Raw genomic sequence first — 61,629 nt, 5'->3', positions numbered from 1 at the left:
AGGGCGTTCGCTTTCGTCGGGACGGCTTGAGATGGACTTTCAAGTATCAGCAATCAACAAACATTAATATGTTCATCGAAATTGTAATTATTTAAACAAAAGTAGTAGAAAGAAAGACGTAGGGAAAGATGTACGTTCTTAACTGTTTTCTTTTTCAACTACGTTTCGTAGAGTCAGTACTATTCCTTGCGATTTCGTACGAGAATTATTTTGTACGAGTACTACGAATCGGACAAAGGTGGAATCGGCAGGTATGGTCCATGTGGTGGCCTTGACAGGACTTATAAAACCTTTTCTGGGAAAAGTTCTGCGTGCAAAGGTGCATAAATACCAGAATTTGATAACAAAAGTCCATGACAACAAGCTGCAAGGTAGCACAACAAAGACCGATTCTGACAATGAGACAGTCTCTGTTTGATTGCGTAAGAGTACTTGTGAGGCAAGACAACTATTTAATAAAAATGTCACGGTCTAACGGCAATCCCGAAACGGAGAAAATTAAGACAGAAATTGCGTATTTTGGGGAACTTTGTTACATGTATGATGAGTTGAAAAATGGGAGGGTTGAGCAGAATATGAGACGTAGTGACTAAGAAGGGGAGCTACCCTCAATAGGAAAAATGTATTGCACAATGATGCATACACAAATATATTATGACGAGATAATCCTATTCTACGAATGGAAACAACAATTACTGCATTATGTCCCAAAGGGGGCAACTTTCGGAGATGAAACTGCCCCTGATCCACGAACTGAAGTACGAAACCCATTCCGATTGTGATCAGTTGTCAGTAGAAAAGGATGTTCCCTATGATGCTAGTGATTCCGAAAGTGATGATAATCTGGTTGAGTGTCCAACTGGCGACCAAAACACGCAAGCAACTGACTGTAGTGTCGCTGAAGTCGATGGTGTTCAACTAACAAGTAGTGATACACAGGAGGAGGAAAGCTACATGTACGATTCTGACAGTAATTGTTAGAGGAGGACGAAGAAATCCAAGAGATATATAGGGGGACCGCTGATTTTTAGCACCTTGTAAAAAGGAAGATAGCAAAAACGGGCTCCGGTCAGAGACTGATGAAGCTGAAAGCAGTAGTTATAATGAATTTATCTTTCCTCCAGGGGTAATCGATGCTGTAGGCAGTATTTACCTGTGTACAGCCAAAGAAAGTAAATTCGCGTTAATTGAAGAAGAAGTTATCGAAACACCACAAAAGTTAGGTTAAACATCTCTCTAAATAGAAAGCGATGAGGATGAGGTACTTAAAAGAGATGTACAAAGAAGGGAGTAAGTAATTCATAGCAGTGACGCAATATTGATAAATCGCAATCGCAATAAGATACAATCCGACCTTTATGAAAGTCGGAAACGTGATGGTACGCATTTCTCCTCCTTACACGAGGCATCACAACAACGTTTCACCAGGCAACGCCTGTCAACTGCTGATTGTGTATGAGAAATCGGTTGGAAACTTTCGTCATGTCAGCACGTTGTAGGTGTCGCCACCGGCGCCAACCTTGTGTGAATGCTCTGAAAAGCTAATCATTTGCATATCACAGCATCTTCTTCATGTCGGTTAAATTACACGTCTGTAGCACGTCATCTTCCTAGTGTAGCAATTTTAATGGGCAGTGGTGTACATTTCATAAAGACAATAGGAATACGCGTGATTTCGTACGAGAATTATTTAATACTACGAATCGGTCACACGTGGAACCAGCGGATTCAGTCACATGACGGCGGCCATATTTGTGTTGGCGGCAGTGCTGACAGTGTGCTTGTTATCTTTACGGACTTTCAGCGAAAACTAAAATATTAAATTCGTTTCCATAGCGCTTACTATTTGCAGTTTTCTCTTGAAAGTGGCAGGAGTACTTCTGTAGAAATATTAAGGCTTGTCAAAGATGTCTCCCGCCTGTATTTCTGTAAGTTTTTTGAAGATTGTATACGCTGGGATACACTAAGGTCCGATACTGCATTCATTTTGACGAATGGAGAAGATACAAAAATGCAGACGTCTATAATAAGATGGTGGCCGAGTTAGAGGGATATAAAATGTAGACTGGCAATGGCAAGACAATTGTCTTCGAAGGAGAGAAATATGTTAATATCGACTATAAATGTTCGGAGTGTAGCCGTGTATGGAAGTGAAACATGGACAATAAACTGTTTAGACAAGCAAGTGACACTAATCATTAAAATGAGGTGCAACAGAATAATGCCGAAGATTAGATTGCTACATCACATAACTGTTAAAAGGCGCTGAATAGAACGTCGGAGAAAAGAAAATAGTGGTCTGAGCCTGAGTGGTAAAGGGATCAGTTAAAACGACTCATTCTGAGACCTAAAGAGGCTTGGAGAGCTCCTTCATACCGTAACGTAAACAACAAAAACTCCCACTAAACAACACTCTTGTTTTGTAGTCGATTGTAATTTCAGTAATGGTTACTGCATACTCTTGTTGGCTAACTTTCTTAATCAATATACAGGGAGACAAATAAATGCCAGCATGCGAATCTTTCACCAGATTCCAATCAAATATTTATCTCTCTAAATAAGATTGAGTGCGTTTAGAAAACACATAACGGGTAAAAACGACTAGATATCAACAATGTCACATCTTGTAGGGCATTGGAATATAAAGAGGACTGTGTCATCCCACATAACCGTGCCGGGTCTAGCAGGTCACTGAGTAGTCCGATGAAACATCAAACCTACACTCCCATGGAGCCGTTGATCAAATCCACGTCAGGTTTCTTTTACATTTTTTGGCTTCCCGTTCCCTAGCTCTCGTAGTTTGTAAGTTGTGCATCATTTCAACACAGGACAATGACCTATAAAATGATAGTGGCCTATGGCATGATAGTGGGATCCATTAACCTGGGTGTATGTGTCTACTGACTCCTGAGTGGACAACCATGGCTATTCCTGTCAAGTTTATGTAGGACAGCTTCCCGATGAAACGCACAAAAGATAAATATCTTAATATGTTTTTGATGCTGAGACTTTCCGATCAAAAGGCTGGTGTTGCACGAGCGTATGCTACATAGTGTCACAGAAGACGCCATGTTGATGAGAATGGCTATAGTCACCTGAAGCACAGCCTTCTGGGAAACGGGTAAACGTCGTATACAAGTAATGCACAGTGGTCGTCCAAGGACAAAACCTACCCCTACAGATAACGCAATTCTTGAAACCATTCTGCTAAATCACCAGAAGCAGTTCCAGATATGTGAAAAACTGGTTTTTGAAGTGATGCACAACGACCTGTTTCTGTATCATAACAAACTAATTCAGCACCAATGGCCAGATGACCGAAATGGAAGAGTGTAGTTATTTGAATGGATGCAGCACCAAGTGAAAGATATTGGCCATTTTAAAAGTAACGTGGGATGGACTGACGAATCTAGCTTCACTTGTGAAGTTATTTTCAACTCACATCAATCATTATTGATTGGAAAACAACCTGCATGTTAACATGACATTTCACAACCGTCCTGTAGCGCTCAGGGGTTGTCGGAACGACACAGAGGTACGGTTTGGTAGAGAGGAGTGACTTACGCATAAGAATGCAGAGAAAAACCTGAAATTGTCTCGTTGACTTCATTGGATCGAAGTTAAACAGCAGGCCTCTCACTGATCCCAGTGATGGAGCCACGTGGCGTCCATGTGTAGATCAGCACCAATACCAACGGTGGAACCTGCTGCATCGGCATCCGGCCACCCAGCGGTTCAGACGTAGCGCTCTTGCTCAAGTCACGGCTAAGGGGTCACCGCATGTTTCGGCTGCATAGGTAGCCTGGGACGTGTCTGGCTGCTCCCTCAAGCACAACTTGTGGACCCCACGTACAGCGCCGGAGGGAAAATAACTGGCCGTCATCATCGTAGTAAGCCTTAGCAGCCAGGGCATTTTCTTGAGAGACCGCAGATTGCTCTTCACCCAGGAGGTCGCTAGTTGGTGCCCCCGACCCGCCCCAGCGAATGGCAGCTTGCAGTCCGCCGGACGATATCACCCAGAGAGCGGAGGGTGGAGGCCATCTCGTTCCTCGCGCCGGTGCAGCTCCTAGGTGCGAAACATCTACTGCGTGTCCGTGCAGCGGAGTATGGTATTAGTTTCAGCGGGTCGGTTGGCCGCCGAAATTCATCGCCAGATTGTCAGCGACGTTGGCGTGCAATTTAAACCATTGTTATTCACTCGGATTTCAAAACATGGACATAGTGGCGGCACAACTACCCCCCACTTGAACCTGCGGGCTTGACCCCTGACGTATTTCCTCTGGAGGTGACAAGTGGAGTGCTCTTTGATTTTTACAACTTTAGGTTCCCTCAGCCCTCTTTGGTCCCTATACACAGTTCATTAGGTGCGCTTCAATCTACAAAGTATCGGTTATTCACCGCAGGTCAGTTCCCTGTGCTGCCCTGATGTCATCACACTTGTATACAGTGCTCGTCGTGCCTTGCATTCCCTCCCAAGTGCTACGTCGTATACATGCGTCCTAGAGGAGCTTGCTAAATATCAACGTCACCCGCGATAGCCATCCGATATGATTTTCGGTTCCTTAACTACTACCTTCCGGCCATTGCTGCATGAAATATAGAAAATTCTCCAAATACCACCCCCGCACATGGCTTGTGTTCGTGATGCAGCAACATAAATCTACAGGCTAAAATGGTCGAAGAAGTGCTGTTGATTCCTTACCTATTACTGGACAATTTTCATGTGCCTTGCGTCGCTATTTCCTTTGCAGTACATTCCACGATGCATTTTAAAGGTTTCTCTTTGTGTTCACTTACACATTAGCTTTCGGATCGAAGATACACTGCCATACTTTGGAATACAAGCACTACCAGGGAAATGAATCGGTCATGGATTTTCGATGTTCTGGACTCCACTGGAGTTTAATTTGGTGTATGAGTGTGTGACTGGAGGGGGGAGGTAAACTTAACAAAAGTTGATGCAGACGCGTTGTGAAGGGTCCAGCAACGTATGATCCAGCTAGATGCGAAGTCTTTGCAAAAACAAGGTAGTTGAATACCTTTCCCAAAAATGAAACTTGTTTGTGTGTCTACGTTCCAGCACTGTGAAGACACGCCTGGGCGATGGATGTCTAGAATGGAATTATAATGTGTAACATAATGTGCAATTTAGTGTCCCCTACGTATTGCTTTTTTTGGACCTCATTGGATACCGACGATGTTATTGTGTGCACTATTAATTTCAAATGTTTTTAATTATCTCATGGACAGAGCAAAGCAGACGTTTTACATGTAAGAAGTTTATGTTATGTCTTAATGTTTAAGTAAAGACAGAAAGAAAAACACAACAACCCCAATTGGAGGTGTCAACTGGATACTGTTTGATGCTTTAACTGATAAAGAATGTTTGGCGCAAACTGAACTTGAACATCATTGAGTCTGAGTCTCCGATTCCCACAGCATTCTCTCATCTCACTGAGCTAATGGGAGACCTCCACCTCAGCGCAGAATTAGTGCCACTTGCTCTTAGCCTCGCTGCATGCAGTAACAGCATTACCAGAGCCTCACTTTCTGAATAGCATTTCTGTTAACCAGTGAGTCACCTAAGGTTAAGTAGATACACTTTTGTATTGAACTGTGTTGAGCAATGAAATGCCGACCGAGACGTGCAGCAATTTTTCTTCATTTTGTTTGCTGTTGGCTACCGCTATCAAGCAAATTATGAGATTTTTGGCCATTTGGGATTTACATTTAATTTTAGTACTGAACAGAATAAATTATAATGTATGGTTTCCTTAACCCAACTGATAACGATTTTCTTACCTGCCTAGATATATCTTTCTGTTTTTTGATATAACACTATTTTGTAGCATTCCATTTGCATCATGCTTTTTTTCTTGGATTTAAAAAGCTTTATAAGTTTTCACATATAAAAATTCGGAGTCATTACTTTGAGCACGCACTTGCGCTTAAGCTTCAATCGAGAAGATCTAGTAATTGAGACGTTACACGGTCACTTCTACTACATCGATAATTTGAACCCGCATCTTGGCGTGATATTTCAAAGTTTTCTTTGCATAATAGCTTGCAATAAGTCCATGTAGGACCGTGAGATATGACGCCATTTCCTCTAGATTACAAATGTTTCACGTATTTACCAGGCCAGGTAAGGCGAAGCCGTGGCGTCAGTCGTAAGTCTTTGCTGTGGCCGCCGGTGTCCTCGTGGCAGTATGTTAAGTTTGGAACTGGATATTGGCATTATAGAAGGTCAGAGCGAATAATGGATGAAATGCATTGATGTTATTAATAATAAGCCTCTGTTTTTCAGTATTTACGTGAACCTGTAGATAGAGAAATATCTTGTGCTTTTTAAATATAACAGTTGACGTTATGAAACTGCACTTATATTGCGTCAGCATACAACTATTACCGAAACAACACAAAGATGAAAAGAATACAAATGTGATGTTTTAACAATAATCTTTACATTAATGAGATATACAGCATGTCGTAAAGTAATCAGAAAGTTCTGACGCTCTTGCAGTTTCTTGGCTCTTCTGTAAACAGCAGATGTCTTCAGTGAGCAGGCCAGCCATTTTTGTCTTCACTCCCTCGCAGACGATTCAAGCTGAGCCAACGGACTCGCAATACTCCTAGTTCCTGGGACAATCTGACAGGTATGGTTTACACTGACTCTTTGGTTTCACCACGTAAACTGCAAGGAATAGAAATATGTTTTAATAGAGGTAGGAAGTATAAAAATAGCATAGCAGTTTAAATTTACTAGTGATAAAACAACTGAAACTCTTCGCCTTTTACAGGCAGCATGAATCTCATTCCCAGCATTGTGACAACATTATGTTATGGTTGTGAATCAGAGATAATGTGGGGTTCCGCCAGTAATTATCTCTGTCCTACATTTTACGAAGACATGCTTAATAGGCGGAGAATGTTATTATAAATGCCGTAATAATGTCACAACCGTTGTAACTGCTGCCAAGTGTGCTGTGTCACTGAGCTCCTTTCGTTATTGGTACTATAGCAGACCGTTGGAAGATTGAAAACGCGAGTAAACCTAACTTATAGCGTATTTCGAAAGTTGAGGATGTCACTAGAACCAAGTTCCTCTAGGGGCGTAATCCTCTTGGAAGATTGAAAACGCGAGTAAACCTAACTTATAGCGTATTTCGAAAGTTGAGGATGTCACTAGAACCAAGTTCCTCTAGGGGCGTAATCCTCTTGGAAGATTGAAAACGCGAGTAAACCTAACTTATAGCGTATTTCGAAAGTTGAGGATGTCACTAGAACCAAGTTCCTCTAGGGGCGTAATCCTCCTGCCGTGTGAAGCATTCAGTAAGCAACACATGTATCCTGTGACGCGCCAGATGACGATAACCTCAGGGACCTCGGTTTCGTTTGCTGGGAACTCATCTGGCGATATCTGAGTTTGTGATTTGGGAATGGTCAGAACTGCCCGTCTCCAGTAACCGTAAAAATAGTCTTCTTAACAGCGATGACAGCTACTGCAACAAAATTTACACTCTTGTCAATTTGATAAACAAGAATGTTATGTAAGTACTAATACTTATCATAAAGAAAGGACTGAATGAATGAATACTATATGATACTAAACAGAAACTTTAAGTAAAGAATTCAAGAAATTATTATTTACGAAGTTTAAATCCAGACTATAAACTGACCAAAGATAAGATTTATCCTAGGAGAAAGCTGTAGCCACATCAAGCTGTAAGTTAGGTGTGACTACAATTTAATTCGGCAATGGAAATGTTAATTTCACTTCTCTCTTGAACTGTTGCAATAGAAGTATGCATGTTTACGGTTGGAAGTCAGACGTCGGACTGAAGTAAATCATGTTTACCGTTTGGACAGATAACGGGATAGTTGATTGCTGATTTGTGATGGGACTTAGCCTTCATGATACTTAATAGTCACGAACATCAAAGGACACAGAATGAGACTGATCGCGACATAAACTCAATTATTCGACTTGAGTAGGCAACAGACAAACGCAATCACGGAAAACTTAGAATTGAGCCGTGTTGTCAGAAGCTATCGTCAAAGTCAGAATTGCCGATGCTAACAGACCCAGTTCTCTGAATGAAAAATCGGTGAGTGTGTTCAGTGTAGGGACAGATGATTATGAAGAACAATATCTTTGAATCCAACATTAATTCTTCGAGTGGCGTACATCATTTAATGGATATTTGAAGTGCATTTTTGGAAATGACTGATACTTCGGATATCATAAAAGTGAGAAGTGATTTAGTGACATTTTAACTGTAAACAGCAATAAGTTTACACGGAAGTACGACGCATTCTTAACATTGCTCAACGGTATGTTATCTCTATAATTACATCGTGTATGGGCGCTGATGACCACGCCGTGTAGCGCCCGAAAACCTCAAACCACACACACATCGTGTAGTTGCTGAATACGTGACGTAGCGTCGCCTTCTCGACGGAATGACAATTAACAACGCAATTTCCTCGCAAAACTGGTACAACCATCACCATCGAGCCGAGACAAAGCGAGACGTCACAGAGTACAGTTCATTCGCTGTGAACTAACGAAAGAGATTTTGAATTCAAGACACTTACTGAGAAAACATTCTCGATGACAAAGTACTATGTATTTGGAAAAAATTATTTGTAGAGAATTTCGTCTTTGTACGAAACCTCTGAAGTGTCAAACCATGCTGCTCAAGATGTATGTGCGAATATTGCCTGTTATGTTTGATAGTATCACGGCCGCTGTAAGACCCAGTCGCCAATCGAATATCACTTATTTCTTACAAACCATTCCTGTAATTTTTTTTAGGGGGGGGAGGGGCATTTCGAGTTCCTTGGTGTATTTAATCACGAATGGTACTTGTTCCATGCCATCAATGCGTTGCAACTGTCTGTCCAGTGTTCTATGTGTTTAGCCGTGGGTGCTTTACGATGGAGGTTACTGAGATCAATAAGTAAATGAACTTGTGTTTTTTGCATCGTACTGAAGATTTATCCCACTTGGAGGTGAAGCATCATCTGCTAGGATCTTGCTTATAAACATAAATTCTCCTATCAGTCGAATGTTCTCATATTGTTGTCCGCATAATATTGATCAAATATTTTTACTCGCATTGCATCTCGCTAAAATGATAGTAGCTTTTCCCTCAGCTACGTAGCTGCAGAACGTTAAGGGGACGCTGGCGCACGACACCCACATTCGTGACATCAATAGACATATCATGAAGGATAGATTCTTCTACTCTAAAGGAATAGTGTCAACCGTAATGGAGAATGGTGACCACCTAGGGGAATGGTAGCTACTTTCAGCTAAGTTAGTCAGTTAGCAGTTAATGATTGACGAAAAACAAGAGACAAGGAATAGTTAAACTTTTTTATAAATCATGTGTCAGGCGACAGTTAATGACGAGATGAGTGTGAACATATACATGTGTGGGGTGAAATGTTATGAGGAAAATTAAATGACGAGACAGTACAGAGAGTAATTTAATGAAAAACTTGTTACAATTTTTGGAAACACTGGTTACTAAACACGTGAGTGCTTAAAGAGTATTATTAATAATTGACAGTTGAAAATACAGAGGTGTTTGTTTCTTAACTTCTCTCTCTCTTTGTGTGTGTGTGTGTGTGTGTGTGTGTGTGTGTGTGTGTGTGTGTTTATGTGTGATTGTGTGTGTGTGTGTGTGTGTGTGTGTGTGTGTTTATGTGTGTTCGTTTTGATGTTCAAAGTTCCCAAAGTTTTTTAACTCACATGTGCAGCAATTAACGGACACATTTGAAAATTTCAAAGAATCTGTGACGTTTCGGGCAATCATATTTTGTTTAAAGTAATTATGTGTGTCGAAAATGAACCTATGTGTTTGTCACGGTATACATCCATTCTCTTCCTTTGGTCCTAGTGAACACCCGACTCCTTTCATTGTCAGGGGGTTCACGAGTTGGGTGCTAGCCAAGATCGCCAGTCATCAGTTGCTGTAACTTCTGTGTGTGCCTAAACCAGTATTATTGGGCTGCCAGTGAGGTATATTGCATGACACACACTCCTGGTGCATTTTATAGAACCAGCGGTTCCCATGATAATAAAACTGTGTTCGTTTCTGAAAATAGCAGTTTTCTCTGCTTTTGAGTCTGCGGGAAGGGATAAAAATACTCAAACGAAAGATCGGAGGCAGACAGTTCTCCCGTTTAAGCATCTCTGAGAGAATAAAGCAGGAAACATTAGACAATTTTTGTAGTAATATAAGATTCGTTTGATAACGAGTCAGTGTTCTATATATCTAAAGGTCTTAATAGCTCTGATGGTCCACTTAAATGAACGAGTAAGAAATACACTCTTTACGTCTACATGAAAATAACACACCAAGTATGAAACATATGAAGAAGTATGAAAAATTGAGTACGTCGAATACAAGTCGACCTGCACTAAACTAAATACATGATTCATGTTAAAATGTGGTGGCATGGTGAAATATAACAAACATACACAGAGAAAAATTGCAGAAAGAATGACTATAAGGCGGGACATAAGTTCCTGGAGTTGAAGAGAAAACAGCCTGAGACCGCACTAATTAATGCGTCGCTGTGTGTTTTTTGATAGTCAGTTCTCCAGTAGATGCTGCGCCAATAGAAGGCCTCACATACCCTCCCAGCTGCTAAATTGACAGCCATTCTCCTAAAAGCCGCCTCCGTTTTCGTAGTACTCAACCACTAACAAGACGTCGTCTCCCTAAATCCACAAAGACATGGTTTTGAAAGGCACTAACTGCGCATTTGGGCTCTTTAAAACAGATGTCATCACTTCGCCTGAAGGTGATGGAGACTCATCCCATCGAAACGTTGCTATGGGACGACGACACTACTCGGCTGACAACTCGTGAAGACTTCATATATAGATGTCAACACACTCCTCATCCTATCAATTTATGCACCAACTGGTATTCAGGGATACCAGCTGTATCATGCTGTTACATGACATGTACTAAACCAAAGTTTTAGGATCTGCGTTAGCCTATTGTTCAATTACATGTATATGGAATTATAATGAGTGATTTTTTCCATCGTGTATAAACTCTAGGGATTCATCGAATAGAAGATTAGGGAACAGAAAATTCCAATGAATTTATTATCGGATATGCATGGTTTCCAAGCTAGAGCCCTTTTATTGAATCGTACATTGTTGCAGAGACTGCGGTCTAGTAACAGCTTTACCACGCAGCCACAGTTACCATATGCATGGTTTTCTCCTAAAGGGCGGTACTGTTCTTCATACGTCATGATATAGCACCCTCTCATGCAACAGTAATTAGTAATTTTATGTCCGATTCACTTTCACCTTATGGTGGACGTGATACGGCGTTGTACACAATGGTTCCGTATTCGAATCGAGAGAAGGCGGACATGGTATTTACTTACGGAGAGGCAAATGACAACGGGCGGCGGGCAACGACGTTGTATCAGGAGACCTATTCCTGCCGACAACAACCACAGAATTCTTTGTTTGGAAAGGGTGTTTCGCCGTTAGGGTGACACAGATTCGTTTCAGGTAGCAGGAAATCAAGAAGGACGTACCCGAAATTTTCGAACATCAGACTTGGAGGAAAATGTGATTAATACTGTGGAAGGCGACCGCTGTGTCAGTACCAGGCAGTGTCCCCCCCCTCTCCCCCCCTTCCTCATCCGGCACTGTAAAGGATAAGCCATACGACCTTGTGGAACATTATCCATAACAACAATCCTGATCACTTACAGCGTGTGCACGGCTTACAAGCTACAAAATTTCCACATCGGTGGCAGTTTAGTAACTGGTTCCTTCAGCAGGCAACAACGACTGCGGGATATGTGTCATCCATCCAATTCATAGATGAGGCCACCTTCACGGCGAGTGGTATCTTCAACTTTCAAAACAATCATCTGTCGGACAGTATACATAACCTTCAAGGAATGGTGATAGCGAATCATCAGCATCGATTCAGCTGGGATGTGTTTGCTGGGATAACTGGCCACCGTATTTTGGGACCAGTCTTCCTTCCATATCACCTAATAGGCCGGAACTCTCTAAGGATCTCTTGGATGACTTTCCTCCCGTGCTGGAAGATGAGCCTTTGATGATTCAAAGCGTTATGTGGTTCCCACATGATGGTGTTTCAGCTCACTTAACCGTTAACATCCGTACACATCTCAGACGTGTGTTCCCTGGTCGATGGGTCGATCGAGGCGTTCCAGCTGCAGGCCCTGCTCGTTGATTGGTTTACAACCTGTGCGATTTCTGGTTATCGGACCATCTCAAATGTATAACGTATACACAGCCCATTCCAAACATGGAGACACTGGACCAGCGTATTCATGCTGCCTTTGACACTGTTCGGATGCGACCTGGCCGATGACAACTTGTGAGACAGAACATGCTACGGCGCGTACATGCATGCGTTGATGGCACATGTAAACAATGTTCAGCACATACTGTAACAGTGGCTGCCTGGTATAGCGCGTATTAGTTCGCATTCTCTGTAACAACGTATAATTGACAAACGATCATTTGCAAGGAAACAACGGAAAGCACTTCCGGACAAAAGTTCTTTAGATCTTATTTGTTCCTCATCGGCTCATAGATCCAATACGTTGGAAAATATCACCCTGTAGAAACACTGAATGAATCCGGTACCGTTATCCACTCACTCAGGATGAAGAGTGTGGAGAGCGCAAGATGACCAAATTGTTAATTGTTTTGAGAGAGACCAAAAGTTTGTAGAGGTGAGACCTTTCATTTTCCACAACTCTAGAAGATCCATATTTTGTTAGAGTTTGAAAAATTATTCTCTTGAAATTGCGCCAATGTTACTCTGCACGATCCCCGTGAAGTTATCGACATTGTGCGAGATGCGAAGCAACCTTCTCTTTATTAATCGTCCGCAATAGTATTGCACCTGGGACTGGGGTGTTTAGATCGGTCCAACGTGAGTTTTAATCGTGACATTTTGCTAGGACACGATGAATAATTTCACAATATAAGTACAGCTCTCCTGAAAGCTTCGATAGAAATTGCATTTTCCTTGACCACTGTTCCTGATGACTGCAATGTATCAGCCTGCTTGCAACAGTGGCCACGAAAAGCCAAGCTAAATAATGTCGTGGTTGTATAGTAACAAACTTACTATACATTTAGATTTTACCGCTTTTTTTCTAGACATTTCCGTCTAAAATTCATTATTTAACTTTCATGTAACCGCTACTCCCGTGGTAACCAACACGAATGCAGGCACAATTTCTAACTCAGTGGAAATCTTAAGTAGTACTACGACAACGCCACTTCCCTATCCTTTTTTCGAGATACTTCTGTGTGCCCTAAGTAACGAGCTTTTACCAGGTTCTTGTTTCAGACTTTACTGACTCCTAATTGAAATGTAATGTATGCTGCTGTTTATAAATGCCTGAAATTTCGGACATTTTTTGCAATCGTTATACGGTTAATAACTAGTACATTTTTCATCGTCCGTAAGTAGCATATTTCGATCTGATATTACATTGTAGATATGTAACTGACTGAATAAGTGTGTGCCCTAATTTAATGCTAGCATGATGTTTCCGATAAGTTGTAATCTAGAACGTTCTCTTATCATTGCCCAATTCACCTAATTCTTCGTCACTACGTCAACGCGTCGCTAAATTTTAAACTTTTCTAAGCTTAGAAGCCTATTTCTACTTGTTCCTAAGCGTATGACGGGTATTGTTTGTAAACACAAACCCACTTTTCGGCCTTCTACAGAGAACGATGAAAAGTGTACGTTGCCTATCGATTTATAGTGTTTAACTTAGTATATGTGTGTACAACGCTGCCAATACATTCACTGTGAAAATTAACTACACGCTATGGACCGCGGCACTTGTGGCAGCTTACGTCACCTGTTCAAATATCTTTTCGTAAAATTTTGAAATTGTAGCCCAATTCGAACTTGATGTCGCGTTACATGACATAATCCCCGTAAAAGAATTCAGAGGTGTGTAGAAGTTAAAAACATGCAGCAGTCTTACCGGAAAAGAAAGTTAGTGTAAAAGGTAGACTAAATATGCGTAGCAAATTGCTCTGAATGGTTTTGGTGCAGAATCATGAAAAGTTGCAATTTCGTAATTTCGGTGAGGTAAGGGTAGTCACTGATCCTTGATAATTTGGTTTCATTCATGTCTTCACATTGAAGGAAGAATCGTTGGCACAATATGATGCAAAACAATCTGGTGTTTTATTGTCAAATATGCACAGAAAATAGAGGTATTTGAATTAACTTACCTTTCGGTAGCTGGTTGTAGCAAGAATACAGCTTCAGCGAATTAGCATACAAGTAGAACTTGTTGTCTGCTGCGACACAAATGGTATCGTCGTCATCTTCTGTGTAAGACGACCTCCCCAGAAATCTACTCTCAGCCGTGATATTGCCGGTGCTTAGTTCCTCATTTCCGATGCTGGCGGTGGTCGACTCTTCTGGTTGTCCGTGGACCTCCGCCACTGCTAGCAGTGCTGTAAAAATCGATGAACGTAATTGCAGATCGCTATTTCGTCTCATGGCTGTTAGTGCAGCTCTCCCACTTACGACTTTGACACTACTGTATGCTATAAGTGCACCGTCTGCTAGCGTGACAATACTGAGGTATAGTGCAACTCTACTGACCCCTACCACGAACCCTTCCACTTGCTAACATATCTCCACCGTTTGGTAATGATACTGATTTTGTCTCATAGTGTGACTCTGAGTTTGATAGTCTGTTCGACGTACATGAAAACCATGTGACTACATTCAGTGAAGCCACAGTAAGGGAATACCGGATATTTGTGACATTTATGAAGAATATATGAAGACGTACTGCATCGCAATACGAGAGCATGCACACTTGGGTGAAAATACAACAGGTAGGACGGAAATTTTACCACTAATTTGTAATTATTATTAATTATCATTAAATTATAATATTTACTCATGTTTACGTGAATTCTGATACGTTGAACTCTATAGTGAACCGTAATTATTTACGAACTGGGGAATATTGTGTGTTTAATCGATGACAGGGGACGTTTTTACTGACTGTCCCAGCTTAATAAATAAATTGGAAATTACTAACACTAATATACACAATCCCGCAAACTTTATTGCATTTGATAGTCTTTGTTATTTCGTTTCATTCTCAAGCAATAATCGTAGGATGACAATGTGAGTTATTTCACTGTCCGAAAAAATATCAGTTCATTGTAGAATTAGCATCTTGACGTTTGCTACATCAATTCTTCAGGAGACTAACATTTTTTACCACTTTTAAATACTTATTTTAATGCGTCCTGTATTTGCTTACATTCGCTTTACTCGGAGATGCTTCGCTAAAATTTGGGCAAAGATAGTTTTTCGACGTGGTAAGAAAGCAGGCATGAACCGCTCGACCCTACAATATCAACCGAATTATCCAAAGAGCGCTCAAATGTGATAAGTGCCTAACATCATCCCATGGATTATTTGAACTACATAAGAGTAGTACCAATACATCGCAGCATATACGTCACGCTAATCGTTAGTAACTTCAACTATCATACGATAATTGCGTTTGGCACAGGAGACACGTGGCCTAGGAAAAATCTGGCAGTTGAAATCCGTTCGACGAAAGCAGAATACTCCTGCCACTCCAGCTGGGAGCAACAATGGCATAAGTGCAGTACTACGATTGCCCCGAGTAATTTATCCCTTGTAATGAGTGTACCCCACTAAAATTACATACTTTCATTGAATAATGCTAAATGCTCTCCTGGCTATAAGCTAAATGCTGTAACTGGAAATCGCTACCCATAAGGTTGGTAATGGAATCCAATCTGTCCGCCTAACACACCACACGGTAATTGGCTATGATGCATATAACAGAAAGATTGGTCATTTCTTGAACAGTCCGCTCGTCCCAGAAAATAAAAAAGAAAGAATCAACAGTGACATAGACACTACGTTCATGTCGGACAAGTTCTCGCAGTTAATTTCTAACTCCAATATACAAATGCAGTTGTCTTTCAAGTTCTTGTCGGATTGTTATTATCTCACAAATAAATTGACAATATTAGTACTTTCCTCACTTATGTTTGGAAATGTTTCCCTTTCTAGTAAGGTTCTGCCCCACTAAGAGTTAGCCAGATATTTGACTGAAAAAGCTGGGCTCTTCATTGGTTCTGACATCAAACAGCCCGAATATTCTATGATGGAGGCATCAGAGATCTTTCACTATCTACGTTAAGTCCAAGATACTAGTACATACATGGATCTGTCACAGAAATGTGACCACCGCCTTTGTTCGGCATCAGCACGAGATAACCACTCAATGACGGTAGGGTGCAACATTAACAGTGGAAGCTATATAAAGCGCGTCGGGGAGCCGCGGGGGACAGTAGAATCGTTGTCATAAAACAAAAGCGAAGGTATTTATCTGACGTCCAAATGGGTATGATTATTGCCTTTCGGACCAAGGGTGGATGCACGCTTCAGTTTGTAAACTGTTCACGTGTCGGCCTGCTGAAAGTGTACTGTGCATGGCAAAACTGCACGATCCAAAATCGCCGCCATGACCAGTGGGGCAGCATGGCCCATAGATGACAGGAGTAGAAGACAGCTGCGCAGATGTGCACGGATGAACAGGCATGCAACAGTTGAGGAAAAGACGCCCCAGGTGAACCAAGGGGTTACCAACAGTGTCTGCTCAACAATCATTAAGCGAAGATTGCTGTTTACCGGCGTCCACAGCAGGTCCCAGATTCGAACGCTCACGCTGTTCATCGGCGACGAAGCCTTCAATATTCACTCCAATACCTGAACTGGACCTGTTTTGAATGGCCGTTTTAGGCGAAAAACGTTTTATGCTCGATCGGGTATAAGGCGGGTGGCGCGTACTGTGTGAAACGTCTCAATGCAAAGAACCTGTAATGAGTGAGGAAGTGTTATGGTCTGGGAATGTACTCGTGTCGGTGATTCTTCATAATAGATGTTATAATTGATCTAAACTAGTATGCGTTTGTGCTTTGGGACCCTGTCTACCCCTCCATAGAGTTTAATGTTCTTCGGCACAGTGGCATCTACCAAGAAGACAATGCATCCTCTCGCTGTTGGATCTGTAGTTTGCTCTTAACATGACTGGATATGTTTCCGTCTGTTCTTTGGAATGAGATCTCAATATGGTAACTTTAGGGCTCTTGTACTTCTCTTTATACTCTGTGATCAAGAAATGTGTTTCCAGTAATTGCAGTTTGGTTTTATTATGCAATTGGTTTGTTGGATACCTGTTGCTAGTTTCACTACGTAGTTATCTGTAAAGAATATAAGAGTTTTGTCATTGTACTCGCTTTCTTCCATAGCGTTTATTATGTGGCCCCTATTTTGCTTTCTAATTGTTACATGATTCTCCCTCTGTTTTATTTGTTCATATTACGTATTGTTTAACATTGTTTTTTATTTGCATGCTCGTACTTATCTTTTACCTTTCTTTAATCCCTTTGATAGTAGTTTGTTTAGTTAGTGATTAGTAGCGCATTTTACATTGCTGTTCATTATTGCAATACGTCTTACGTTTGTAAGCCCCTCCAATAATATTTAAAGAAACATTTGAAATGTGACGCATGAGAAAAATTATCTATCAACGAAGAACGTGACGTCTTATGTTACAATTCAATATACAGAAACAAACACTGTGAATGCAGTGTTAAGCACGAGTCAGTCTCTACATTGTGAAGGCGGAATGATATGCGTAAGAAGATGTTCAAAAATACTATCCTAGAATAGCAAAACCTACATTGCAAGATTTATACTTTCTGTCTTTTTAGTTGCAGTGAGAACATAAACAGGGGACCACATGGGAAAAATCGTTTAATATCACACACGCACACAAATGATCTAAAAATTTTGTTGCTACAACACAGAAGAGTGAAAAAAATGCGGAAACTATTGTCCTAAGTTAGCAAAACGTAATTAATGTAGTATCTTTTTTGTTCTATAAATAAAGCTGCAGTCCTCTTTTCACCATTCCTACAAGAGGTGTTGTGTGCGCATTGCAGTATGTATCACATCTTAGCCTTATGCTTCTTTACTTCTCAAGTGTAAAAGGATTGCAACACCAGTCATTAACTCTCAAAATGCATATAGCTATTAAATGAAAGAGCTATTCGATTAAAACTGGTGCCATAGGCTGGTTTTGTATGAGACCGTTCTGGACAATATTTCTGACAAATTCCATAAGCTCATTTCATTCCATTTCTGACAAATACCTCCAGCATTTTAGTTACAGAAGCGACTAATAGGGAAATCTCTTAGATGATCTGCGAACAGATCAAAGTTCGCGAATCAATTATTATCATTGGGCTGATACAAATTCAACGGCTTCTGGTGTCAAAAGAATGTTAATGAAGATAGGAAAGCATTCGAGCTCAGCGGAAATATCAGCAATTTAGCTGCAGTGTATTTTAGCTGTCAAGATCGAATGTTCAGCTCCTTTAATGATGTGGGTGTGCAGCACGAAATGGTAAATTCTATGAGTATTTGCAAACGGCATCTTAGACCTGTATGTGCCGAAAAAGGTTCCATAGAAATGCAAAGGCCCGCCACAGTTCGAATGATACGTTACTAAGTTTCTGTTAAAACAATAAGAGCTTCATACACGTTTAAAAGACTTCGGAGCTTTGTTAAAAGCAAATCCCGAAAGATGCCATGAAATTTAAATTAAACAGTCACTAACCCATCTGACAAAAAATCTTTAGATGTATTGTTACAGTATATACATCTACTTCACTTATTAAGTCACTCTTTGTCCGTACTGTCGCCCTCGCCACAAATCAAGGAGAGGAGGTCGAAGTACTGATTTCGCTATTCTGAAACTGATTCACCACAGAATTAGGTTTCGTTGAATTGTCTCAAATGATCCACCTAGTCAACATTCACGTATTTGATAGAGCAATATAAACTAATATCACTCTGTAGTGGAAAGGTATCTGGATGTGAGAAAATGTCTTCAAGATCCTATACACAACTTTCTCCCCTTCCAGCAGAAGTTAATCGTAGGTCGAAAGAGCGGCAAAGCATCCCAAGCGACTCGAAAAAAGCAGACATGATTGAATGCCTAACTCGTTGTCGTTGCAGAACCCCTTTTATACCCACGGATAATGATCGTTTTGGAGGAAGGAAGTGTCCTCCGTAAGAAACCAAATTGATTCAGCAAACTAAAGTCTTATGGTATTCATCAACTCGGAATCACAGTATGGGCAATGTCGCCCACATCTAAGCCTCGTTCCTTGAATTATTCCGAACAATATTCGATATAGTTCGGAAATGTTCTTTAGTGGACAACGTACGAGAATACCGGATAGCAGGCCGCGGTGGCCAAGCGGATCTTGGTGCTTCAGTCCGGAACCACGCTACTGTTACAGTCGCAGTTGCGCATCCTGCCTCGGTCATGGATGTGTGTGATGTCCTTAGTTAATTAGATTTATGTAGTTCTTAGTTCTACTGGCTGATGACCTCAGATGTTTAGTACCATAGTGCTCAGAGCCATTTTAACCATTTTTAATACCGGATATTGGACCTGATTTATGATTTTATTCGGTAATTCACTGCAGAAATAATTCAAATGAACTCTTTTAATGGGTCAAAAGTGATAAGCCGGTCCCACATAAACACACAGAGAGAAGTAAAGAAACCAACACCTCTGTTTTTCAACTGTCAATTATTAATAATACTCTTTAAGCACTCACGTGTTTAGTAACCAATTTTTCCAAAAATTGTAACAAGTTTTTCATTAAATTAACCTCTGTACTGTCTGATCATTTAATTTTCCTCATAACGTCTCCCCCCACACATGTATATGTTCACACTCATCTCGTCATTCAGGCGCTCAGTCCGGAACCGTGCGACTGCTATGGTCGCACGTTCGAATCCTACCTCGGGCATGGATGTGTGTAATGTCCTTAGGTTAGTTAGGTTTAAGTAGTTCTAAGTTCTAGGGGACTGATGACCGCAGATGTTAAGTCCCATAGTGCTCAGACCCATTTGAACCATTTTCAAAAGTGATAGTCGGAAAGAAGCTGTGATATGTCTATAACTGTTCACAATATACACAGTGTAGAAAATGTATTCCATAGTCTGGGAGGTGGTAGTTTAAATGAAAACACAAGCGAAATATCCGGAAGACATGAGCTCTAAGATCCATACTTTTAGAGCTATGTGTACTTGGTGATACCGTAAACCGTATTCACAGTTCATGGCAAGTGCAGCGGATACCTTATTTCTAACAGGACCGGTGCGTATTTTGAACAGCTTACGAAAAACATTGTAGTTTTTTCCCTGTAATTGCCAGAAAATTGAAGCCTGCTGTTTCACAAGGAAAATACCAAACTCCATTTTGATCACAAATGGACGCCCTATGTAATAGCTTGTAAAACTACGACTCAGTGCCACAAGTATTATCCAGATACTTAATTTCACAAGTTTAAAACCATTTTTGAAACTGTATGTACTTGCGAATTCCATCGTAAATGAGATTGTAATATATGCTGGAAGAATAAATAACAAATAATTATGTCAAGTTGTAGTAAATACTCTGACAATGTCATGGATGTTATATTTGTAAGAAACATGACATACATTTCATGTCACGATAATATCGTAGGCGTAAGAATGCGCGGAGGGGTGCGTTGCGTACAATGTGCATTGTTGTACAGACGTGTGTCTTGGAGCAGAAATGACAAATTGGGCGGGAAATGGTGTTATAATAAGTGGGAAGGTATGACATAAGTGAGGGAGCACGTGTATGTGCGTAGCACATGTCCAAGAAAATATTTAGCATTAACGAAAAAAGCAGTATGGGCCAAGTTTATTCAAGCTGATCGCTAATCAAAAAGAGGCTACTGTCTATACTGAATATCATAATAAGCATTACATCGCACTGCAAGCAACTCATCGCAAAGTAAGACCCATAGAGTAGTTTTATAATTGTGGTATACGCATGCCAGTATAATAGTAGCTTTCTTGGAAAACTATAATTGTCTTGTCAAACCAATCTGTACTGACCCAACCCGTTAGCCATCAACGTAATCGTATCCTCTCATCATAACTTCCGAAAAAGTGTCAAGTGAAGGATATAGTTAAAAGAAAAAAGGATCCGTTAAATTGACCACTCATTTTCAATCAAGTGGTTATTGTAATAGAAAGCTGTAGTAGCTACGGTTCTTTATATCGTGCAGCACTGCTATGCTAACGCAGCAATCCGTTGAAACGAAAAGTGATATAAGTGCAATACACGTTTGAGTGTCAAACGTAAACTGGCTATCTTGTAGCCAAAGTAATTTTTATGATTTTATTGTGTGTTCTGTAAATGATATATCTCTACACAACATTAGTATTGGCAAGAGGTTTTTGCCCTGAAGGAAAGATTCTACGGCACTATTCGAATGGTATCAGATAAAGAATTAATTACTTCTGGTCACGACTAAATATTTTCAAAGAGACAGCATTATCGTGATTTGTGTGACGCATTAGAGTTTCTATGCAGTGTTGCTGGTCGTAGTTACATTTTTTATTAAAATTATTTGATCACTAATTAACATCTTTAGTGCTTATTTTACTCGTGTTTTTTACATCTATTTTTGCGCAGTAGCATTCTGTTTAATTACCGCATTACCTTTGTTGTCCAGTATTTGCGTGAATTCAGTGTCATTAGCTATTTACCAAATGTAGCTTTTAGTCGTTTTGGAGATGGGAAACCTTTTATTCTGATTTATAAATTCATCCAGACAACTTCCTGCAGGAAGGCTGCCGCTCGTTGCCTCCCTTTTTTTTTTTTTTTTTTTTTTTTTTTTTTTTTTTTTTACATATCTATCGTTGTTGTATACTGCAAACACTTGTGCAGTAGCGATCGGTTTGTAACTGTCTAATTTCTGTCGGTAAGCATCGATCTTCGTATTAGATGCTTTGTTCCTATTTACTGTGCAGTTTTATACTCAGGAGAGCATATGTGAGTAATGTGTTATGATACAACAAGAATGTAATGTGGTCCCACTGGTTTACTCAGTTGCTTACTGCACTCTGTTGGTGATTCGATTCAGCAAACAGCTTACTGTAGACGAGATAAGCTTCATAATTGCGAAGATTAAGAAGTGCTCATGCGAAATAAGGAACGCATTTTAAAGCCTACTGGATTCTTTTTTTTTTTTTTTTTGTTTCGACCATACAAACATCTTTCAATGCATGAAATACTTTTTTTTAACACCCTCTACGTAAATGATCCTTTGGTACCGACGGAATTTCATAAGATATTTCGCTGACGACATTGATGTCTGTAGCGAGTTTGCTACGTTAAAAGACTGCACGGAAATGGAAATCTGCAGGGGTTCGATTATTGTTTGAGGCGCTGGTAGTTGAACCTGAACCTAATTAAGAATAAAGCACTGCGCATAAACACGTGAAAAAACCCACAACACTTCATTTACACTGTTGGCGAAAATTCACTAAAACCCGGAAATACCTAGGAGTAATTGCCCGAAGAGACCTAAAGTGGAACGACCACATAAAACTGGCTGCAGGAAAAGCAGTTGCGAGTGTGAGAATTGTTGGAAACTTCTTAATGAAATGAAATTCATCCACGAAAGAGATGGTTCTCAAAGCACATTGTCTGTAGGTTGCTGTGTCCTTCTCGTCCGTCTTGAATCGATATGACTGACATGACGGAGAAGACGACGAATGATTCTTTTGTTTAGTGAGTTCGAGGGAGTTACGAATATGCTGAACAAGCTCAATCTCCTCATCGTCAAACTGATATTCCTCGACTCTAACAAGATTACTACGGGTGTACCTATAAGATTAATAAGGCTGTACCTACAATATATATATTTGTAATTGCTTGAGTCTTACTCTCAAATCATTCATACTTTTCATATAAGCAACACAAATACCTTTCGTCAACAATCTATGAACTACCATTGTTCGCGAGCAAAGGATGTGAAAAAATCGTCCTAGAACATTCCCGACCCTCTAAGGTGTTTTCCATTCCGAATTTTACGTCGCCAATTGCAGCAATAAAATGTACTTCCTCGATTGTACAAATAGCTTTTCAAACGGATCAATACATGAGAAATTATGTAAAATTGAGGTAAGAAAAAAATGTTTATCGTGAATGAAAGTTTATAAATTCTGTCAGTACTTACCAGCAACAAGCAACAGAGAAGCCTTCATTGTACTCGACAGGACTATAACAGATGTCTGCGTTATATTTTCATTTATATATGTTCAGACACCCGATGGCATCACCGAATGTTATCGCCAAGTTCCCTTCTGATTTTCCGTTCCGTGAACTCTGGTTGCAGCAACTAGCAGCAGATTGACTTTCCTTGTACTTGAAAGGACGTCTTATCGTTCGCAGTGTCTAATTATAATCAACATTACAACTGCAGCATTTAATACCACTTTTTACCATTCTGGGTCATTTAGTTAGCTTCTTTTTTCCTTTCCTTCTTTTTGCGTTGTGTGTCACTTTAATAGAGGCGAGGAAACGAAGCGACAGTGTCTACGGAAATTAACTGCCACGGCACACCAACACAGTTGAGTTGATATTTTTTCACTCGTCTTATTGGCAATACTTGTCAAATCCGCAATGCGAAGACAAATTTCTACTAAAGCGAGTTTCTAGAAATTGCTGATAATATGTTTTAGCATTAGTACAACTCAGTTTAGGCACAGGTGCGTAAGGATAATTTTTTGTCTCTCAATAAAGCCTATCTTTTAATGCAATACGGCTCGAATCCTGATGAAAGGATATGAACAGAAGTTAGTGATCGTTTATAAAGTTCATCTTGCAGTCTAAAGAGCTTTCCGTTTTGAAGTGGAAACTCTTGTGCCAAGAGGATAGTATTCCCAGGAACTCAAGCACCTAGATACTACAGTCTTGTTACCAATCTTAGAATCACATGACGGAGTGTACTCTAGAGACTACCTAAGAAGATTCCACCATCTTCTATTTTTTTATTGTTCTTAGACGTAAGGTTGTGTTTTGTGCAATATTTGTAATTTTTTCGAGATCTACACGTTTAAGTCTCGTATAATGCATTAACTCTATTTGAAATATATGGTTAATTCTTTAGTTACACACTATTATGCAAGTTATACATATATATTGCACTGGATTAAATTTGGGCGCACTCTATCGAATTGGCACGTAAAATTCTCCTCCTCAAAAAATCGTTTTGTGTGTAACGGGTAACAAACCGACGCCTTCTGTAGACACTAGCCGTCATATGAAATACAAGTTGCATTATTTGTTAGGATTCAGTCTAGCTACACAATTCCAAACGGAAATGGAAAATATTTGCTATAACTCCAGAGAAAGGCACATAAAGACTCTTAGAAAAGGCATCCTATATTAAGTATTGACGGTTACGGAATGCTGCGTCGGTCGTTCACCTTAATAAGAAATAATTTAACAAAGGACAATGTTGTGACTTGGAAAATAGGAAAACCTTTAATTTGGCAGAGAAAATTTTGTAATGCAGGAAAAAACTGGAGTACAATGAAGTGGATAAGGAATAAGAAAATATTTTAAAGATCAAGTACTCATCTGGCTAGAAACGAAAGTGTGCAAATTGTTTCGAATTACCACCTTGTCCCCTACCTTTCTGGTAGAGGGAAAGTCACCCAAGGAACGACTTATAGAGAAGGAGACGACGCGTCACATCTCACTAACACCTTCACATAGGTACACATACGTATTTAACATGAGAAATGTTTAATTGTTTTGGGTTTTAGTGTAAATGGCATATTAGTTATAATATAGTAGAGTCACGTGAAAAGATTATGTCACATTGTCCTTAGAAAAATGAAGTGAAACAAATTTTTTAATGCTTTGAACCTCACATTTTGCAATAACACATATAATGTCTGGTGGGATACCACAATCACTGGTTGTACAATGTTACTTATAATCCGTCTTGACTGCAAAATTATTTATTCACATGGATGGTTTCGGTCACCATCAGATCTGCAAATTTCGGTTACAGGAGTAACTCATCCATACACAACAACCTTCACATGCTGCGTCCTGTAACCGAAATTTGCATATCTGAAGGTGGTTCTAGAGGCACCGAAACCGTCCACGTGAATAAACATCTTTACAATCAAGACGGATTATAAGTAACATAGATTTGAACCTTGTGCACAGTGATGTTGTGGGCCATACAGAGCTAAGATAATGATCAAATTCATTTGCACTGCACTTCCCCAAAGGGGTTGTAACAAGACCAATACCCCTGGCTCTTCCTATGACTAACGAAGAAGTATGTAGAACACTTCACATCGCTTCACAGGATTCAGACCTTGCAAACAGCAACCTACGATATCACCGTATGGTTTCACCAATCCTGCTACCTTTAACGTTCCTATTGCTCCTTTCAAATACTTGTATACTATCTTGTTATCAGTGGTCTGAGAAAGATATTTGGAGAGATTTTCTCCGTTAGTAAGACTATTTTTTCAGTGTCTTCACGAAGAAGACGAAATTAATAACATTTAAAATCAAGTAAACAAAACAGTTTTATGACATTTTGACTGTTACCTGGAAGTTAACATGGCAGAGAGGACATTCTGTTAAGTGGTACTGAAGACAAATCGTCATAACGAACGGTACAGCCTTTCTCGCTCCGAGTGGAGAGATACCAAATCTCCTTCTGTTACTTCTCTTTAAACTTCGCTAGGATTTCGTTTGTGGCTTAAGGAATATGTCACGATGGTTGCTTTAAAAAAAAGACGCCACTGATATCCTACCACATCCATATCATAGCTTGTGTTCTATTTCTGAAGAGATTGCCATATTTACTCATGACGTGCTTGCTGCTGCACAAAAATATACTTCGATATCGATTTTTATTCCTCTGTCTCCTTGTCTCTAATGGACAGCACTCACGATTATATGTTACGGTCGTGGTCTAAAATAAATTTTGATTTTTGCGCTACTGCGTAATTTTTCAATCATCAGCTGATTCGTAGCGATTACAGAGATGGATCATTTTATTTCATGACTAAAAATGTAGCAACTTATATCGTAAAACTGACTTCGGTTGGGAGTAAACCTGTTGCAAGAACGAGGAAACAAAAAATCCCGAAACATTGTATGTAAATGATAATCTGTGAAGACATCAGCTTGAAGTCTGATCCGTCGCCGGTGAGTCAGCCACTTCGGGCTCTTCCTCTAGCTGAAAATTCCGGTGTGGTCTCGAGGGCTCTGGACAGTCTGTCGCACCTCACTATCGCTTCTCATCTGGAACCACCTCTTACTCTGTAATAAATAAGGGTACAGATATGTCAACAAAGATGAACCCTGTGAAAACTCCTGTAGAGGTCTTGTTAATCATTGTGGGTACAGCAAATGTCAGACACGCCCTTTCCTACAGAGCACACGCTCTTCTATTCCTGCAGCCCCTGCAGAACATGAAGTCACAATTGTAGATTTCCTTTGACTACATCCCTATTAACAGTTCAGTATCAATTTTGTTGATGAGCTTTCAAATGCTTCATCTTCGCCTGATTAGTAAATAAAGTGACGTGCTACTTGTGTACTTCTTACTAACAAGGGACAGCTTTGACAACGAATTTTCGGAACCGCACAAAACCATGTATAAAATAACACCTGATCACAGAAAAAACAGTGGTCTGTGTAATTTCCATGAAAAACGTTGCATTCTACAAAGAGCAGTATTTTAATAGAGAGTAATAAAGTAACAATATGTAAGTGAAAGGTAAATAGGGAACTGGAAGAATATTAACACGTAATTCAATGACGACAGTATAACATGAATTTTCAGTCAACAGTACAAAAATACTCTGCCTAAAGTAATCATATAGCTCAAAACACACATATCCTACATACCTGATAGTGCTTATACTAATCCTCATTCTGCAGATGCTGGAGTGGTTAAAACAATGCGGACGAGAACAAAGACAACACCTCACTAAATCCACGTTTCTATGATCAATATCACTTACGCATTCAATCAATCCAATAACAAACGTGACATTAATTACATTTTTAAATGGTGATGTGGGTATGTCAGTGTCAAACAGGCCTTTCACCAAGTTTAGTGCAAAATATGCACATACTCTGTTGCAGAAAGTTGGTTGTACATAACAGAGCGAAGTGCATAATGACAAACATGTGAATCTTCGCTTGTGTTTTGGAATATTGAAGTCTTACATAATCAGCAATCATTCTGATGTAGAGCTTATATTGGCGAAAGATGTAACCACTAAGAGATGGTAGTGTTTTGTGTATTGTAGTGGAATATCTTCAGCATAACATCTTTACTTGGACAACTTGCACCTCGACGAGGACGATGCATATACCCTCACCATCAATTATGCAACAATATGTTCTTTTCACCTGCTGCGTGTTCGCAAAGGACTATAGTTACAAATCGATTCATGTTGATCTTTGGTTCTTGTTCTAGTTTTGCTTGCCTCCGCATGAATGTATCGTGGGCAGGTTATTTCAAGTTGCTTTGAAACATAACGGGCAACAGTGACGTCTGCGACCTCAAAACAGATGTACAATTTGTTTACTAATCAGTCTGTCATTGATAATACCACATCAATTGTGTATCTGTGGGTAGAGCATGACAGTGTTGATGGTGAAGACATTTCGTACTGGAATTGGCTCTGGTCACTGTTCCAAATATTTTCTCTCTCCACACTCTGCTCTCTCATAAACACCTTCACTTCATCCACATACCGTTGTGTCATCTGACGTTTACTATTAAAGGCTTGTTTCTATTTCTGAGTGACAAATATAGTGACATGTGATATTTAGCTTTAAGACTGTCGATAAGGGAATTCGAAGATTTGAAATTGTCCAAGTCATCCATTTTATAAACTTCTAGTGCCCAGATCTGCAGATGCCAACAGTGAACAGTAGATCCACACGACCTCCCTCTATCTAATTGTGATACCACATGCTCTTTCAGAGCCTGGACTGTTTTCTATCAAATGATCTCCTGCTGCCTTTCACTAGACGCTCAATTTACAATTAACCGGTAATTTGCTTTACTTTTAATGCCCTTATAATGTCTCACTAGTATGCTACAGGAATTGAAGCCAAGACTGGCACAGCCTTCTTCAGTGTTTTCTAGTCAGCAGTCGTCAGTATCTTCCAGTACACTGGATTTCGACGGTTTCCATGTAGATAGGTCGTACTCACTTTGACTGGATTGTTGCTGCTTCCCTAGAGATGAACGTCGTGTACTGATTGGACAATCACCTTCAGCTTCAGGTTCTGCCTGTTCTTCGAAATCAGTATCCCTATCTTTATATTTTAATGTTTAACATCTTTAAATCACACCCAGTAGATCTATACAGGTGTGGAACCGTTAAATTCCTTAGCTTTCCCAGATTCTTTTAGATTTAATCAATTCTAGTGACTCTCGCAGGGTACCCTCGTAAACAAGGAAACGACCTCAAAACTCGCCATGATTTGTCAGAAGTTTGACGAGAAGACCACTGAACATTTTAGGCATGTCTTGATTTCCACGTATTTTCTTTTTAATGAAGAATACTACGAACAAACGGAGGGAGTCCCCATGGGTAGCCTACTGTCACCGGTGGTAGCGAATTTGTACATGGAGAACTTCGAGGAGGAACCCCTGTCGTCATCCTCATGGAAACCTACTTGCTTTTTCCGTGACGTGGACGACACGTTCGTCATTTGGCCACATGGTATGGATAAACTCCTTGACTTCCTTACACATCTAAACTCCATACACCCCAACATCAAATTAACTATGGAGACTGAAACGGAGGGTATATTACCTTTCCTTGACGTCTTGGTCAAGAGAAGGGCCAACGGCACCCTAGGTAAAGGAATGTTTCGGAAGGCAACGCACACTGATCTTTATTTGCACGCAGACAGCTGCCATCACGCTTCACAGAGGAATGGGGTACTTAAAACTCCAGTACATAGGGAGCGCACTATCTCTGATGCAGCGAGTCTACCCCAGGAATTGGAACATCTGGGAACTGTGTTTCGAAAAAGTGAGTACTCAGAGTGGCAGATTAAACGTGCTCTCCGCCGAACCACTACAACAAAACCTGTGGAGTCGGAAGAAATCACGAGGGAGGAGGTAGGCACTGTGTTTATTCCATATATAGGCGCACTCTCGGGGAAAATCACCCGCATTTTGAAGAAACACCGGAACTGTGTTTTGTCCTCGGAATAAGACTCGTGCACCGGTGGGGAGCGCCAAAGATGACCTATCACGCTATGGAGTATGAACGCACGAGTTTTCTGGTACAGACGTCGAGATACTCGGACAGCGTTGTTAGACAGGCCATCGAAATTCGCGCCAATGATGACCTCATAAACCGTGATTGTGGCTATAATCTTAGCAAGGCTTTGGAAACAGCGATGGGGTTAATAAAGAGTAAATCGAGCAAACGTATAGTTGTGACGACTACGGCGGACAGAGCCATCACACCGACGTCATCTCAGACGCCGTCGCTATCTGTTCCACCGCGTGACCGTGGCGCAGGGCGCGGACGGCGGAGGGAGTACGCCACGAGCGGAGGGTATTTAAATCAGCCGCCGCCGATTAATATTTTCATTTCCGCTGTTACTATGAAACATACATCGCTCACATATGAGACAGAACACTTAATAGAAGTATCGGAACGCACTTTGAAAAAGTAATGGGACCCCCTCATTCTTGAGCGATGTTTGTTTCACAATAACAGCAGATTTGCTGAGACTAATGAGACAAGATTTTCGCTTGTCATGCTTGATACGCAAATAGTTAGTCAACGGCGATCCTAATCCAACAAATCTGAAGTTAAGATTTACATGTTCTCTGTAGATAAAAGCTACACAGTGATGTTACGTCACCATCAATTTTTGTTTCTGGCGACATGATAGATTTACAATGTGTAAATAAACAATTTTTGTTAGTCATATTTTCGATCAGTGGATATTTGTGTTAGTTATCAATTGATTTTGTCTTGTATTGTGTGTTCTTGCGAGTGTGGTGGTGTGTGACAGTTGGTGAATTTTTGAGTCACTGCAAACTAGATTTACAGCTTGAAGTGCATCGTTCACCTAATATTTTAATTACGTTACTGTCGGCTGACAGTTATGGGAGTTTCAAGGATTGAGTTTTTCTTTTAAAGTACATTGGAAAATTAGAATAAATTGTTTAAATAGTTGCAGTACAGAAAACTTTCTTGTTCTATGGTGTTAGAGGTGTTTCTACCTGCCAAATATGCATTGTTGCTATAAGGATTGTGTCAATTAGAGAAGGCCACTTTATTCATACAGAGTTCTATTTGAGAGCAGTCTTTTTCGATATCTCATTGCACACCACCGAGAACTATTCCATAGTTGCACTGTCGCTGGCTCCAGAAGCCAGGAATCACGTATATTGACAGGTTAACTTAATTTCTGTTAAAAATTTTAAATGAAAGTGACATTCTGCTCAGCTTACTACATGACGGCAATATCCTGCCCTCCACTCACCAAACACGTTACAAGTTACATAATAAATTGACAGACCCGCTGTCACTGGAGAATACAAAGAAGTATCGAGATCCAAAGATGAAATGTAGAAGGCAGAGACCTTATCAATAATCACACAAAATCCTCTCTCGTGAATAGAAGGGACAACAACTGCTAAACATTATATACTGGTCCATTTGAAACAGGTAATGTTGAAAATGTTGGTGCTTCCTTGCTAGTATATCCTGGATAACCAAAATTAAAGGCTATAAACACTCCACTACTTAATGAGCAACTTCTAAAATGTTTTTGAATGTTTCTGTCCCCATAATGATGTATGTATGAATTTAGTTTCCACGTTTTGTAGATGAAAGTCCATGTAACTCGACATTTTACATTTAGTACGAAGCACATGTGTACTTTGTACAAGTGTATGTATAAGTAGAATAGTGTTTGAACATATGCATTATTAACCAGTTGCCATATTGTGGCATAATCTGTAATGAGCTGTAAATACTTAGTGAAGTTGTACTTTTATGTCACTTAATAAACTTTGTCATGTGTACATGTTGCTTAAACAACGTGACCTTGGAATGGTTCCAGTCGAAAGGAGTCACCACACATATTGCTTTGTTTATATCATTGTGACAGCTGATGAACAGTTCCTGTTTCGTAAAATGTGGTCCGCCGCTGACGGATTCACAAGCGCATTGTCAACTGAACTTCCTTGACCGGCAGCAACAGACGTCCACACATCTCTTTCTTCAGGTCATCAAAGAAGTGAAAACCACGCAGAGAAAGGTTCTGGCTGAATGGAGCATGTTGCTGTGTTTCTCAACCGAATTGTTGAAGATCAGGTTTAGTCCGATTGGCAGTGTGGGGGCTTGCATTACCGTGCAAGAAGAGCATTCGGACCGACTGCCCGAGGTCAAATGGGAAATCCAAGACTAGAAACATCCCACACCTTGCGATATCATACTAGCATCATACTTGCCTCCAAGACTCTTTCCTGGGAGCAATGGAGGCTGCAGCGGTCTGGATAAGACATAATTAGTGGTGTGATGTACCAATAGTAAAAAGTGACCTTTTGCGGTAATGGGAAATCCAAGACTAGAAACATCCCACACCTTGCGATATCATACTAGCATCATACTTGCCTCCAAGACTCTTTCCTGGGAGCAATGGAGGCTGCAGCTTTATGCATAAGACATAATTAGTGGTGTGATGTACCAGTAGTAGAAAGTGACCTTTTGCGGTACATATGGCAAAAAAATGCGGTCTCTCAATGTGATTGGCTGATGCATTCGAAGGCTGTGCCCTAAACCACCACTTATCTTCCACCAACACTTTTGGAAAGGTGCATTATACTCACCTAACATTCTGGAATAAGTGCTGTTGGATGTGGACCAATATATTTCATTTTCACGCACAATTCAGTAAAATGCTAAGGAAATTTAGGGGTTAGTCATGGGACACGGACATGTTGCCTCGTGCGGTCATTTAAATCTTATTTCTGTGCACTAAAAATGAGTCTAAAACAGTTTCAGAATACATAACATGTAATCGGTTTATTGGGTCGCAAGATAAATTTCGTAAATACGACAATAACTTGCGAACTGGTAAAACGAAGAGAATAATGTTTGTGACTTGTAGATTATACCATCCCGCAAAAGCAAATACGAGTAGTATTCCTGTAAAAGAAGTGAACGAACTACTTAATTACGTGACACCAGTTCCTCGATTATGGTTGATAATAGCCTCAGGACAAATAATCAGCGACCTGCCACAGTATTAGAAGTCTGTATGTTGGTTAAATCATTAGAGCTCTAGAGAAAGCAGTTAGGTACCTCACACGTGATTCGCTCTCTGAGTGAATGGGATAGTTAGCATATCATCTTTAGTATCACCGAGGAAGTTAAGGGGATCAAACTTGAGTTTGGTTACTCCCCTATATTCCTTTCTTTGCATAATATGAGGCTTGAAATTACTATCGAGAATCTGAACGGTAAAAACCTTTAACCTATACGAGAATATCAATACAAGGACAATGATTTATATACATTTACAAGGGCAAAAACATTTCCCGGAGGGAAGAGAAACTAAAGAGGAATCCGAAATACTTAATTCCCTTACCAGTGATTTCAGGGAAGTTCGGAAGTAGCCACAAATGAATGCATGATCATGTTGAGACAACTAAGAATGGTGAGAGTAAAAAAGATGATTTAATGGTAAATTAAAAGAATCAAACTGTAGAATATGTCGCTCCTGATGAGAATGGCGCAGTCGATTAAAATGGAAAGGGCCGTAGACAGCGGATCTGACCTGCGCCTTTCAAATGAAGCGACAGAAGACTGAATAAAAATATGATACTGCGCCTGATGAGATTTCTCCAAATGAAGCCAATTGTGCGAAATATAAAGTTGTAGTGAAGCTAAACTAAAATTTTTCACCAGAAACAAAAGTGTTGGGCGGGAATTTCACTAAATATCATAGTAAAGTGAACGGTAGCATAAGTGAAGAAGCTGACACTTGTGACGGCGGGAACAGCTGTAATGAACAACGAGAAGGGAATGCATGCTACAGTGAACAGTCAGTGGATGAAATTAGTGAACCTAATTATAAGCAAAGTGAGTTTATTAACATACGTCATGCCATAGTATACGGAAGTTAATAATGCCAGTGAAGTAGAAAGCATTGCGAATAAAACTAGTAGTACAAATAATAGAGTTCAGTTCTCGTGTATTTACCCTGTGCCTGACGGGCAGAATAAGATTAGCAACGAAGCAGTGCTTCTTGAATCAGACAATTAAGGTAAAACTAATGCAGTTTAACTATGAGGTTAGTCGTACTGTTGATACAAAAGATGCAGTCAATGATCTGTGTATTATGAGAAGCTTTGTGAGATGAAATAGCGAAAGCAGCTGAGGAGCTAATACGCAAAACGACAAAGGGTATTAGAAACACTTGCACAACACAGGACATACTGGATTAACTGGAATACAGCCGGGTGACGTCGTCGAGAAACGACAATATTTCGACAGGAGCACAACCTGCCATTTTCAGCGCAAAACTGCAGCAAGTAAGCGCTAAGCAACTTAACGTAATGCCTTGATTTTCACAGAAACGTCGTAATGATAACACACTCACACATACAAACAAAGGCGTAGAGACACTGTAATCACTCGGGCTATTACAAACCAAAAGTTAGCGACGTCAGAAGTTATCTATAACGATTATTAAAAACCAACGGTGAGAAGCGTAAGCTCTGTCACGTTGTTTTATGAAAAGCGACAGAGCCGGATTCCATGCAAATTTTAACCAAAAATCAGCATGCCTATTCATGATGTGTCTTGCTACTTTAATTTCAACAGCTTCCTTAAGAACATACAACAATTGGAATCTTCGTGCTGTTATGCTACATGGGATAACAGTTCCCAAGACAAAGTTCTCCAATGGCGGGTTTGCTCTCCTGTTGTAATCGTGTGCCACTTATGCTCAGTACGCCGGCCCTCGATTGTCCTCATCGACTTACCATTAAAGGATGACTTCAACTACAAGGAATAAGGAAGACACCCACCTTACGCAAACCATGATCATCCTCTACAAATCCTAAAAGGACACTGGTTTAACATGGCGATCCAATGACGAGCTTCCCACCAGATCTCCGCAAAATACGATCAATACTGACAGAAATGTTTCCCACGTAAGGCAAAAATACCGTACATTTTGGTACTAACTCGGTGTCATCATAACTCACCATTCTGACACAAGGTGACCTCGAAATGGGCTAACTCAGCTGACATACTCTCAGAGTCTGGGATACAATAGCCCTATGAACCAAGGTAAGAAGCGTCGCTTCACCTTGAGCAACTTGGTGACAACTGTCAGCCTACAGATACAAGTCAACGCTAGTCGGCTGCCTACCTTCAGCATGACCTATCGCACAACCCACTTTCCTTGTGACCAACACATCAAGTAAGGGTACAAAGCCACCCTTTCCCATCTCCATCAAGAGCGGAATATTCGGGTGGATTGAATTCATGCTCTCTAAAACGTCGCTAAAATTTTTCTGTACCATGACGGTTAACAACAAAGGAAACCTGCCTTTCTTTTCAGACATGTAGACGACATTTTTGTAATTTGACCTCGTGGAAGTGAAAATTTCAGCAACTTTTTAGAGCACTTCAATTCACTCAACCCGATTATTCGTCCTTTGATGTTTATGGAGAAGGATGGCTGTCTTCCCTTTCTTGATGTGTTAGTCAGATGAAGGTATATGGTACGTTGGGTCATTCTGATGATAGGAAGCGTACTAGCTTAATCTTGTATCTGTAGGCTGACAGCTGTCACCATCTGCCTCAACCAGAAAGGATACTTCACACCTTAATTCACAGGACCCATGCAATCTCAGACATGAGAGTTTTTCAGCTGAGCTAATCAATCTCGAAATCACTCTTCGTCAGGTTGGTTACAGTGAAAGACAAATCAGACCTGCATAGCGCTCTTGGCCATGTGCGCTCCCGGTGACTGGTGATAATACCGAGGTAGCACCAAATTATATGGCCTTTTTGACCTACATTGGGGCCATTTCTATGAGTATAGGTCGTAGTTTGCGGAGATATAATGTGACACGAGTTTTTCGACAGTCATTTAAGGTCATTGTACTTTCAGTTTCCGTAAAGGATCATCTGGGTGGGGAGCATGACGCTTGCTCTCCTTGCATTTGTGGCATATTGGTGAGACAATCACGTCTGTGGATGTCTGGACAGAGTTCATGCTTAACACCTGGTGATTATTATTTCACTATCGATAACTTCTGAGTGTGATGTCACCGTTAAAAATGACATATTTTCTTCAAATATCTCTTAACATTGTTTTAGGGTACTGGTACGCTGAAATATCGATAGTAGATTTTACAGAGAGATGTAAAGGGAGTCAGCAAATGAATGTGTAAAAGTGTTATGTTTGTATGCAAAGCTCTTTGATGTAAATGAATTGATAATTAACGATAAGGATAATGTTATTGTCATTTAATGAAAAAATTCGAATGGCTGTAACCACCTTACGACAAATTTTCATGGTTAAAATAATAAACAAATGTGTAGAATAAGATGAGGGGAAGTACAAAGAGTTTTACGTGACCAATTGTGGAGGTGACTTTGGCGAAAGGAGCGCCAAGTGAGAAGACGATGGAAAGAAAGGCAGTTGCGTGGGAGCCTTCACAGCGTGTGTATCGTTCTGCGATAGGTCCGCTAAGGTGTGGCTTATTTGGTGCTAAAGTTGTGAAAAAGTGCAACCAAATATTCGGATGGCAGCGGCTTTTATGCCCCAAAGTCGTCTAGAGTATGTAGCAAATTGGAAAGCAAGATTATGCGAATAATTTTATAAGGGAATTCGGCCGACCCTCCGACGAATAAAGATGGCTGCTGCTTGTGACGTGGCTATCAATAAGGAAGTCCATCACTGGGGACGTGATGAGCCGACCGAAATTGTTGTACCAACAGTACTATGAGCCCTCCAGCACGCAACTCAAGGCAAGCAGTAATTCTATAGACTTGTTTGTTTGATCGCAGATCGTGTGAGGGGTTTCAGTCAACTTACTTTGAAGCGAAAAAATAGATGTTGTGCAAACTTATTCTCTGAAAATTTCTGCCCCAAGCCATCACCAGTCCTGTTTCCTAGTCATATTTGTTGTGTGATGACGGTTTGAAAGTTAAATTGTTTGTTTGTTTAATATTTGAGTAAACGCTACGATAAGTAAATTCATTATTATTATGAACTGCTTCATAGTAGAAAGAGGGGGATTTTCGAGCGAAGAAATTGCTTTGGTTGATAACACCATCTTTAAATGTGGTCGCTGTGTTCAACAAAATAAACTACATTCCATTGAATAACATTAATTTTGCTACAAATATAAATTTGCTTTGTCTGCTAATTCAAAATTAGAGTAACAAGTTTTTCAAAAGTAAAGATAGCTGCCACTTGCTCAGTCCGAGTTTGCTTCCATGATGTTGCGAAGTAAATTCAAATAAAAAAAATTACAGCCATTCAAAAGCAGTGTCAGCACTAAAAGTAAATAAAGGAAAAACGTTAAAAGATTTAAACATTGCTCCATCAGAGCTGGCGACCGAAAATAAAATTTTAGGAATAGTTTTTCTTACAGTGAGCGTAACTAAGGTAAGGTTTCGAGTCTGCTGTGGTGTACTACTGCAGTGTGGATGGATCTTCTAGCAGGTAGGTCAGACATTGTACAATCCTGTGTTCCGGAGCGAATTCGCACAGCGAGCCCCTTCATCCACATTGTGCTTTGGGTAGAAGCCCACGTTCAATGACAGCCTTGCGGTGTAACGTCCATTAGGTTACACCGGTCATAGGTTTTGTTGAACATAGAAAGTTTATTAACAATAAGTGCAGTAACATTTTACAGTGTATAGTTTAAGTTAGCGGGGGTGAGTTAATGGCTGTATTGCGGCTTGAGAAAAGCAGCGGAACGCGGCCACAGAGACACGGTTAAGTGTTTTTGTGCCAGTGTCCATAGGTGTCAGAGGAGGTGTGGTCGTTGCCCGCTTCCTAAGGGCGTTCGCTTTCGTCGGGACGGCTTGCGCTGGACTTTCCCTTATCAGCAATCGACAAACGTTATTATGTGAATTGAAAATGTAGTTATTTAAACAAAAGTAGTAGTATGAAAGACGTAGGGAAAGATGTACGTTGTTAACTGTTCTCTTTTTCAACTACGTTTCGTAAAGACAGTACTATTCCTGGTGATTTCGTACGAGAATTATTTTATACGAGTACTACGAATCGGACAAAGGTGGAATCGGCAGGTATGGTCACATATGGCTGCCTTGACAGGACTTATAAAACCTTTTCTGGGAAAAGTTCTGCGTGCAAACGTGCATAAATACCAGAACTTGGTAACAATTGTCCATGACAACGAGCTGCAAGGTAGCACAACAAAGACCGATTTTGACAATAATACAGTCTCTGTTTGATTGCGTAAGAGTACTTGTGAGGCAAGACAACTATTTAATAAAAATGTCAGGGTCTAACGGCAATCCCGAAACGGAGAAAATTAAGGCAGAAACGGACAGCTCTGGCAATGGGGCGTTGATAGCGGACGTAGCGGCCGCGCTCGGGAGCAGTGACGCGTCTGGCCGACCGGTGTCATTACTGGCGGCTAGTGACAGTGCAGTTGAAATGACGCAACCATTAAGTGAAACAACATAGCTAAATGTGCGAAAAGTAGGAAAAGAGACTACTGTTTCAGATCAGCATGATGTTGATTCGGAACGAACAAAGAGTGTAGACGTTCAACCATCTATATCCTATTTAATGACAATGTGGAACAATATGTCCAAGATCATGTTGGCTATGAATTCTAACATGAGTTCCAATATTTGAGGGATCCTGTTGGATATTACGACTGAGAGCCAGAGTTTAGAAACTAGGCTCACTAGTAAACTTGAGACGAACATTTCCGATCAGACCAAAGAATTAGATATAAACATTTCTACGTTAGACATTAATGTAACGTGGAAAACTGAAGCGAATTTAAAAGTACTAAATTTGCAGTGCCAAAGAATTAATGAACTCAGTACTTCTACAACGTCAGTTAAAGGCGAGGTAGTGGGTATCAACGAAAGGCTTGATACTGAATTAACACGCATGGCAGACAGTGTGAAACCTATAGGAGAGGCCAAGTTGCAGGAAATACTACCTGTAATGAAAACCGAGATCGCTGAAGAAACAAAAGCTGATTTCCTGACGCTTAAGGATACAGTAACGAGGGTACAAGACAGTTCTACGAAAGTTCAAAGTAATGTAGGTGACGTGACAACCCAAATACGTAACGAAGTCGAAGCATTACGTATTGATTTGCAACGTAAAGCCGACTAGTTACGAGTGGGATTGCAAAGCAAAGCGAGTAGTACACCTTTGTTTGTGCAGAAATCAGAACTGCTGAGCTAGGAGGACAAAATTAAACCTCAAGTGAAACAAGGGGAGTGATATTCGGCCGATTTCATAAAGAATAGCGAATGGATGTTACCAACAGCGATGAAAGACAGAGAAAAGATCAGTTTTTCGATTGATGCTATGGTAGGTAGTACAAAGACTGGGGTGTACACTTGGGTACATCAAACATGACGTATTTCCAGTTTAAAGAAAAGTTTGTGGATGAGATTTGGTCCTTACAAAAGAAGGATAAGTTGTGGCGGGAATTTCTCGTCGCAAGAATGGCGGGTATTCCATGAAGGAATATTGCTAAAATTGGTTTAAACGATTAGTGTATCTCAGCACAGACTATCGGAGTTTGAAATCGTATGAGAGTTACAAAAGAAACTACCTGACGCAACCAAACGTTATGTAGGATGCAATCACAAGAAATTTGACGATTTCTTGGAAAAAATATAGGATGAAGATCGATGGCGCGAAACACGCGACAATCGATCTTCAAGATATCAGAACTCATCGGAAAGAGGAGGCCGAGGTGGTCATCAGATAAATGTGATCAATGGACGTGGTAGAGGTCGTGGTAGAGGATGTGGTCGAGGTAACTTCAACAATAATGGAAGTGACCATGAGGAAAACTAAAGGCCGCGCTTATCTCTGGTCTGCCTGGCTCGGAGGAACGAAACTGGCCCAACAAAAGACGACAGCGACCACAGAAGGATTTAGGAGACCGAAGTAGGCAAGTCGAGTGTTACCGTGTTGTAAATACATTTTCCAGCAGTGGCAATGTAATTGTGACTGTCGGTGTACAGACACATAGTGTGGTAAACCAGACTACTGACAAACAAGTATATAAGGATGAACATAGCCAAACGGAACAGGTAACGTAAAAGGTCGTAGAAGAAGAGCTTGGACCAAAGACAAGGTATTTTGCTATTACTGAAGGAGGGTCATGTTGCTGCTTCGCGTAGCAATCATGGCCTAATAGAGGACGAGTCAGATGATGTTGCGTATTTTGGGGAACTTTGTTACATGTATGATGAGTTGAAAAATGGGAGGGTTGAGCAGAATACGAGACGTAGTGACTGGGAAGGGGAGCTACTCTCAATAGGAAAAATGTATTGAACAAAGATGCATACACAAATAGATTTTGACGAGATAATCCCATTCTACGAATGCAAACAACAATTACTGCATACTGTCCCAAAGGAGGCCACTTTCGGAGATGGAACTGCCCCTGATCCACGAACTGAAGTACGAAACCCATTCCGATTGTAATCAGTTGTCAGTAGAAAAGGATGTTCCCTATGATGCTAGTGATTCCGAAAGTGATGATAATCTGGTTGAGTGTCCAACTGACGACCAAAACACGCAAGCAACTGGCTGTAGTGTCGCTGAAGTCGATGGTGTTCATCTATCAAGTAGTGACACACAGGAGGAGGAAAGCTACATGTACGATTCTGACGGTCATTGTTAGAGGAGGACGAAGAAATCCTAGAGATATATAGGGTGACAGCTGAATTTTTAGCACCTTGTAAAGAGAGAGATAGCAAAAACGGGCTCCGGTCAGAGACTGATGAAGCTGAAAGCAGTAGTTATGATGAATTTATCTTTCCTCCAGGGGTAATCGAAGCTGTAGGCAGTATTCACCTGTGTACAGCCAATGAAAGTAAGTTCGCGTTAATTGAAGAAGAAGTTATCGAAACACCACAAAAGTTAGGTTAAACATCTCTCTATAGAGAAAGCGATGAAGATGAGGAACTTGAAGGAGATGTACAAAGAAGTTGTTGTTGTTGTGGTCTTCAGTCCTGAGACTGGTTTGATGCAGCTCTCCATGCTACTCTATCCTGTGTAAGCCTCTTCATCTCCCAGTACCTACTGCAACCTACATCCTTCTGAATCTGCTTAGTGTATTCATCTCTTGGTCTCCCTCTACGATTTTTGCCCTCCACGCTGCCCTCCAATACTAAATTGGTGATCCCTTGATGCCTCAGAACATGTCCTACCAACCGATCCCTTCTTCTGGTCAAGTTGTGCCACAAACTTCTCTTCTCCTCAATCCTATTCAGTACTTCCTCATTAGTTATGTGATGTACCCATCTAATCTTCAGCATTCTTCTGTAGCACCACATTTCGAAAGCTTCTATTCTCTTCTTGTCCAAACTATTTATCGTCCATGTTTCACATCCATACATGGCTACACTCCATACAAATACTTTCAGAAATGACCTCCTGACACTTAAATCTATACTCGATGTTAACAAATTTCTCTTCTTCAGAAACGCTTTCCTTGCCATTGCCAGTCTAAATTTTATATCCTCTCTACTTCGACCATCATCAGTTATTTTGCTCCCCAAATAGCAAAACTCCTTTACTACTTTAAGTGTCTCACATCCTAATCTAATTCCCTCAGCATCACCCGACTTGATTCGACTACATTCCATTATCCTCGTTTTGCTTTTGTTGATGTTCATCTTATATCCTCCTTTCAAGACACTGTCCATTCCATTCAACTGCTCTTCCAAGTCCTTTGCTGTCTCTGACAGAATTGCAATGTCATCGGCGAACCTCAAAATTTTTATTTCTTCTCCATGGATTTTAATACCTACTCCGAATTTTTCTTTTGTTTCCTTTACTGCTTGCTCAATATACAGATTGAATAACATCGGGGAGATGCTACAACCCTGTCTTACTCCCTTCCCAACCACTGTTTCCCTTTCATGTCCCTCGACTCTTATAACTGCCATCTGGTTTCTGTACAAATTGTAAATAGCCTTTCGCTCCCTGTATTTTAACCCTGCCACCTTCCCCTCCCACCTTTAGAATTTGAAAGAGAGTATTCCAGTCAACATTGTCAAACGCTTTCTCTAAGTCTACAAATGCAAGAAACGTATGTTTACCTTTCCTTAATCTTTCTTCTAAGATAAGTCGTAAGGTCAGTATTGCCTCACGTGTTCCAGTGTTTCTACGGAATCCAAACAGATCTTCCCCGAGGTCGGCTTCTACTAGTTTTTCCATTCTGTAAAGAATTCGTGGTAGTATTCTGCAGCTGTGGCTTATTAAACTGATTGTTCGGTAATTTCACATCTGTCAACACCTGCTTTCTTTGGGATTGGCATTATTATACTCTTGTTGAAGTCTGAGGGTATTTCGCCTGTTTCATACATCTTGCTCACCAGATGGTAGAGTTTTGTCAGGACTGGCTCTCCCAAGGCCGTCAATAGTTCCAATGGAATGTTGTCTACTCCCGGGGCCTTGTTTCGACTCAGGTCGTTCAGTGCTCTGTCAAATTCTTCACGCAGTATCGTATCTCCCATTTCAAATTCATCTACATCCTCTACGACTTCCATAATATTGTCCTCAAGTACATCGCCCTTGTATAGACCCGCTATATACTCCTTCCGCCTTTCTGCTTTCCCTTCTTTGCTTAGAACTGGGATTCCATCTGAGCTCTTGATATTCATACAAGTGGTTCTCTTTTCTCCAAAGGTCTGTTTAATTTTCCTGTAGGCAGTATCTATCTTACCCCTAGTGAGATAAGCCTCTACATCCTAACATTTGTCCTCTAGCCATCCCTGCTTAGCCATTTTGCACTTCCTGTCGATATCATTTTTGAGACGTTTGTATTCCTTTTTGCCTGCTTCATTTACTGCATTTTTATATTATCTCCTTTCATCAATTAAATACAATATTTCTTCTGTTAGCCAAGGATTTCTACTAGCCCTCGTCCTTTTACCTACTTGATCCTCTGCTGCCTTCACTACTTCATCCCTCAAAGCTACCTATTCTTTTCCACTTTATTTCTTTCCCTCATTCCTGTCAATTGTTCCCTTATGCTCTCCCTGAAACTCTGTACAACATCTGGTTCTTTCAGTTTATCCAGGTCCCATCTCCTTAAATTCCCACCTTTTTGCAGTTTCTTCAGTTAAAATCTACAGGTCATAACCAATAGATTGTGGTCAGAGTCCACATCTGCCCCTGGAAATGTCTTACAATTTAAAACCTGGTTCCCAAATCTCTGTCTTACCATTATATAATCTATCTGATACCTTTTAGTATCTCCAGGGTTCTTCCATGTATACAACCTTCTTTCATGATTCTTAAACCAAGTGTTAGCTATGATTATGTTGTGCTCTGTGCAAAATTCTACCCCAATCCATATTCACCTACTACGTTTCCTTCTCTCCCTTTTCCTGCACTCGAATTCCAGTCCCCCATGACTATTAAATTTTCGTCTCCCTACACTAACTGAATAATTTCTTTTATTTCATCATACATTTCTGCAATTCATCTGCAGAGCTAGTTGGCATATAAATTTGTGCTACTGTAGTAGGTGTGGGCTTCGTATCTATCTTGGCCACAATAATGCGTTCACTATGTTGTTTGTAATAGCTTACCCGCATTCCTATTTTCCTATTCATTATTAAACCTACTCCTGCATTACCCCTATTTGATTTGGTGTTTATAACCCTGTAGTCACCTGACCAGAAGTCTTGTTCCTCCTGCCACCGAACTTCACTAATTCCCACTATATCTAACTTTAACCTATCCATTTCCCTTTTTAAATTTTCTAACCTACCTGCCCGATTAAGGGATCTGACATTCCATGCTCCGATCCGTAGAACGCCAGTTTTCTTTCTCCTGATAACGACATCCTCTTGAGTAGTCCCCGCCCGGAGATCCGAATGGGGGACTATTTTACCTCCGGAATATTTTACCCAGGAGGACGCCATCATCATTTAATCATACAGTAAAGCTGCATGCCCTCGGGAAAAATTACGGCTGTAGTTTCCCCCTGCTTTCAGCCGTTCGCAGTACCAGCACAGCAAGGCCGTTTTGGTTATTGTTGGAAGGCCAGATCAGTCAATCATCCAGACTATTGCCCTTGCAACTACTGAAAAGGCTGCTGCCCCTCTCAGAAGGGAGTAAGTAATTCATAGCAGTAGCGCGATATGATAAATCGCAATCGCAATAAGCTACAATCTGACCTTTATCAAAGTCGGAAACGTGATGGTACGCATTTCTCCTACTCACACGAGGTATCACAACAACGTTTCACCAGAAAACGCCGGTCAACTGTATGAGAAATCGGTTGGAAACTTTCGTCATGTCAGCACGTTGTAGGTGTCGCCACCGGCGCCATCCTTGTGTGAATGCTGTGAAAAGACAATCATTTGCATATCACAGCATCTTCTTCATGTCTGTTAAATTACGCGTCTGTAGCACGTCACTTCGTGGTGTAGTAATTTTAATGGCCAGTGGTGTACATTTCATAAAGACAGTAGGAATACGCGTGATTTCGTACGAGAATTATTTAATACTACGAATCGGTCACACGTGGAACCGGCGGGTTCGGTCACATGACGACGGCCATACTTGTGTTGGCGGCAGTGCTGACAGTGTGTGTGTTATCTTTACGGACTTTCAGCGAAAACCAAACTATTAAATTCGTTTCCATAGCGCTTACTTTTTGCAGTTTTCTCTTGAAAGTGGCAGCAGTGCTTCTGTAGAAATATTAGGGGTTGTCAAAGATGTCTCCCACCTGTATTTCTGTAAGTTTTTTGAAGATTGTATACGCTGGGATACACTTAGGTCCGATACTGCATTCATTTGACGAATGGAGAAGATACAAAAATGCACATGTCTATAAAAAGATGGTGGCCGAGTTAGAGAGGATATAAAATGTAGACTGGCAATGGCAAGACAATTGTCTTCGAATGAGAGAAATATGTTAACATCGATTATAAATGAAAGTGTAGGATATCATACGTGAAAGTATTTGTTCGGAGTGTAGCCGTGTATGGGAGTGAAACATGGACAATAAACTGTTTAGACAAGCAAGTAACACTAATCTTTAAAGTGAGGTGCAACAGAATAATGCCGAAGATTAGATTGCTACACCACATAACTGTTAAGAAGGCACTGAACAGAATGTCGGAGAACAGAAAATAGTGGTCTGAGGTTGAGTGGATTAAGGGATCAGATAAAATGACTCATTCTGAGACCTAAAGAGGCTTGGAGAGCTCATTCATACCGTAACGTAAACAACAAAAACTCCCACTGAGCAACACTCTTGTTTTGTAGCCGATTGTAGTGTCAGTAATTGTTATTACATACTCTTGTTGGCTAACTTTCTTAATCAATATACAGGGTGACGAATAAATACCAGCAGGCGAATCTTTAAAACGAATCCGATCAAAAATTTATCTGTCAAGATCGTGTCCGTTTAGAAAACACATAGTTGGTGAAAACGAGGAGCTATCAACACTGTCACGTCGTGTAGGGCATCGGAATGTAAAGAGGACTGTGTGTCATCCCACATAACCGTGCCAGGCCTTGCAGGTCACTGAGTGGTCCGAAGAAACATCAAACCTACACCCCCATACAGCCGCTCTTCAAATCTTGTTACGGTTTCATTTTCATTTTGTGGATTCCCTTTCCCAGCTCTCGTAGTTTGTAAGTTGGGCATTATTTGAACACAATACAATGACCTACGAAGTGATAGTGGCCCATGGCATTAGAGAGGGATAAATTAACCTGCATTTATGCGTCTACTGAATGCTTAGTGGGCAACCATGACTGCTCCTGTCAAGTTTATGTAGGGCAGCTTCCCGATGAAAGCCACAAAAGATAAATATCGTAATATGTTTTTGTTGCTGAGTGTTTCCGATCAATAGGCCGCTGTTGCTCGTGGATATGCTACACAGTACCACAGAAGACTTCATCTTGAAGAGAATGGTTTTCGTCACCTGAAGCACAGTCTTCTGGGAAACGGGTAACCTTCATATACAAGTAATGCACAGTGGTCTTCCAAGGACGAAACCTACTCCTACAGATAACGCAGGTCCTGAAACCATTCTACTACATCACAAAAAGTTGTTCCAGATATGTGAAAAACAGGTTTTTGAAGTAATGCACAATGACCTGTTTCTGTATCATAACAAGCTAATTCAGCACCAGTGGCCAGAAGACCGAAATGGAAGAGTATAGTTATTTGAATGGATTCTGCACCATTTGAAAGATATAGGCCATTTTAAAAGTAACGTGGGATGGACTGACGAATCTAGCTTCACTTGTGAAGTTATTTTCAACTCACAACAATCATTATTGATTGGAACACAACCTGCATGTGAACATGATATTTCACAACCGTCCTGTAGCGCTCAGGGGTTGTCGGAACGACACAGAGGTACGGTTTGGTAGAGAGGGGTGACTTACGCATAAAATGCATAGAAAAACCGGAAAGTGTTTCGTTGACTTTAATGCATAGAATTTAAACAGCAGGTCTCCCACTGATCGCAGTGATGGCGCCACGTGGCGTCCATTCATGGAACCTGCTGCATCGGCGTCCAGCCACCCAGCGTTGCATAAGTAGCGCTCCTACTCTCGTGACGGCTAAGGGGTCGCCGCGATACATTAACCTGCGTGTATGTGCGTAGGTAGCCTGGGACGTGTCTAACTGCGCCCTCAAACACAAATTGTGAACCCCACGTACAGCGCCCAAGGGAAAATAACTGGCCGCCATCGTTGTAGTACGCCTTAGCAGCCAGGGCGTATTCGTGAGAGACCGCAGATTGCTCTTCACCCGGGAGGTCGCTAGTTGGTGCCCCCGACCCGCCCCAGCGAATGGCAGCTTGCAGTCCGCCGGACGATGTCACCCACAGAGCGGAGGGTAGCGGCCATCTCGTTCCTCGTGCCGGTGCACCTCCAAGGTGCGGTCCCTCCCCGCCACAGATACTGCGCGTCTGTGCAGCAGTGGTTGGCAGTAGTTTCAGCGGGCCCGTTGGTCGCCGAGAGTCATGACCACAATGTCGTCGAGGTTCGCGTACAATTTAAGCAATCGTTATTCACTCGGATTCTAAACATGGACATAGTGGCGGCACAACTACCCCCCATTTGGGCCTGCGGGCTAGACCCCTGACGTATTTCCTCTGGAGGAGACAAGTGGAGTGCTCTTTGATATTTACAACTTCAGGTTCCCTCAGCCCTCTTTGGTCCCTACACACTGTTCATTAGGTGCGCTTCGATCTACAATGTATCGGTTATTCACAGCAGAGCAGTTCCCTGGGCTGCCCTGATTTCATCACACTTGTATACAGTGTTCGTCGTGCCTTGCATTCCGTCTCAACTGCAACGTCGTATACATGCGTTCTAGAGCAGCTTGCTAAATATCAACGTCACCCGCGAAAGCCATCCGATATGACATTCCGTTCCTTAACCTCTACCTTCAAGCCATTGCTGCATGAAATTTAGAAAAGTTGCTCCAAACCACGCCTGCACATGGCTTGTGTTCCTGACGCAGCAACATAAATCAACAGGCTAGAATGGTCAAAGAAGTACTTTTGATCCCTTACCTATTACTGGACATTTTGCATGTGCCTTGCGTAATTAGTTCCTTTGCAATACATTCCACAATGCATTTTAACAGTTTCTCTTTGTGTTCAGTTACACATTAGGTTTCGGATCGAAGGTACATTGCCACACTTTGGAATAGAAGCACTTCCAGGGAAATGAATCGGTCATGGATTTTCGATGTTCTGGAGTCCAGAATCCCAAGATGGCAATCCACTAGAGTCTAATTTGGTATGTGTTTGTGTGTGTGTGTGTGTGTGGTTGAGGGGAGGGGGGAGGCAAACTTAACAAAAGTTGATGCAGGCGGGTTGTGTAGGGTCCAGCAACGTATGATACAGCTAGTTGCCTTGTCTTTGCAAATGGAAGGTAGTTGAACGCCTTCCCTAAAGTGAAATTTGTTCGTGTGTCTACGTACCAGCACTGTGAATATACGCCTGGGCGATGGGTGTCTAGAATGGAATTATAACGTGTAACGTAATGTGCAATTTAGTGTCCCCTACGTGTTGCGTCTTTTTTACTTCATTGGATACCGAAGATGTTATTGTGTGCACTATTATTTTCAACTGTTTTAAATTAACTCATGGACAGAGTAAAACATATGTTTCATATATAAGAAGTTTATGTTATGTCGTAATGTTTAAATAAAGACCGATAGAAAATGATAACATACCACAATTGGAGGTTCCAACTGGACACTCTTTGATGCTTTAACTGAAAAAGAACGTTTGGAGCAAACTCAACTTGAACATCATTGAATCTGAGTCTCCGATTTCCACGGCATTTTCTCGTCTCACCGAGCTAATGGGAGAGCTCCACCTCAGCCGAGAATTAGTGCTACTTGTTCTTAGCCCAGCTGCATGCAGTAACAGCATTACCAGAGCCTCATTTTCTGAATCGCATTTCTGTTAACCAGTGAGTCGGACTAAGGTTACGTAGATACATTTTTATCTTGAACTGGGATCAGCAATCAAATGCCTATCGTGACTTGCGGCATTTTTTCTTAATCGTGTGCGCTACTCCTACCAAGCAAATTATGTGTTTTGCGGCCATTTGGGATCTACATTTAGTTTTAGTACTGAACAGAATAAATTATGATTAATGTATGGTTTCCTTAATCTAACTGATGACGAATTTCTTACCTGTCTCTATTTATCTTTCTGTTTGTTGATATAACACTATTTTGTAGCATTCGCTTTGCACCATGCTTTTTTCCTTGGATATCTGATGTTACCCAAGAAAAAAATGAAAGTAAGTATTGATAAGACGGGATGTATGCCTCCGAGTTTTTCATCGTGTTATCAATGCATGTTACCCTCTTACGCATAGTGCATATTACTCGGTCGACTTTCACGATTCCATAACGCAATTGCAACTCTCTGCCGATCGAGGGCTACGTACTGTAGCATGTGACATCCCGGTGTGTTACGTAACTGTGACAGAGCTCGAGATACTGCTTGTTATATTCCTTCAAGAGACTGAAAAGAAGAATTCGAAGAGTTCTTGCACAGATGGAGCTACCTTTCCTTCATCATGGCAACGACAGAGCATTTACAAGCGCTGCGACAGGTGTAACAAACCGACACATTGTATACGAGGTCACAGATCATCTTCCATATACCCCGACTATGCCCCATCCGCCCGTCATCTTTTTCCAAAACTCGATGAAAACTTTTAGAGGGTTTCACTTTGATGGTGATGAAGATGTGCAAGTAGAAGTAATGTTGTGGCCCCTTGAACAAAGTCAAACATTCTACAGTGAGGGTATCAAGAAACGTTTCTCTTGTTTGGATAAACATAGTGACAGGAAGAATAAGAATGTAGAGTGTTAATAAAGTTTATTTTATTTAAAAAGCTTAATAAGTTTTCACATATAAAAATTCGGAGGCATTACTTTTCGGCACGCACCTTTACTTACGCTTCAGTCGACAAGACCTAGTAATTGCGACGGTACACGGTCGCTTTTACTACTTCGATAATGCGAAAACGCATCTTGGCGTGATATTTCAAATAGCTTGCAATAAATTTGTATAGAACCGTGAGATATGACACCATTTCCTCTGGATTAGAAATGTTTCACGTTTTTCCCATGCCACGTAAGGTCCAGCCGAGGCGTCTATCGTATGTCTTTGCTGTGGCCGCCGGTGTCCTCGTGGCAGTCAGTGTGTTAGGGTTGGATTTGGATATTGGGAATTTAGGAGGTCAGCGTGGATAACGGATGAAATGCATTTGATGTTATTAATGACAAGCCGTAGTTTCTCAATAATTACGTTAACCTGTAGGTACAGAAATATATTCTACCGTTTAATATAACAGTTGACGTCATGAAACTACACTTTTCTTGCGTCGGCACACAACTGTTTGGGAAACAACAGAAACATAAAAAGAATACAAATGCACTGTTTTTAATACTAATCTTTACAGTAATGATATTTACTGCCTGTCGTGAAGTAATTAGTAACTGACACAGAATAGGATGTGTAGATTCCACTGTTTATGTTTAAATAAATGTGTCAAGTTCTGACACTCTTGCAGTTTCTAGGCTCCTCTGGAAACAGCAGATGTCTTCAGTCAGCAGGTCAGCCATTTAGTCTCCACTCCCTCGCAGACCATTCAAGCTGAGGCAACGGACTGGCAATACTCCTAGTTCCTGGGACAATCTGACAGGTATGGTTTACACTGACTCTTTGGTTTCACCACGTAAACTGCAACGAAGACAAATGCGCTTTAGTAAAGATAGGAAGTACAAAAATAACATAGCAGTTTAATTTTACTAGTAAAAAGACAGTGGTAAGCCTTCACCCTTTTTACATAGCACGAATTTCACTGTCAGCATTGTGGCAAGATTATGTTATGGTCGTGTATCAGAGATAATTTGGGGTCACACAGTGTGCTATGTTACAGGGTTCCTATCCTTACTGGTACTATAGCAGACAGTTGGAAGATTGACGACGCGAATAAACCTGACTGATAGCGTATTGAAAGTTTAAGGATGTCACTAGAACCACGTTCCTCTAGGAGGGTAATGCTCCTGGCGTGCGAAGCATTCAGTGAGCAACACATGTATCCTGTGACGAGGCAAATGACGATAATCTGAGGGACCTCGGTTTCATTTGCTGAGAACTGATCTGGCAATCCCTGAGTGTGTGATTTGGAAATGGTCAGCATCGCTGGTCTCCAGTAACCGTAAAACTGTGTCGTACTTGAGACCATGTTAACAGTAGAACGATCCAACGTGACTGGATGAAATGCGTTTACTCTGTCCTTCGTGTACAGGTCAGGAACGGTATTCCACCGTCTGATCGTTCACCCAACCCATAACGAACATCCTTTTGTTGCAAAAAGAAATAGAAAAATCAGTCATCTTGACAGTGATGGCAGCTACTGACAACAAAATTTACACTCTTGACAGTTTAATTAACAAGAATGTTATGTAAACACTAATGCTTATCATTAAGGAAGGACTCAGTGAGAGAATACCATATGATACGGAACAGAAAGAATTCAAGAAATTATTATTTACTAAGGTTAAAGCCCAGATCATAAATTGACCAAAAATAACATTTTTCCTAGAAGAGGGTTGTAGCCCTATCGAGCTGTAAGTTTGCGGTGACTACAATGTAACTCGGCAATGAGATGTTAACGTCATTTCTCTCTTGTACTCTTGCAATAGTAGTACGCATACTAAGCGCTACTAGGTTGTTTTAAAGAACGATGTAAAGTTTAAAAGTTTTACGGTAGGAAGTATTAGTCAGAAGTCGGAGTGAAGTAAAATCATCTTTACCGTTTAGACAGATAACGGGATAGTTGATTGCTGAATCGTGATGGGACTTAGCCTTCGCTATACTTAATAGTCACGAACATCAAAGGACACAGATACTCATCGCTGACATAAATTCAATTATTAGACTTGAATAGACAACAGATAAATGCAATCACAAAGAATTTACAATTGCGCCGTGCTGTCAGAACCGTCGTCAAAATCAGAACTGCGGATGCTAAACGACCCAATCACCCTGTAGAAGCACTGAATGAATCAGGTATCTTTCCCCATCACTCAGAATGCCAAGTTTGGAGAGCGCAAGTTCACCAAAATGTTAATTGTTTTGAGACAGACCAAAAGTTTGTAGTAGTGAGACCTTTCATTTTCCCAAACTCTAGAAGAGTCACATTTTGTTAGAATTTGAAAAATTATTCTCTTGAAATTGCGCCCATGATACTCCGCACGATCTCTGTGAAGTTATGGACTTCAGCTTTGTGCGAGATGCGAGCCCGCCTTCTGTTTAATAATACTATGGTGCCTGGGGCTGGAGCATTTCGGTCGGCTCATGGTGAGTTTTAATCGTGATATTCTGCTAGGACACGATGAGCAATTTCACAGTATAAGCTGAGCTCTTCTGAAAGCTTCGATAGAAGGTGCGTTTTCCTTAACTACTGTTCTCGGTGACTGCAATGTATCAGCCTGCTTACAACAGTGGCCACCAAAAGACAAGCTAGAGAATGTCGTGTCTGTGTAGTAACAAACTTACTATACATGTAGATTTTACCGCTTGTTTTCTAGACATTTCCATCTAAAGATTCATTATTTAACATTCATGTACTCACGTGCTAACCAACACGCGTGCAGGCAGAACTTCTAACTCAGTGGAAATCTTAACTAGTACTACGCTTAATTAACGTGCTTTTATCAGGTTCTTTATTCAACCTTCACTGACTCCTGATTAAAATGTGAGGCATGCTGCTATTTATAAATTCCTGAAATTTGGGACATTTTTTGCAATGGTTATACGGTTGATTGTAGTACGGTGTGTGATAGTCTATAAGTAGATTATATTTCGCTCCGACATTACATTGTAGACGTGTCACTAAAACAGTGAATGAGTCTGTGCCCTACTTTAATGCCTACATGATGTTTTAAGGGGAAAGAAAATTACTGTAAAAGGTGGACTAAATATGCACAGCAAATTGCTCTGAATGGTTTTGGTGAAGAACCATGAAAAGTTGCAATTTCGTAATTTCGGCGAGGCAAGGGTAGCCACTGTTCATTGATGATTTGATTTCACTCATATTTTCACTTTCGCTGTGGAACCCTGCGCGAATTTTAATGCTGAACAAACTGGTTTTATCTTGTCAATTTTGAACAGAAAACAGTTCTGTTCAAAGTAACTTACCTTTCGGTAGTTGGTTGTAGCAAGAATACAGCTTCAACGAATTAGCATACAAGTAGAACCTGTTGTCTGCTGCGACACAAATGGTATCATCATCTTCCGTGTAGGACGACCTCCCCAGAAATCTATTCTCAGCCGTGATATTTCCGGTGCTTAGATTCTCATTCCCGATGTTGGCGGTGGTCGACTCTTCTGGTTGTCCGTGGACCTCCGCCAGTGCTACCAGTGCTGTAAAAGTCAGTGAACCTAATTACAGATCGCCATTTCGTCTAATGGCTGCTAGTGAAACTCTCCCACTTAGCACTGCAACACTACTGAATGCTACATAGGTGTTATTTTAACAGTCCGCTCTTCCGAGAAAATAAAGAAGAACGAGTCAACAGCGACATGCACGCTATGCTCATGTCGGACAAGCTCTCGTAATTAATTTCGTGTTCCAATAAACAAATACAGTGGTTTTTCAAGTTCTTGTTGGTCTGATATTATCACACAATTAAATTGACAATATTACTTCTTTCCTTAATTACGTTTGGGAAGGTTTGCTTTTCTTGTAAGGCTCTCCCTCACTAAATGGTAGCCAGATATTTGGCTGATAAAGTTAGGTTCTTAATTGGTTTTGACATCAAACAGCCCACTCTACCCTTAGTCGTAAGGAATAAAAAGTATTACAGAGCAGGAAGCCTTCCTCGTTACGATCATGTAGCTGGGGTTTCGCTGAAAAGCACACATATCTCCAAGTGGATGGCTCTGTAAAGTCTTTTGCTCCTCATCAAGATACTGAACGTACCCCATTAAATTATTGTCCCTGTTCGTCCTCTGAAATCCCGTGATGGAGATGATTAGTATTTGTTTGTTTTTCTTTTACATTCAAACTAAATTTAGAGGCAAAGACGTGACAGCCTTGAATGGAATGTCTCACATAACTTCTTGTGATGTTCCGCATATTGTACGATGGGAGACATCAGAGTCCTTTCACTATCTACGTTAAGTCCAAGATACTAGTACATACACGGTTCCGTCACAGTAATGTGACCACCGCCTTTGTTCGACATCAGCGCCAGATAACAACTCAATGAAGGTAGGGCGCAGCATTGACAGTGGAGGCTACATAAAGATCATCAGGGAGCCGCGGGGGACAGTGAAGTCGGTGTCATAATGCGGAAACGAAGCTATTTATCTGACGTCCAAAGGGGTATGATTATTGCCTTTCGGGGCAAGAGTGGATGCACGTCTCAGTTTGTAAACTGTTCAAGTGTCACCCTGCTTAAAGTGAACTGTGCCTGGTAAAACTGCCCTATCGAAAACTGACACCATGACCAGTGGGGCAGAATGGGCCATAGATGAAAGGAGTGAGAGACAGGTGCGGGTATGTGTACGCATGAAAAGGCATGCAACAGTTGAGGGAAAGACGCCCCAGATGAACCAAAAGGACTACCAACAATGTCTGCTCAACAACCATCCAGCAAAAGTTCCTATTTACCGCTGTCCACAGCAGGTGCCACATTCGTACGCTCACGTCGACTGCTGTTCACCGGCGACGAAGGGTTCAATTTTTACTCCAATACCTGAACCGGACCTGCTTTGAGCGGCCGTTTTAGGCGAAAGACGTTTTATGCTCGATCGGGTATAAGTCGGGTGGCGTGTACGGCGTGAAACATCTCAGGGCAAACAACCTGCAATCAGTGAGGGAGCGTTATGGTCTGAGGAATGTATTCGTGTCGGTTATTCTTCGTAATGGAAGGCATAATTGATCTAAACTAGTTTGCGTTTGTGCTTGGGGACCGTGTCCACCCATCCGTACAGTTAAATGTTCTTCGGCACGATGGCATCTACCAAGAAGACTATGTATCCTCTCACTGTCGGATCTGTAGTACCCTCTTAGAGTAAACGTAAACAGAAGATCGCATGGGAAAAATCATTGAATAACCCAACGCAGGCAAATGATCTAATCCTTATGTTGCTTCCAACAACACTCTAAGGTGAAGTAAAATCGCGGAAACTATCGTCCTAAGTCAGCAAAATATAATTAGTGCAGTAACTTTTTTGTTACATAAATAAAGCTGGAGTACTCTTTTCACCATTCCTACAAGAGGTGTTGCGTGCGCATTCCAGTACGTATCACATTTTAGCGACATGCTTCTTTATTTCTCAAGTGTAAAAGGATTGCAACACCAGTCACTAACTCTCAAAATACATATAGCTATTAAATGATAGAGCCATTCGATTAAAACTGATGTGACAGGCAGGATTTGTATGAGACGGTACTTGGCAATTTTTATCACAAATGCCATATGCTCATTTCACTTCATATCTGACAAGTATCTCCAACATTTTATTTACAGAAGTGACTAATAGGGAATTCTCTTAAATGGAACAGACTTATAGTTCGCGTATCAGTTATTATGAACGAGAAGATCAGTGATCATAGGGCTGTTACTAATTCAACGGCTATTGGTATCAGTAGAACGTTACTGGATGTAGGAAAGATTTCCCCCTCGGAAGAAATATCAGGAATTGAACTGCAGTGTATTTCAGCTGTCAAGATCGAATATCCAGCTCCTTTAGTGACGAGGGTGTGAAACACAGAATGGTCAACTCCACGAGTTGCAAACGGCATCTTAGTCCTGTATGTGGGGAGTAAGGTTTCAGAGAAATCCAAAGACCGTCACAGTTCGAGTGATACGTTACTAAGTTTCTGTCAAAACATTTAGAGCTTCAGTACAGGTTTAAAGGACTTCGGAGCCTTGTTAAAAGCAAAACCTAAAAGCAGCCTTGAGATTTAAATTAAACAATCACTAGTCGATGTGACCAAAAATCTTAAAATGTATTGGTACAATATATACATCTACTTCATTTATTAAGTCACTCTTTGAGCGTACTGGAACCCTCGCAACAAATCACGGAGATAAGGTAGAATTACTGATTTCGCTTTTCGGAAACTGTTTCACCACACAAGGATGTTTCGCTGAGTTGTCTTATAAGACCCATCTAGTCGACATTGACGTAACTGATCGAGCAATAGAAACTAAAACCGCTCAATAGTGGAAATGTATCCGGATCTGAGAAGATGTCTTTAAGGCCCTATTCACAACTTTCTCCCGCTCCAGCAAAAGTAAATCGTAATTCGAAAGAGAGGCAAAGCATTCCAAGCGACTCAAAAAAAGCACACATGATTGAATGCTTAACTCGTTGTCGTTGCAGAATAAATGAACCCCGGAAGACGGAAGTCTCCTCCATAAGAAACCAAACTGATTCAACAAACAGAAGTCTTGTGGTACTCATCAACTAGGAATCACAGTATGGGCAATGTCGCCGACATCGAAGCCTCGCTCCTTGAAATATTCCGAACAATATTGGATACAGCTCCGAATTGTCATTTAGTGGACAACGTACGAGAATACCGAAAGGTAAAGTATAAGTGAGGGAGCACACGTGTATGTGCGTAGTACATGGTCGCAAGAAGGTTTTTAGAGTTAATTAAAAATCATTGTGGCCCAGGTTTATTCAAGTTGATCGCTATCAGAAAGAGACTACTGTCTATATTGAATTTCATAAAAAGCATTATATCGTACCGCTAGCAACTCACTGCAAAGTAAGATCAATCCAGTAATTTTATAGTTGTGTTATACGCAAGCCACTACAGTAGGAGCTTTCTTGGAACATTAGATTGGTTTAGTCGAACCATCAACGTAGTCCAATCCTCTCATCATAACTTCCAAGAAAACCATAATGGAAAAATATAGGTAAAAGAAAAAGGAACCGTTTAATTGACAACTCATTTTCAATCAAGTAGTCATTGTAATAGAAAGCTGTGGTAACTATGGTTCTTCATGTGGTGCAGCACTGCTATGATAACGCAGACAATCAGTTGAAACGAAATGTGATATAAGCGCAATACATGTTTGAGTGACAAAAGTATACTGGCTGTCTTGTAGCCAAAATAATTTTATGATTTTATGTTGTGTTCTGTAAATGACATATCTCTTCATAACATTACTACTGGCAATAGGTTGTAGCCTTGAAGGAAAGTTTATACGGCACCACTCGAATAGAATCAGATAAGGAATTAATTACTTTCTGTTACGACTAAAGATGTTTTCAGAGAGGCAGCATTATCGTGAATTGCGCGACGCAATACCGTATCTATGAAGTGTTGCGAGTCACAATTAAAATTTTTATTAAAAATATTTCATCACAGATTTTCCGTCTTTGGAGTTCATTTAACGCTTCTTCTTTTACATCTAAGCTCAGGCGTGACCTTCGTTGTCCAGCATTTGCGTGAATTAAGTGTAATTAGCTATTTACCAGAAGCAAAAAAATGGCTCTGAGCACAATGGGACTTAACATCTATGGTCATCAGTCCCCTAGAACTTAGAACTACTTAAACCTAACTAACCTAAGGACATCACACAACACCCAGCCATCACGAGGCAGAGAAAATCAATGACCCCGCCAGGAAGCGAACCCGGGAACCCGGGCGTGGGAAGCGATTATCAGAAGCAGCTTTCAATCGTTCTGGAGATGAAAAACCTTTTATTCTGATTTCTAAATTCATTCATACAACTTTGTGATACATAATTACGGCTTTCTACAGTAAGACAGCCGTTCGTTGCCTTTCTTTTTCTTTCTTTTTTTTTACATTTATAAGGTGGTTGTACACGGAAAATACTCGTGCAATAGCGATCGGGTTGTAACTGCCTAAATTCCATCGTGAAGCATCGATCTTCAAGTTAGATGCTTTGTTTCTATTTATTGTGCAACAGTTATATACACAGGAGAGTATATGTGAGTATTTTCTTATGATACAAGAGTGTAATGTGGTCTAAGTGCTTTACTCAGTTGCTTACTGCACTCTGCTGATGATTCGATATAGCAAACAGCTTACAGTAGACGAGATAAGCTTCACAGTAGCGAAGATTAAAAAGTTCTCATTCGGAATAAGATATGCATTTTAAAGTCTACTGGAAACTTTTTTTTTCTTTCCGCTATACAACCATCTTTCAATACATGGATATAGCATTCCACACGGATCAATACATGAGAAATAATGTAAAATGGAGTTAAGAAAAAAACGTTTATCGTGAATGAAAGATAATAAATTCTACCAATACTAACCAGCAACAAGCAACAAAGCAGCCTTCATTGTACTCGACAAAAACTACTACTGCTCTCTGCGTTATATTTTCATTTATATATGTTTAGACACCCAATGGCATCATCGAATGTTATCGTTAAGTTCCCTCCTGATTTTCCGTTCCGTGAACTGTGGATGCAGCAGCTAGCAGTAGACTGACTTTCCTTGTACTTGGAAGGATCTGTGATCGTTCGCTGTGTCATACGTATTATCAGCATTACAACTACAGCATTCAGTAAAACTGGTTGCCATACTGGGTCTTTTGATTTGCTTTTTTCTTCCTTTCTTTTTTTTTTCGCGTTGTGTGTTATTGTAGTAGAGACGAAGAAACGAAAAGACAGGTGTCCAGGGAAATTAACTGCCAAGGCTCAGCAACACAATTGAGTTGTTATTTTCACACACGTCTTAGGGGCAGTACTTGTCAAATCCGCAATTAGAAGACAAATTTCTACAGAAGCGATTTTCTAGAAATTGCTGATAATACTTATTAACATTAGTACAACTCAATTTAGGCACATGCTGGAAAGGAATATTTTTTTTCTCAATAAAGCAGCATTTGTAATTTTATCGAGATCTACACCTTTAAGTCCTGTATAATACATTAAATATATTTGAAATATCTGGTTAATTCTTACGTTACAGATTCTTATTCCTAGTTATACATATATTTATGCGGGAGATTAAATGTGGGAGCACTATATCCTATGGGCACGTAAAATTCCGCTCCTTAAAAAATCATTTTGCGTGTAAAGAAGAACCAAATGACGCCTTCTGTAGACACTGGCCGTCATACGAAAGAGTAGATGAGCATTATTTGTTAGGATTGAGTCTAGCTACACAATTCAAAACGGAAATGGCAAATATGTGGTACAGCTCTAGAGAAAGGGCGCGTAACGTCTCGTAGGAAAGACATCCTATATAAAGTACTGACGGTTTCCGAATACTGCGTTGGCTGTGCACCTTAATAAGTAATAATATAACACAAGACAATGTTGTGACTTGGAAAATGCATTTTAAAATGCAGAAAAGACTGGAGCATATAAAAAGTGGATAAGAAATAAGGAAATAATTTAAAGATCAAATATCCAGGCGGCTAGAAGCGAAATTGTGTAAATTGTTTCGAATTACAACCTTGTCCCTCACCTTTCTGTTAGAGGGAATGTCACACAAGGTACGACTTACAGAGAAAGAGTCGATGCTTCACATATCACTAACAGCTCCACATAGGTACACATACGTACTTAACATGAGAAATGTTTAATTGCTTTGGGTTTTAGTATTAATGACATATTAGTTATATATGTAGTACATTCTTCCAAGTGGAAGTTAAATATGTCACATTCTCCTTCGAAAAATGAAGTGAAATAAATAATTTTTAAATGCCTTGAACCTCGCATTTTGCAAAAACGGACGTAATGTCTGGTGGAATACCGCAATAACTTTTTAAACTTATAATCCGTCTTGATTGCAAAAATGTAATTCAAGTTGCTGGTCTCTGTTCCTCTAGAACCATCTTCTTATATGCAAATTTCGGTTACAGGAGTAACCCGTCGGCACACAGCAACCTTCATATGCTGCCTCCTGTAACCGAAATTTGCAGATCTGAAGATGGTTCTAGAGGAACAGAAACAAGCCACATTAATAAACGCTTTTGCAGTAAGTAACATAGACTTGATCCTCATGCACAGAGACGTTGTGGGCCATAGAGAGCTAAGACCATTATTAATTTCAGTTGCACTGCACTGCCCCAAAGGTGTTGCAACAAGACGAATATCTGTTCGCTCTTCCTATAACTAGCGAAGAACTATGAATAATAATTAACATCGCTTCACAGCTTATAGATCTTGCAAACAGCAAATACCGATGTCACTGTATGGTTTCACGTATCCTGCTACCATTTACATTCCTACTGCTTCTTTCGAATACTTATATGCTTACTATCTTTTAATCAGTTGTCTGAGGAAAACGTTTGGAGAGATTTTCTATATTTTTTGAGTGACTTCACGATGAAGAAGAAATTAATAATATTAAAAATCAAGTAAACCAAACAATTTGATAACATTTTGACTGTTACCTGGAAGTAATCATGGCAGAGACGACATTCTGTTAAGTTTTACTGAAGACAAATCTTCATAACTGTTGAGTGGTACTTAGGTAAATAAATTAGCGAAATCAAAGTGAACTAGAAATTAGAATATAAATGAAAAACTTGGTTTAGTTTAGAGAGTTACATACTGGGATTCAGCGTGCAGAACAGCAGAACAGAAGAGACATAGACCGTGAAGTCAGCAAGTTCCACATAAGCGGGCGCTGTCGATTCAGCCGTCAGGGCATCGCCCGACCGGCTCACGTGTTACTCAGTTGTCGCATTTGAGCAAAGGCCCTCGCCTACATTCCAAGAGCCAATGACCGACGTTAAGAAGATTCTTCGAGAAGCTTTTCAACGTGACGGAAGAGGCAATGACTGGCTCACGTGTTTCTCAGTCGTCACATGCGATCAGAGGCCCCCGCCTACATTCCAAGAGCCAATGACCAACGTTAAGAAGATTCTTCGAGAAACTTTTCAACGTGACAGAAGAGGCAATGGCCGTGAAGTCGTTCACCTCCAGTGAACTGAAGTGAATAAATACGCGAGACGCGGTGGGCCCGACAGATGAAGACGGATGAAGACGGGGAAGAAGACGAAGACGGAGACGGGGACGGACACGAAAGACGAAGGAAGAAAAGAAGAGCAGCAGTAGTTTTCAGCCAGTTTCGGTGCTGAAGACCGTCAGGCAAGAAGAGACTGCTTCTTGCACAGACGCACCAAGTCCGCCGCTGTAATGGAATAGCAAGCAGCAGCCGCGGCGCCAGAAGACAGAAGTTAAAAGGTATTTGAAGTCTGGTTTTTACATACCCGGGTGACTCGTGAGGACGGGAAGAAGACGGCCTCACATCAGTAGTCACCTGTGAGCTGGGATCAAGAGCTGACAGCCGAAGACTGGCAAGCGGGAGTCCGTGGTTCGAGTTCGCCACACTGGCCTTCTCCCGCCGCACCGCTCCGCTGGCCGACGCAGAACACACGCGGCCGCTTAGAGAAGAGAAACACTGGGACGCCGCACCCAAGGTATCATCCGATGCACGATTTCGCTCGCAATAATTAAACGGGCCACCTCGCGCTGCGCGTCTCCAGTCAACTGGGCGAGACGGCGACACGAGATACACACCGCTACGCGTAATCAGACGCCGCCGCCGCCGCCGCCGCCGCCGCCGCTGCCGCAGCAGAAGACTTCACGAACGACACAGCTGCCGCTCTCCGAACCAGAACATCCCGTAAGATACAGTAGTACAGACCTTCAATAAAAGTTATCTTATGTAAAAATCATTCGACCTCATACCCGAGCCAAGGAAGAACCCACCCTGCCCACATGTTGCTAAGAGAGAAAGTTAATTATTTAATATTTTCACCCTGACAGCATGCTTTAGAATGATCATCCTGACAATCTACAGCATCAAAAGAGAAAACCCAGTTACACTGAGTGACCGAAGTGTCACATTTAGTAACACAACTGTTACATTTGTGTCAGAAGCCGTTTTAGTTGTTACATAATGAACGGTACAGCCTTTCTCACTTCGAGTGGAGAGATAAAAGATCTCATTCGACTTTGTGAGAATTTCGTTTGTGGCTTAAGGAGTATGTCAGAATGGTTCCTTTCAAAAGAAGACGCCACTGATATCCCACCATATCAGTATCCGAGCTTGTGTCCCATTTCTCAAGAAATAGTTATCTTTCCACATTACGTGGCTTCTTATGCACGAAAATATACTTCGATATCGATTTTTATTCCTCTGTCGCCTTCTTTCTAATGGTCAACAATCACGATTGTATGCAACGTCCATGGACAAAAATAAATGTTGATTTTTGAGCTTCTACATATTTTTCAACCATCGGCTGATTCGTGGCGGTGATATAAACATATATATTTATTTCATGACTAATAATGTAGCAACTAGTATCATAAAGCTGACTTCGGTTAGGGGTAAACCTGTTACAAAAACGAGGGAAACAAAAAACCCGAAATAATGTATGTAAATAATAATTTATGAAGATAGCCGCCTGAACTCTAATCCGCCGCCATTTCGCGCTCTTCCTCTAGCTGTATATTCTGGTGTGATCTCGAGGGCTCTGAACAGTCTTTTGCACCTCACTGTCGATTCTCATCTGAAACTACCTCGTACACTGTAATAAATAAGCGGACAGATGTGTCAACGATGATGAACTCTGAGGTCTTATCATTTACTGTTGATACAGCAAATCTCAAACACTTTTTTCCTACAGAGCACACGCACTTCTGTTCCTGCAGTCCCTGCTGAACATGAACAGGAAGTCACGAATGTAGACTTCCTTGGAGTACATCCCCATTAACAGTATAATATCCATTTTGTTGATGAGCTTTTAATTTCTTCATCCTCTCCTGCTTTGTAAACAATGTTATGGGCTACTTTCGTATTTTTTACTAACAAGGA

The 61,629-nt window shown here is 40.8% G+C and overlaps 2 protein-coding genes across 2 annotated transcripts; both read right to left on the bottom strand.

The window, feature by feature from the left end:
- Positions 1 to 6,277: 6,277 nt before the first annotated feature.
- On the bottom strand, positions 6,278 to 23,275 carry LOC124777528. The gene is made up of 3 exons (XM_047252974.1): positions 23,207 to 23,275; positions 14,291 to 14,518; positions 6,278 to 6,694 (listed from the first exon to the last, which is right to left on the bottom strand). The coding sequence occupies exons 1-3, from the start codon at positions 23,232 to 23,234 to the stop codon at positions 6,633 to 6,635; spliced, it is 318 nt and encodes a 105-aa protein (XP_047108930.1). The 5' UTR covers positions 23,235 to 23,275; the 3' UTR covers positions 6,278 to 6,632.
- Positions 23,276 to 49,104: 25,829 nt separating this feature from the next.
- On the bottom strand, positions 49,105 to 57,146 carry LOC124777636. Its single transcript, XM_047253111.1, has 3 exons — positions 57,105 to 57,146; positions 51,993 to 52,217; positions 49,105 to 49,526 (listed from the first exon to the last, which is right to left on the bottom strand). The coding sequence occupies exons 1-3, from the start codon at positions 57,130 to 57,132 to the stop codon at positions 49,465 to 49,467; spliced, it is 315 nt and encodes a 104-aa protein (XP_047109067.1). The 5' UTR covers positions 57,133 to 57,146; the 3' UTR covers positions 49,105 to 49,464.
- Positions 57,147 to 61,629: the final 4,483 nt, after the last annotated feature.

Source organism: Schistocerca piceifrons, chromosome 2, assembly GCF_021461385.2.
Source record: "Schistocerca piceifrons isolate TAMUIC-IGC-003096 chromosome 2, iqSchPice1.1, whole genome shotgun sequence".
Classification (NCBI taxonomy): domain Eukaryota; kingdom Metazoa; phylum Arthropoda; class Insecta; order Orthoptera; family Acrididae; genus Schistocerca; species Schistocerca piceifrons.
The sequence above is the reverse complement of the archived record's forward strand: the minus strand, read 5'-3'. Positions and strand labels throughout refer to the sequence as shown.

Excerpts from the sequence above, each read along its gene's own strand:
- LOC124777528 (XM_047252974.1), bottom strand. The coding sequence starts at position 23,234 with ATGAAGGCTTCTCTGTTGCTTGTTGCTG. Across the intron at positions 14,519-23,206 it reads TTCTCTGTTGCTTGTTGCTG|CACTGCTAGCAGTGGCGGAG; the intron begins GTAAGTACTGAC and ends CGATTTTTACAG. Across the intron at positions 6,695-14,290 it reads CTACAACCAGCTACCGAAAG|TTTACGTGGTGAAACCAAAG; the intron begins GTAAGTTAATTC and ends TATTCCTTGCAG.
- LOC124777636 (XM_047253111.1), bottom strand. The coding sequence starts at position 57,132 with ATGAAGGCTGCTTTGTTGCTTGTTGCTG. Across the intron at positions 52,218-57,104 it reads TGCTTTGTTGCTTGTTGCTG|CACTGGTAGCACTGGCGGAG; the intron begins GTTAGTATTGGT and ends TGACTTTTACAG. Across the intron at positions 49,527-51,992 it reads CTACAACCAACTACCGAAAG|TTTACGTGGTGAAACCAAAG; the intron begins GTAAGTTACTTT and ends TCTTCGTTGCAG.